This window comes from Pollicipes pollicipes, unplaced genomic scaffold (assembly GCF_011947565.3).
Source record: "Pollicipes pollicipes isolate AB1234 unplaced genomic scaffold, Ppol_2.1 Scaffold_2555;HRSCAF=2994_pilon_pilon_pilon, whole genome shotgun sequence".
In the NCBI taxonomy this organism is placed as follows: Eukaryota; Metazoa; Arthropoda; class Thecostraca; order Pollicipedomorpha; family Pollicipedidae; genus Pollicipes; species Pollicipes pollicipes.
Window position 1 is genome coordinate 24042216 of NW_023596136.1, and position 72089 is coordinate 24114304.

The following is a 72089-nucleotide window of genomic DNA, read 5'->3' on the forward strand; positions in this document are numbered from 1 at the left end:
TTACAAACTATCGATGAGGCATACCAGATTTTTTCTTCAAAATTGGATGAAACGTGTCTTTAATAAAGGGTATCAACGTTGATATTTTCAAGAGAGCCTGTAATACGCATCACTTACCTAGCTACGATCGTTACCACTCAGTACCCGACTGCGCTGTCAGCGTCAAGCTTAAGCGTTAATCAAGCCTAGCGGACATCGATATGAAATGCGAATTGTGGATGTTTTCGCGAAAGCCCGTGATACACATTCCTTATCAATATCGTTTTCTAATTTCCTTCGACTTGAGTAGGAGAAACTGGACGGACGGCTGGTTCATCCTTGGACTTTGGCTTGGACTTCGTACAAAAACTTGCAGAAAATCGCACCTCTGGTGCTAACTGCTTGTCGTTCTGGCGACACGAGAGCGGCGTCACTTGTCAATTCCGAGGCCATTGGAGGCAAACATCATAAATTGGTCCCCTACCTGAATCGGGAGGCCCTCTGATCTGTGAAGTTGGCTCCGAATCGACGCAGGAGCCCTATTTACGTAACAATATTCTTTACCGCCGCTGGTGGTCCAGTAACTGGCGCAAGTGCTCCGATTCGGCCCAACGAACCATTGGCTGAAGTTGTAAAGAGTGCCTTCCGTTCGGCACTGGGTGCCCCTTACAAGTACAGAACCCTTCCACTGTCTCCTTATCGGCCCTTGCCATAAGTTCTCATGTCTCCTTTCCTTGCCGAAGGGCCCCGACCAACACAAGATGACCTCCGGCATTCGGAGACCCTCCCCTGTTCCTGCACAGCAAATGTTCTCCAGGCAGACTCGGAGCCCCTTGCCGACACAGTACCCCTGTTCGACACTGTGGGTGGACCTCTGGCCGACACAGTACCCCTGCTCGACACTGTGGGTGGACCTCTGGCCGACACAGTATCCCTGTTCGACACTGTGGGTGGACCTCTGGCCGACACAGGGCTCCTTGATGTTGCGGGTACCGCGACCATTGCAAATCGCGGGCTCCGGCCATTTTCTCCGTTTGAGAAATGGGTCCCCGGGCTCATACTGACACGGCGCGGTCTTTTCGGTAATGGTGGCGCTCAATCGACGAAAAGACACTCACCAATTCAAGGACCCTTAATCGGCGGAAATGGTTTCCTGACTGGTATTTGAGGGCCCGGTCCTGCGGCTTGAGGGCCTCTTAATACAACCTCCGGCCAGGCTTTCAAGCCCTTCGGGCCATCAAGTTGGGTTCTTATTTGTCATTCCACCCCCTGTGCCTCCCGCTTGAGCCACTGGTCAGGAACATGGGCGCTTTAGTCGGCTGGTGCGTGTTGTGTAGTGATTTAGAATAATAGCGAACATGCAATTATTTTTTAAGGGAGGAGGGCCTGTCTTATTGCTGTGGATCCTGACGATGTTTAACAGGGGCCAAAAATGGCACAATATTCGATACATGCCTACGCACTTAATATCACCGTCGATATCCAACAAGCAAACTGTGCGAAAATCCAAGAATGACCTGGCGGCACATAACATGTGCTTGTTTACTAGTCAAATGCCGTTAGTGTCGTTAGTGCGTTCTGCGCGGACCAAGGCGTGGAAAGACGCGGCACCGACCAGACATGCTGATTGGATCCCAAATTTTTGGAATTTCACAAATTTGCAAAGTCCAATTTTAAAATTGCACGAGCAGGAGCAAAAATCTTTGCATTTTTTGAACAGCCGATGTCATCCTGTCGTGTTGCACATTGGTATGCATTTCGCCTTTATGCTATTCGTTTTCAACCAATTTGACTATGGAACATAAGGCAGCTGTTGAAAGAGCACAGTAGAAAATACCAAGTTATACAAGATGAGATATGACTTCTCATCGCGCACACTGCCATATATTCATAAGGCTATGGGGCCTTGCAATGGAGATGGGAACGCCAGCACCGATTCTCCCAGCCAGACTTGCGTTCGAACCGAGCTGAATCATGAATCAGGTCGTGACCAATCGTTTTGGGGCGAGTCGTGAGCTGAGTCGGCTCACTTGGAAAAATGCCACTTTGAATCATGAGCTGAATACATTTTTCGTGAATTTCATGAACAGAATCTTGAGCCAGCCGATTATTTCTAAAAATGTCGTGTTAGAAGGCCGTATGGTCAAACGAAAGTGGCAACGTGAGGAAACAGCACACCCGGACAATCAACAGGTCATTTCAGAGTGTTAAAATGGGCAGCCTGCAACATTAGTTATGAGGCTTTTTGCAAATCGGCGCAAAGTTTGTTATTGTGATTTACAGCTAACAAGTACAATATGTTTCTCCTGAACCAAAGTTTACCAAATCTCAGCCAGGGACCAGAAGATATTACATGGTATCGGCATGCTACATTCTTATACACTATACTGAGATCAGTGAAATAATGTCTGTTACCTATAAGATCCAAGGGCTGGTCATATTTTTACTGCCAATTGTCAGAGCAAAGAAATAATTCATGCCTGGCCCCTCATCAACTACTTCTCGCGTTGCTGTAAGCATGCTGTTGCTGCGGCTATATTAAATAAACAGAAATACTGACAAGATCGTCTCGTCTCATATGCAACTTGTATGCCGCGGAATGTGACCGCCCCGGGATTGCATCAATAACTATTTCCACTCAACACACAACTTGGAAGTGAGAATTCGGCCTTCAAATTTAGTACTGTCTTGGAATGCGGTTAAAGTGCCGCACTGCACTCTAACGCTACGCAGCGCGGGGACCTGTTATGACTCCTACCACATCATAGAGTAGCCTGATGAGAGGAGTTTTAGGTGCCCAGGCGGAAACGATAGTCGGTGCTTACGTTAGCCTATCTCAAATTCAGTTGTTCCGTTCAGTTCAGGTCAGTTGCTTGCTGACCGGAAGATGGCGATCGACTGGAATGGGTTTTTGCTGAACTTGTTCGTGAGAAATGCGATTGCAATTCGTAATACCTATTACTCAAGTAAGGTAAGTTCATACTTTGTTTGTAACCTATGCTAGCTGATCTCTATTGCAATAACCGCAAACCAGCGTTGAACCGTTACCGAGGAAATCACCGATGCCATTGCTAGCACCGGCTGGTGGAAGTGTGGTTACCTGCGTGTGACTGCGCTTGACGGCACCTGGCACGTGCAGACCTCCAACTGTCAGGCTTAGTGTGGTCTAGTCCACATTCTGTGCTATATAACTGATGCGTCTGGGTCGCAGGTGTCAGGTGGAATGTGCTAGCCTAGAGCTGAAACTTGAGAGAGCTGGTTAGGAACAGGTCACAGGAAGGGTATCGTTTGCTGAAATTGTGTTCACGAAGCCCTGTGATACACAGTACTTACCCAGAATAATTTTCCTCCTTTTCCCTCGATTTGGGTGAAATTTGGAATGCAATAATACGTCTCGTGACTAGGATGATTGGTCTTAGGTAGAAGTTATTTGTATTTTTATTGGGTATGCTTTAACGAACTGATATCGATGCTCTTGGACGGACAACTAGTGCATCCTTGGACTTTGGCTTGGACTGTGGACAAGAATTCCAGAAAACGGCGTCTCTGGCGTACCAAATCCCAGCGCGTGCGTCGGTCTTTTCGACTCTGTTGTCATCCGCTCGCTCCGGCAGCATTGCTGAACATCCATCATCGTCATTGCACCAGTTTCTGCAAGCGAGCAGGCGAGAAACTGGACTCCGGAGTGCACCGCTAAAAACAGATCTCTCGCAGTTGGATGGCGGTTCGCGGGCGTCCCACGCCCAGACAGCCACAGCTGTCAACCTTTGACTCTGTTATGGCAGCATGTGACAGGTAACTGTTCACTTATTTATTATCTGTGCACAGAGTTGGTCCGAAACTTTTGGATGAGTGGATTCCGGGATCGGAGTTGACACGAAGGAGGGCTTGTTGTGTGAGCTCGGTGAACCGCATTATCTGGTCGTGACATTCTAGGTCAACGGCAGAGTCTGGCGGCGAACATTTGACGCACCACGATGCTCGGCACGTCCTGTCCTCTGACGTCACTTAACGTTTATCGCAGCCGCTGCTCTTCCTTGTCAAGCACAATTAGCGAGCGCCTGAAGTGATTCGAACCGACCGCGCAATGGTTTGGTGAATCGGAAGACAGACGCTCTAAGCAACTGATATATTAGGACATAATTATAACAGCATCTTACCCCTAAGCACCCCTGCAATAGACCGTTGCCCGGTTTCCATCCAACCCACTGTCTGGCAGCGGGCGGGTGACGGGACGAGAGCTCCTTCCGTGCGCCATACCCGTCTCGCTGCGCCGGTCCGCGGCGCCGCACCCGGTCCTGACAGCGGCTCTGGACGGAGTCAACGACCGTCGCGCGAGGCGCGGAGTTGAGAGCGGTCACGTGCTGTCCCGTCCGGACCTGGCCGGTATTACGTCACTCCTTCCGCTCCGGGAGGCGCTCGTCCCTCGCTGGTGGCGGCTGGGTCGCCTCTGATCACATGATCAAATGATCACTACGATCATGTATTCCGCCACATCCCTGGTCACGAATAATGCCACAGATCCAGCGGTGGTGAAGGAATGAAACAATCCTGATAAACAATCTGCTGTTGATTATGAGCTATGACCGACAAAAAACTAGCGGAATGTTTGTGGAAGTAGTTTACGATACTTTCCGGTATCACCACAACACACTGGTAGGAACATGAGCATCACCCATAAAGTATTGGCTACAGCGCCTGAATTAAGTAACGATGAAGCAACAATAAGACAAGGCTGATGTGTGTCTTACGCGGTGGAGTGGGAATGGGTCAATTCGCCCCGTTGGCACCAGAATGTTTCCCAGAATAGCGTTTGAGTGGCTGTGGCGTAGCCGCACCAAACTGCGAATGGCTGTAGGTATCTGAACAGCCAATTGATTGGTATAAAGATAGTTATGCCTTGTAAGGCCACTGACCTTGGCACGTCAAAGCCAGGCCACGGCTGTCAGTGAGGGGAATTTTAGGGAATCGTTCAATCTGACGCGACAACTAAGTGTTTGATGATGCCATGCATCTTTGAGATAGTTTGTTAGACAGTTAGGCAATTGCATTTACGACTGCAAATAATACCATCGGCTTTGGACGGGGATGAAGATTAGGCAAAATTCAAAAAGAAATAGTTTGTTTTCGCTACACAACTTGATTTGAAGGGTGGTTTTTGACGCTCATGCTGAATTTCTTGACTGCAAGAACGTCAACAAAAATCGTATTTGCACTTATGAAGGTCAGTGAAGGTCACGGTCCTTAAATGACCCTCAGCAACACTTTGTTGTTAAGGGACAAATCAGCCAACATGAGACTCGACAATGGTTGAAATTTAAAAAAATCAAAATAATTCAGATTTTCTGTCACTGTCACCTTCTGAAAGTCAAGAGTCACTGGACTACATCAAACACCAGCAACCTCTCGCTTAGGACAGGTATATAGGTTAAAGGCGGTTGCATGAGAAGATATGGGGCACTTCGGACACCAGCTGGGAATTTGACTTTTTTAGCCTATTACCCAAGGGTTAAGGCGTCGGGACCTTGAAGATTCAACACAGATGATTTAATATAATTTTTACTTATCTTGAGTTTTTAGTGTCTCTAGCCCTCTTTGTGTTTTTAGGTATAAAGAGGTCAAATTGTCCTACCCCAGTCCCCAACCCCCCGACACGCAGTGTTCAACCGGTCATCTGGGGATGCGCTGAAAAGAACACTGCCTTGTGTAATTTCAATATATCTGGAAAGTAACGGAACATTGCATAAGGCGATAAGCAGCATGATGCCTCCAGGTAGTACATTTTTTACTCTGCTGCATTTGGTATTCGGCGTCCATTGCCATATCTCACCACTCGGTATCTGTATGCCCTGCGCGCCTTTGGAAAGCACATACACTGCAAGCAACGGCTCCAGGTCAGTAACTACGAAGATCCACCGGCTGGCGCTGTCCCCCGCCCGCGGTAACGCTTCAGCCGCCGGTCCCGGCCGGTCCGTCACGTGACCCCAGCCGCTGGCCCCACAGTGGCACGAGAGCTGATGCGCTGGCACGTGCTCCATGTCAGCGCACACTGCGAGCGTTAGGGAATGTAGACCGGCGCAAAGCTTTGTGAGCTCCAGGGTCAGGGCCGCTTGAAAGGTTAGATATCATAAGTCTTCAACGTTTGAATGCCCCGATTACAATGTTGTTAATAACGTTGCCTATCTGTATGGCCAGGCCATCCTTCATCATTGGTCGACAAATGTTTGTGAGCGTCGAAAACAACCGGGTCAGCTCTATCGTTGGTACAAGCGGCTCTATCGTCTGCCCTGGATGCTTCTTGAATAGCATGTTACCAGATACAGGGCGTGGATTAGGGCTCCAGTTCGTGCTAAGGTACCTCGGTTCACACCGTTGCCTTCAGAGGCCTCGGGTACGTCATGGTCTCCGGTGTAGGAAAAATTGTGTAATTGGCAGACGTGAGCTCAGTTATAGCCTGCACATCCATGACAAATAAGCGAATTAACCTGCGTGACATTGCGTACCTCTGTGATCCGAAACCATTGTTTAGTCTAACATTTGTTGCAATGGTTGCGCTTCAGTCCATTAGACCGCGCGCATACCGTATCCTAACAGTCGTCTAATGCTTTCACACCGAGTTTCACCATGCGACCAGTGAAACACGCAAAGTGTACCGGTTCGAACACGAGTATCAAGACCGGACGGGTTTGAATCGCGGCCGAAAGCGCCGCTAGCGTCCGTTCCCAGCCTTTGGAGGTGGCCCGTGAGTGCTGCAGGAAGTCTGTCATTAGGTTCTCCTGACGGAACCGCACCCTCTTCGCCGAGATAGTAATGACTCACGGGAGGAAAACATATAATTCAGGGCTTCCCCCTCCCAGGGCAGGTGCACATTGGCTCCACCAACCGGCGGCCGTGCCGGGCAGACATGCGCCGAAAAAGACGCCGGGATCACATCCCTAAGACTTGGATCAGAAATCTTGTTTGATCCTGGATTTGAAAAGTCGAAAGATATTTTGGGATCCTGAACTCCTTCCAGATTTCGTTGAACGATCCTCTGGAATTCGGCATCGTTTTTGAAATTTTGTTGAAGTATACTCTGAAATCCTGGATTGAAAAAGTGTCGTAGGATTTTATCGGGTCTTGGACCTGTCCTACTACAACAATTGTCCTACTGCAGTTGAAATGGTGAATGCCACGCATTTCTGTTATTTGCTTTTGCCGTCTTCAGTCTGTTTCATCAGGGTTAGCGAACTAAATTCTTCATTTCTTCTAAGACTAGCAGGTTTTTTTGCAATTTTTCTGCTATCAAACCTGAATCCTGCAGCATCTCTAAGAGACTCTTTGCCATTATACTGCCGAGAAAAAACACATTGTGCATGTGCATCAACTTTTTACAAGCTGTCTTCGAACACATTTCTTCATTTGCTTTGGCTCTGGAGTTTGGTATGACCACTGAGTCACCTATCACACCGCACTGCCTGCCCGTAATAAGTATAAATCAGCTTAAAGTTGTACCAGGATAGGTAATTTGTTGATTCTAAAACTTGCAATGGCGTACAGATATGAAAGAGTATAGGATCTTGCGATATTTCGGGTTGTGTGCCCTATTGAATTTCACCGAAAATAGTCTTAATTCTCGGATTCTTTTTTAAAAAATTTGGTGCAGTATCTTTTCGAATCTGGATCTCTTTTGAAATCGAAGAATCCTCTTAGATCTGGGACCTTTAAAAACTGTTGCTGAAGGATCTTGCAACATCTGAGCTCATTTTCAAAACGTGAGATCTTTTGGGTCGTGAACCTTTTTTGGGGATTCGGGCACATGCCTAGCACCGGGCCCAGGAGAGACTCCGCGGCCTCGAGAAAACCGCCCCAGCCAGGGTCGGACGAGAGACAAACTCGTCACACGGCTTACGCCGCAGCAGCACACGGGAAGCGGTTGCGTCAGAACACGGGAGAGAGGTCTGGTTCCCAGAGGCCGGCCGCAATCCTGCAGTGAACGCGGTCGCTGGGTGGACATCCCTGACGTCAGAGTGGGGTCTCCTGACGTGCGAGGACGCCCCGTGCACGTGGTAACCAGTCATGGCCTCAGCGGGGCGGCTGGCGACTGACGTCACCACCGCGTGGCGCCGGCCACTCGCCATCGTCCGAGCGAACTTGAACTCATGGCGCGCGCTCGGGGCGCCACGGCTTTGGATACGCCGCGCCCGCTGAGCAGCCAGACACGCACCGCCAGACAGGCTGGTAAAGGACGGAGGCACCAGAATCATCAGCAGCTGCTGACGAGCGCGGGAGCTGATGACGATTTAGCCTGATGACTGTCAGCGCGTCCGCGTGTTGAAGCCAGCGCCGGGGATAACGAGTCGCGTTATAGGGCTGTTCGTCACGCCCCGTGTGGTAGTTTTCAATAGCTGGTCGGCGTACAGGTCGCGATACCCAACGCTGGCAGTGTCACCCGATACCTGTCCTGTTTCGAGTAACGCTGTCCAGGAGCCCTTTCCATACAACATCAACTGGCAGCCGTGTTTGGCAGAGCTGGACCAGCTCTCTCGAGCTCTGGCTGCAAGTTTTTTTTAAGCCTTGCCGATTACTCGCCAAGTGACAGTCGATTCTTGCTGTAGCTGGTGCTGTCACACAGATGACCGAATCCCCAATACCTATCCTATACCCCGCCCACGAAACAAAACAGGCACATGTCGCTCCACCGTGTATCACTGTGCATCAGAGCAACCTGCGTGCAAGTGAATCTGACCGCATGTGCCTCTATCAGCAGTGCACGTGAACTGCTTCACACGTTTCACTTCTGTCAAAAGGCGACGGAAGGCGATGCTCACAGAGTCCAAAGGTGTTGGCACGAATAACGAGATGGTCCCAGCTTTCTCGACGCGGTGCTCTTTGACTCATGCGTTGTTTCACCCTGCATCGAACGGCAGGATGAGCCTTGAAAACGAACCGCCTGGTCTGGTTTCGGGACGTTTGGGCACACGCATTACTGTTTGGTTGTGGCTATGCTTTTGGTGGAGCGTCACCGTTGTTAACTGAAATGCATCTGGGTGGTAGAGTCCTCTTGTTGATCTGTCGTGCTGCCCTCGTCTGATAACATTGTTTTCCCGTTGCAATACCGTAGATAGTTTGTGGGTTGCTGTCTTGCTGATGTTACCAGACAGGCCGTCTGGTATCCTTTTTTCGTTAACCCAAATCCAAGCCTCCATTAGGTTCTTCTGTGTTGTTCCGTCTCCGGATACCACGAACGCCCATCTGTCTAGGTCGCGCGAACACGGGCCTCCATCGCACACATATCTTAACTAAACACATCGCGTCTTAATTGGACATTGACAAACGACATAACCTGCTTTTCTGTCTTGGAAAGGTCGCAAGTACCGGGTTCGGTCGCTGACACATATCAACATGACACCTGGTGTAGTTGGAGCTGTACCTACAACAGTACGGATGGGAGCATGCGATGGCAAGGGCGGGACTTTTACGACGAATATGGGCGAAAGGGTACCCATTGCGACACGGATGTAGCGGCCTGGAGGATCTCTCCCAGCCGGCTGCCGGACGCAGGCTGCCTGCCAACGGTGTGCGCCGCGGGTCCAACTCTGGGGAGCGTCGGCCCGCCGTAGAAGTCACTAACCGTGTGCAGGGCATCACCATCACAATCCTCGTTCGCTGGCCGGGCATTCCCCGCGTACATTACGCGTTAACTGATGGAGCGGAAAGGCCCGCTGCACGTCAGCTTGCTGGCGAAGCCTACATCGAAGCCCACTCGGATGATGTAATGCCGCGAGGTCTCGACCGGACTGATCCGATCTGCGTCGTTTATTGGGAAAGCTGCGTTGTATTGCCGCTGGGGTCTGGAAGCTGAAGCCAGGCCGGCGGCGGGGATTCTGCGTCGCAGCAGTCCTGGATTGAGGCCCATCGAGCCCGGTCCGTGCACGGCGCCGGCCAGACAGCCCAAATCCCAGTCGATATGGCCTCTCCCGTCGAGGCTCATGAAACCCATCCGGAGCCATCACTGATACCGGACGGGGCGGCCACCGCCCCGAGCGTAGGACGTAGGGCTGGTGGGGACATGATCGTCATTGCTTTCCACATCCTTGCAGAGGCATGCGATCGCAAAGACCGCGTTGAGTGCTTGCGTCTAATGCAGATGCTTTCTTTTGTCAACCAACAACAAGAGCAGCACTTCCATTTTATTACTTAGGGTACTTAACCAACGTACCCTGGATGCTTGATGGAAGACACAAGGTTGATATTTTAACTGAAAACTGTACATCCGCTTAAAACGCAATAGCCGCCTAGCCTACGGCGGCACATCCATGCCCATCGCCACATGGCTGATCGGGTCCAGCCCAACAAAGCCATCTTATTCTCTGGATGTCTTAGGCGACAACACGTTCGACTTAGTTTGACTAAATTACGCACAAACATTGAAGACTGGTGACCCGTCAAGGAAAGGCGGCCTGCCTAACGGTGACCCGTGCAGGAAAGGCGGTCTGCCTGACCTCGGCAAGCGATCACGAGCGAGGGCATTCCTCGCTGCGCAGTGCCGCAGGTCGACACTCCCTCCACCATCTCCCATCGGATCAGCCGCGGGCGGCGGTTCCGTCGTCGCGGACCTCACTCCCCGTCACAAACGACACGCACGCTCCGCTACGGACCGCGCACACGCCGTCGCAGACCTCACACACTCTGTCGCAGACCTCACACACTCCGTCACAGACCTCACACGCTCCGTCACAGACCGCGCACACTCCGTCCAGGGCCTCACACTGTCACACTCGGCCCGTAACAACACGTCCGGCGACAGGCCGGTTCGCGTGCGCCCGTTGAGATCATGAGAGGCCGACGGCCGGCGGCGGTGACCGCCTACAGACACCACTTGGGCGTGCGCAGGTAGTCGTACTGGTACTCGATGCGCATTTTGCCGGTGAAGACCACACAGCCCTGGCCGAGCAGCGCCGACCCCAGCCGCTTCTGGATGATCATGTCGGCGCGCTGGCCGCGGTAGCGCTTCTCGGCGGTGAACTGCAGCTCCTTACTGTCCAGGGCGCACGACTCGCCGCTGTAGCCGGCCACGAAGCGCACGCGGTGCTCCGAGCCCTCCTCGTGGTCGCGGATGTTCACGTCGTAGGTGACGGGCGCGCCGGGCGCCACGGCGGCCAGCGCGCGCATGGCCGCCTCGAACGCTATCGGCGTGATGAGCGAGGCGGGGCTGCTGGTGGCCGAGCTGACGCGGCCGCTGCCGGAGCCGCCGGTGACCGCCGCCGGGCTCTCGGGCCGGCCCGAGTCATCGCTGGCCGCCTCCTCGTTCACCGGCTCCAGCAGGATGGCGTGCTCCTCGTCGCTGTCGGCCGGCGGCGCGCCGGCCGCCGACGCCGGCACCGGCACCGGATCGTCGGGCACCAGCCGGCCGTGCAGGTCGAAGTCGCGCTCATCGTTCGCCTCGAGCTGACCCTCGAACCAGGAGCCGTCGGCCGAAAAGCAGAGCAGGCCGGCACCCTGCGCCTCCACAGTCACTATGCTGTCTGTGCGCTTGCGGCCGCGCCGCAGCCGGTTGGCCGCCATCATCGACATCGCCGCTGGCGCAGGAGGCCACTCCAGTCTCGGCACGCCGCGCTGCTCGCCGCCGCTCCCGTCGGCACGCTGGGCGTCACTGCTCCGGCCGTCGCCGCGTCGCTGCGTCACCGCCGGCGTTGGCGCCGCGCTCGTGCCTCCCAGTGCGCGTCGGTCCGGCACGTGCCACCTCCAACGCTCTCTCTCGCTCTCTGCCGTTCGCAGGCGTCCGCGCTCGGTGGTTTTCCGCTTGCGCCGTCGCTGATTGGCCAGCCGCTCCGAAGCCGCCGTGACGTCAGCACTCCGGCCGAGGGCTGCTAGTGCTGACGGCGGCAGGCCAGCTGGCGACAAACAGAGCCGGTCGGTCACAAAGGAAATACGGTGGTTATTACGCCGTGGGCTCCCCCAGCCTCGCCACGGTGCCAATCACCCATAGCGAAGGCCCTCGACGCAGGTTTCAAAACAACATCCCGTCCCCCCTCTTCCCCCTCCTGATCCGTGACGGGCTTTGTTGCCGGCCTGTCCAGAGGTCAGCGAACGCGGTAGGGGAGTGGTTCCCGGATGGATTGAGGACGACGGAGCGGTGGGGTCGCCCCGCTGCCCGGCAATCCATCGTAAGCGGACAAAGGCACAGAGCGGGGGGTCAGCTGCCGAATCAAGTGACGCAGCACGGGCGCAACAAAGCACGGTGCCTGTAACCCGGCGCATGCACAAATGGCTCCTCTCGGGTGTCTCACACGCGCCGAATGACCACATCAGGTCCTACGACCCACTCATACTTCGACGTCTTTAGCTCGCTTTCGGTCTTTCTCACCAGAGCGCAGTGGTCTGTGACAGGCCTCGTCAGCTAGGTAAACGCTGGAAGCAGTATGTGCGATTACCTCTCTGGAAGCAGTATGTGCGATTACCTCTCTGGAAGCAGTATGTGCGATTACCTCTCGCAGACCTAGGTGACAAGTGATGGAGGCCCTTGACGCTTTTCGGAAACAGTTCCCAGGCCACTCGAAGCATCCCAACAACATGACTTAATTTTTCGCCAGTAACCCGACAATTTCGACTTTATACCACGTCGGGTCATACTGGTCTACTTATGATCTAACCTTAAAGATCACCTCCCCCTCCCCCCCTCCCCCCAGGTTCATAACTTCAACTTTTTTGTTAATAAGCCTCACAATGCCCCAATACCATCGCCGAATGCTCATGACGCAAATGGAAGGCCATCCAAGGTCCAGGCCTTTTTTGTCAGCGAATGACCCCACATGACCTCGCGGTACATCCCTGCAAGTAAACGGTAGCGGGCTTGGTTTGGAGCTGCCTTACTCTACCGGCGTACTCAAAGCCACATGTGGACGGCAATCACGAGGTTTCCCCTCCCCCGAGGCGACCGAGCAGTCCGGCCTCAACAGGTACGGCAAGGTGACCAAGGCCGTAGCTGTAGATCGCGTACCGAGCTTGGGTAACCTGTCTGAGCTCCCGCTCCAATACGTCGGGTGTATAATCGACGAGTTATGTCCTGGATGGATGTAACGTCCAAGTCGTCGAAGGCTGGGAAATGTGGAGTGTCCAGCAAGGGTTCATGAGTGGCGAATTAGGAGAGCACACGGGGCGCATACCTGAGTCGCTCAATTCGGAAGAAAACGGCACTGACCCCATGGCGCGCATTGTAAGAAATATTTTGAACATGGACTTGCACCGTCTGCGCTCCCCATTCCCCTCCCCCTCCCCCGACCCCGCAGCTCTGAATATGGTTACGTCGCTAGTGAAAGCTAATGCGTATTGTGACATGCAAAGCGAAGGGTGCAGTTTTCAATTACGCATAGCGCGGGAGGGGACTCGGCCTCCGTCCCTCAGCCAATGTATGATGATGATAAGACGGAAATGCGCGCCCGTATGCTATACTCACTAGCAACGGGTGGAAAAATCATCAAAGTGTGTGGACCTTTTTGAAGCCATTATCTCAAGTGCATCACCACCTGGTTCACCAGGTGGTGATGGGGGGGGGGGGGCAAACAAAGTAAGCTTACAAACCGGTTTGATCCGGCCATGGTCGGCGCGCCCTGACCATGTGAATTAAGGATGTCAGTCACGATGCTAAGGTCGTCTGACAATGAGTCATACCGTGGTGCACATGTGCGACAGCTTGCGTTGGCCTCAATGATTGGACACTTGGCCGTCATCAAGTTCGAAGATCAAATCCCGGCTGAATCACGCTGACGACAATCTCTCGGTCCGTAAAAAGTGTGACCGACACGAGCTATGGAACGCCGATCAGGCCCGTGAGCTATTCAGGCCGCTGGACGGATGGCTCAGTGGGCGGCTCCAGGCCTGTCACGCCACCGCTACCGGCGCCGGCCCAGCCCCGGGGCCTCCGCCGGGGCCTCCGCTGCCGTCAGCAGCGGCCGGTGCTCCGGGCGGACACGGCCGGCCTGTTTACCCGGCCGCAGGCCTCGTGCCCGCCACCGGCGGCGTGTCCGTCGCGCAGTCGTCGCGCCCCGGACGCCAGCAGTGGCAACAGCCTCAAACTGGGTCAAGGCGCGGGCCCCTGCACGGCCGCCACGGGCCGGCCGGCGTCACGGCTGTCACCGGCACCAGCCGATCTGCTACAGATCGACAGCGTGGGCAAGGGGTCTGGTGAGACGCCCCGACTCAGCCTTTGGACGGTGAATGCAGTGCACTTTTCGAGATTGCGCTGGCTTCGCATACGGTGGCAGAAGTACACGCGGCGAGAACGCAACAACTGGACAAGTGACATATGTCGCACTTCGTGAGCTTAATCAAAAGATCAAGTAAATTCACAGACCATTTGACGCCAAAGTTGGGTTTAAGCCAGCCTTAAGTGTTGCATTCAATGACGGCACGAGCACAAATTAACATCAGTACGATCTCAGTAAGGTACGTCCGGTGTAAGGTATCGGCGCGTACAAGGCACAAAATGTGCTGCAAGAGTATCTCTCACTTCAAGCGCGTGGGACAGGCTGCTGTCGGCCGCTCTGGAATCCACTGGCCCGACCAACGAATCATCCTGGATTTGCATTGGTAAGCGGCACCTTGATCTCAATGTATTCTCAACGGTTTTCTCTATCTCCAATCGTTTGCTCTTTACCATGGAATATTTGTGCATGTCTTAAGCTTTTACCATGCGCCTTATCAAAGGCTGGCAGCTGTCACCACCATACATCAGCACTCCGGCGCCGCTTAATATCACTGCGCTGTGGCTCCTGGTGAACAGAAACAAAACCCACCCAAGTCGGAATATTTTTGCTGTGCTGCATTAGAAGGTGTCGAAAAGACGTTTCAGGATCACAAACTCCGCGTCGTTATACGAAGACTGAACTCGGGCATGTCTTGTGAAAAAGGCACGTCCGTTCGACTGACAGGCCAGGGCTGTGCTGAACTCCAGGTGAAATCGAAACTAAGTCCGGAATCAACAACGTAGATGTGACTTAATGCGTGATGCCATCCTTTGCCAGTCTGGCAGCTCACTTTGCTGACGCCGATAGAACGGTTCACGTCAGCAAGTGCTGACACCGGAATCGAATGCACCGGAATCTATTTCGGGATTGACCATTTATCCTTCATTCGGAATCAAGAGTCCGCTCAGGGTTGCGCTGCGCTGCTCGGAGTCGGTGTGAAGCCCACGTGCTGCGAGTCGGAATCGGAATCGGTTCAACCGCGCTGGGGTCAAGCACAAGTCAGCGGGGCGGTTGCGCGCGGTGCCGGCGCCGGACCGGACGGCGGACCGGCCGGCGGTGGGCGGGGTGGCGGCCGGTATTTCGGGCGCGGTATCGGTCAGCGGCGGCGGCCGTGCCAGCCGGCCCGGCCGAGCCCGTCCGGCCGGTCGGAGGGGGTGTGGCCGGCCTCTCGAGGTCAGCGGAGACGCCGGGCCGTGCTACCTGGCACACGTCCCAGGTGCGCGGAGCTGGCCGCACCGACCGCGCCAGCCGAACGCTGCCCGGAAGGTCAGGGGGGCCAGGGGTCACTCAACTACGCTCCGATTACAGCACTCATCGGCCAGACGGCGTGCCAATTAGTGTGAATGGCAGGTCACGGGTGTTCCGGGCACGGCGACACGCGTGCTTGAATGCTCTACCCACGGCGATCATGTTTCCACGGTGGAATCGAAGGAGCTGCGGTCACGTAAACGGGCGGCAGCGGTGGCCGGCGACAGGCCGGGGCGCGCCCAGGTCAGCCCGCCACGTGACGCCCTGCCGCGTCCACACCTCCACTCTGTGTGGGATTGTACCACAAGCCCCCCTCCGTGCCGGAGGCACATTTCATAGTGAGTGGCGGAGCCGCAATAACAACTTTTTACTGTCCCGTCCTTCGAATGTGCTCTTGACTTTGAGGAGCAGCCCTGAAAGGAGACAACATGCCTTGATACTGCTTCTTTGATCCGTGCAGCTCGAAGGCTTTTTCCTGCAGCTGCATACAAAACCCTTTGAGTTGGCGTAAGCAGTGGGACTGAAAGCACAGCTGTAAACGTGTGCTAAGGAAAACAGAGCACCAGGCGCGCAAAACCAAGTCAGATCTCACACCGCACTGGTGTGTTTGGTAAACCACAAATTCTGACACAATCTGGACAGCCCTAACAAGCCCATAAGGCCAAAGCAAGCCCCAAAAACATGTTTATATGATGCACTGACACGGCCCACGCCGTTCAGTTCATTAGTGATGACATGGCCGAGACCGTACACGTTGGATATCTACTAATGAACTCAATCAACGGTGGCAAAACAGGCGGGAAAGTGTAATCGCATCATAATATTGGTCCTGATACAGATCCGATTCCTTTCAGAACTTGTGTTTGATTCTACTCCTGTTGCGGATAAGAATTCCCCCTCCAAAAAAAGAGATAATTAACCAAATGGATTGCTGGCACTTATAAATAGCTTCCCAATGCTCGTTTGCTTTCCCACGATGCCAAGAACCTTCGCAGAGAAAGCCGCCAGTCACGGATAGACACACACGGACGCGCACAGGTACATACATAAAGGCGGCAAACAGACACAAAACGAGGATTCTCGAAGCAGAACATCGCAGTAAGATACACACTGCGAGTTAAATGGACACTGCAGACAGAGCCAGCCGGTTAGCTCGCGGCCGAAAGGTCACGCACGAGACTGGATCAATACAAGCTCATGATAGAGATACGCAGTTTGACCCCTGTGCCGACTGCAACGGGCGGTCCGGGTGCCTTGGAGGGCCTCTCCTGTCCGGAAATGCATGCATTCGCAGACCGAAGATGTCCCAAGGGCCAGGCGGAGAAGGCCCCTACGGCATTCGCTTCGACCGCTACCGAGACGCAAATACGGTCCGGTGGATAGCCCATGTGACTGCTGTTTACAAACATCTGCACCGCATGTTTGGAACGGAGACCGACCACCGCTCACTAACGGTGAATGGACCGGCCTGAGGGGCTGACCAAATGCTGCAGGCGTTTTAGACGCAAATCCGGCGCCTGAAAATGAAGGTAGGTGACAGATCATGCCAGCTTTGCTAGACCCACCCCAAACACAACGACTCTCTTGCGAACAAAACGCGCGATATCAAAGCATACGTAATCCAAATGAATTGACAAACGATGACGTTGCTCCAGCACCTTTATGCCAGTCGTCTCGAGCTTCACCGGTACAGTTATATGTATAAATATTGGCCAGTCCTGCCACGTTCTATGATAAATTACAATCTATCACAACCAAAAACTCTATAAACATGTGCAGCAGTTAACTTATAAACCCGCGCCGCATATCAAGCATGTCAAACTGTGATTTCGGGGTCACAGTCCATCAAGTAACCACGAATCCGTGCTAGTAGATAGAGTGCCTTAGGCTAATGCCACAACAATGATTGGCAATGGAAGCGATAGGGCTTCTAATAATTGACCAGTCTGCCAAATGCGAATTCTGGTGTCCACCATACTCCATGCTATCGTCGCAAGGGAGGAATGGGGGAGGGGGGAGGGGGCCTGGTTCGTCCATTCATTGCAAAAGCTCCGAGGTCCATGAGCTGGGTGGTCGATGGCCTCATTTGATGCCCGACCTTAGACACTCACATGCGTCACCGTAATGGAGATGCGTGGAAAAATTAACCTGAAAACGGGTTCAGACACGCCCGCTCCAGGAGAAGCCCCACGTCCTGGGTACTGTGGACACAATCCAGACCCCGCACGCTCGCATCCCCTGACCAACAACGGGCCGCATGAGCCTGGCAGTACAGGCCTCACCAACACCACCTACGCTCCAAAATTCCGGGCGAAATCAGGAGGCCTCAGATACGTGGAAGGTCACAGTCACGGCGGAAGCGGCTGAGCCAATGACCCGTATCACCATGCTTCGTTGGAAACGGTCGGGATGGCCAGCGAAAACTCCACTCACTCACTCCATCTGAAGGCCGTCACTTGTGATTCCAAATTTGCATAAATTCAAGCGGTCCTTGTTTTTTAATCTTAGTTTGGTGGCGTCATCTCACGTGTCCGTAAAGCACGCCTAGATGCGCTTGGGTTCCCGACTTCGGTGGCAAAGTCCACATTTTTCAGCAACTGGGGTTCTAGACAGCATTAACCGCCTCTTACGAACGTAGTGCCGCTGATGCAAGAAGCACGACGGACCACTCCCACCCGGCCCCGTCGATCAGCCCTGAATCCCTGATCCTCTTCCGTATGGTTCTGGCTGATCCACCGCGACCCATGCGCTCCGTCTCCAAACTATATGTCAGTCTAAAATTCACCCCTTCCTATCGGCTCGAAGAGGGATACACACCTTCGAGTAACTGCCGAATGACTAGCCGTGCGCGGTGACGAACTGTCATGATTTCCTGCCACGCAGTGGATGCGGACATCGAGAAACTTGTGGATCAATCTCCATCATGAAAAGTATGCATCTTTTCTTCCCGCAGTCTGCTGCCACCTTTAACACCAATTCAACATGCTTGTGCGCTCACTCCAGTCTGCGAGGTTGTTATCTACCACGATCGGCCGCAGCGGAGCCTGTTTTCTGACATCCCAGCCCGCTGCGGATGGCGTATGCACGCAGGTGAGGAAGGTGTCAAGGTCGGGGGTTCACTGCAGGTGCCTCACTACCTTTGTAACATGCGTCATTGCGGCGCCTCACTTACTGTACAAAACCGTGCGTCATTCGACTTCCGCGGGACCGATGAAACTCGGCCGAGAGTTTCACAATGAAACTCGACCGATGCGGCTCAAACCTCACAGCGCAAACGCTCTCCCAACTGCGCCGCACCGCCTCCTCGCGGCGTTTAGACGCTATCCCAACTGAGTCACACCGCCTCCTCGCGGCGGCTCTGAACATACGACAGGGGCAAGTTTTGCCGAGGAAGACATTTGGAACACAAGTCAAGTTTGAGTAGGTTTTCTGGACGAAAAAAACCGAGAGTCGACCTTTTAAACAACTAATTTCTGAAAACAGACGTTCTCAAAATGTGTCTACTAAAACTAGGCCTTGTGGGAGAACGCGTTCTTACACCATGCCTCATCATCTTGGGGTTTGCGCAAGTGGACCTCCTAAGTATGGACATTCTTGACGTAGCCATTCTGCAATAGCTTTTCTACGGATACTACTTCTAAAAATGACCTTGGAATTCAGACCGCATAAAAATCAGTTTAAAAACCTTTACGGTGTAGGTTTTCTGAGCGCGTAACTTCCAGAAATGCCTCCGCCGAGCCTAGGCCCGCTGAAAATAGGTTCTAAGAAACGAACAGTGACAGGACAGATTTTTTTACAGAGCGTCCGACGGCCCTGCGCCAACCAACTGCGCAGCGCGACCCGGAAACGAGGCCTGACGGGGGCGCTCGCGCCGCCGCCGTTCCCGCGCGAGCCTGTCGAGTGGCGGGGTGTCGCAAGGTTTCGCCTCGACACCCCGACCAGCAGCACGCCAGCGCGCGCGACGAGAGCGTGACGCCCCCGGCCGGACAAGGCGGCCACTCGGGACAGGTGCGACTGTACAGGTCCGACGTAAAACAGGCGACTGCCAGCGCAGGTCGGGGCCCCACCCGCCAACTGGCGGCTGTACGGAACACGTGACGGACAGGCCGAGAGCGAGAGGGAGAGCGGGTCCCCTCGGGGAGAGACGATCGGTGGCCCTCGAACAAGGGACGGGGCCTCTCTCGAGGAAGGGCCAGAGGTACCTTCTCAAGCAGGGTACGGCGGGTCCCTTTTCGTGCAAGGGACGGCAAATCCTCCCTCAAGCAAGGGACGATAGATTCTCTCGAACAAGGGCGGTCGAGCCTTTTCCAGCGGCGATGAGGTCAGTGCCAATAACACGTCCCCGAAGGTTTGATGACAACCCTGCTGTCAGAGATAACCATAGCGCATAGAAGTATGCATCCCACCCGTAAATATCTGTGCACCAGTCCCACAACTAGTGACATCAATTATTCGGTACGCGCTCGAATGGTCGTATCGTCACGGGCGAGACGGATGGCAGAAAAGCCAAACATGTTATCTGCTTACGGCACTCTAGGAGGAACGCATTGTCTCTCGGACCGCGTGAGAGCGGCATTTGAAAGACTTGGAAGGTATGTGTTTTATGGCTTTCTAAGTGTATGGGTTGTGTGTGTGTCAGCGTGCAGTCCGCCGTGTTTGCGTGCGATTTGTTTTTGTGACTGTGCTTGTCTGTGGTTATACCTATGTTTCTTAACCTCTTTTTATCACGAGGCCAAATGGTGTATTTTGGTCATCCATATGCCACATCCGATGGTGTACCACATCCACACGTCAAATCCTTTGCCGAAGTTTCAGCGGGCACCGGAACGAAGTGTGGCCTCTCCTCTGACGAAGAATTCGCTACCGGGTGTGGCTGCCCTAATAATGTCCAATCTTCGGGCGAGGGATCCATGAACATACATATTGAAATCAAGCCTACAACCTGAACGGTTGGTTTCATCTTTTCCGTTGGATTTTTCTTTGAGACATGCGTGCCTATACGCCTCAGCATACGAGTCTTTAATGAAAAAAGGTTACGAAAAGCATGTTCTGAGGTGTGATAACTTTCACGCACCACAAGATAACCTTTTAAATAAACCTTTACCTTTTAGATAAGTATAAACTTTTATATAATATGGATAACCTATAATAAATAATAAGGATAACCCAAAAGACAACCTTTTAAAAATAAAGATGGCATACAAGAACAAAGACAAGGTTGAATCCCAACAAATGTCGAACAATGAACACATCGCCACTGTACAACAAAATAAAGGGTGGATCAGAGCTTCAGTTTTCTGCGTCACAATGCCACGTCAAGAATACTGCACCGCAATACCGAGTGGCGGTCGCGCAGCGGCACCAGCCCATCGCAGACTACGCCCAAACAAAATCGTACAGGGATATTGGTGCGTAAATGGTGACCGACTATCAAAACGAATGCGCCGTTATACGAGCCTGAACAAAATGCTGCAGCTTGGCAAGCACGTGACTAAAGCAAAATGACTTACGACAAGCCCTATCGTGCTAGCTATGGAAAGATCAAGCTCACCAAGACATCACAGCCACAAAACAATGCACACTTTTTGAAACGTTGACCTTGCCTCCTTACGGCACGTGCCTGTCTGCCGAGCCTGCCTGTATGACGCAGGCCAGCGCCAGCGGCCGCGCTCTAAGTGCGGGATATGAGCCAGCTGCGGCGCAGGTCAACACGCAGCTGAGCGTCTGCTTTCACGTCAGTGAGGCTTCTACGTCGCCAGAAAAGGCCAGACTGGAGCCGGACGACGTAGTGCGCCTCAGAGTCCGCACTCAGGATGCACCGGGTCAGCCAGAGGCCCCTCTCACGCTGTCTGGTGGCTGGAGGATATCTTGGTCATGGACGTGGGGCATAGTGTGTCGTGACTCTGACGACGCGCGGAGAGGAAGTGCGCGCATAAAACGGTTCTCCCAAGATTTGGTCCACTTTCCCCTCAAAATTTGGGAACGGGCTGACGCCCGTCCGCCAAACCTAATAGAAGACTACACTCCTGCCTCTGTTTGAGGGCGCGACCCGAAAAACTGCATCCCGCAATCACTGGCAGAAACTACAACGAGAAACCGCACACACATTGCAAGCAGGCAACTGTACCCAAGTAAGAGGAACTTGATTGTGTTGTTGACATGCAAGCAACTGCAATGTGGCCTTCGAAGCAAGACACTAGCTCGGGTTATCACCATTACACAAACCATACATTTTGTGACAGTAACGCTGCTTCCACGGGCAGTCCAAACAAAACAATGCGCATCTTACAAACCGTTAACCATCACATTTTCATGCTTTAGCGTGGCTCATCAGATCATAAACTCAACAAAGATTTTGATTCTCACATCATTCGTCCTTGCCAGCCTAAAATGAATGAAACAGCATACCAAACCATTACAATTGTTACCAGTCAGCCTGACATGCTGATCGTGTCACGCCCTTATTAATGGTGGCATCTGGACCGGACCGAAGCAAAGCTGACCGCAGGTAATGCTGGAGGCAGGTGCCGCCAGGCTGTCGCTGATTGCATCAGTTTGCAAACGACAGGTCCACGTGTCACCAGTGACTCCCGCAGGATTCCGCCGCCAACGACGCACCGCTCCGTCTGCCGTCACGATTACGGGGGTCTGTTTTCAGCAACCCGTTCACGCCGCAGACCGCCGCGACGCCGCAGGGACGCCGCGCGTGCGCGGACGACGGGCGCACCTCCGCAGTTGCGCCGCCGTGCCCGAGGTCAACTTGAACTTTGCGGGCGCGAGAGCAGGTCTGAAGGTCAGCAAACACCGCACCAGTCCACTCCTGTTCCGGCTTCGAGGTTGCTGGCAACGTATGGCCGTCTGTGTTTACCGCCACGTCAAACGGAGGGCATTCTTGGCCTGCGCTCAAGGATGCGTCGACACGTGACGTCCAGCAGCCGCGGCACACATGGGCCCGGACTCCGGCACGGAGGACCCGCCCCGGCTTGGATTGCATGCTTGCTTGAGGCACTGGTGCAACATCCCTCCGGGGAGAACGTGGAGGTGGGGGGCGTGCTAGCGAGAGGCTTCGACAGGGCACCGAAATTGGACTTAATTTGAAAACGCACGCGCAATTTCAGCAACTGGCAACGTTTTTCTTCACACTTTGCGTGAGCAGTTTGGGTTTACCGCCTGCGACATATTTGGAGGATATTTGATCTTTCCACAGTGAATCGGTTTTGTTTTCGCGGGTCGTCCAATGGCTGGCATCGGCATTTCAGATGACCTTTGAATTACGTAACGCGTTGTGTAATTCATGGGCGCCTCCCCTACTATCTAAACTATTGGGTAACGACAGATGCCACCACGATCCCTCCCCACCCACCACTGTGGTTTTTATAGTCACTTCCCTCTCCGGAGCGAAATAAAAAAACATGTCTAATCAAAGAAGTTCATTTCGCGTTCGTTCTCAGGAGCTGCGTAAGCGCACGCATTACGAGACAAGCTAAAGGCAATAATACCGCCAGAATCACAAAACCGCTTCATGCCCGGGGCAGGATTACGGAAGTGTTCTAGGAAGCAAGGTGAGGTCCTGCCGAATGCTAATGACGCAGGCACGCCATGCCTACGTGCAATAATGCTGGCTTGTTGGGGCCAAATAGAGGTCTTGATTAACCCTTTAATGTCGTCCCCGGGACTATATTTCATTCACACGTCTCCATTTCACATGCTTTTTGATGTCATCCCTCCATGATTGCAGTTCTGTGCAATACACGTCAGCCATCTTTTAGCCTACATTATCAAAATTCAAGTTTAAAAAAATTATAGATTACATGCTGAATGTAGGCCGCTTGAGACCGTGTGACGGGAAATCACCGTCAATATGCTTGTGTGTGTGTATATATATATATATATATATATATATATATATATATATATATATATATATATATATATAACCAAATAAGTTATTGTCACCCCCGTTGTTGCACATCTGTGATTGGATTCACAGCCAGTCACTGTGTGACGTTCACAGCTAATCACTAGTCCTTAAATACAGCTCGGAACACCACGGCGGCGGGTCGCGACCCACGAGGAGTGCTGCGCAGGCGCAAATACGCTGCACATGGCTCCCACCCGACTTCGATCGGGCGTCGCTAGCGAGCCGCGGACGTAGCGCATGGCATCGTTTTCAAGCGCAGGGTATCGACCGTCCGTACGCGCAGACGGTTACACAGGCGCTCATCACAAAAAAAGAAACTAAACGCGTCCCCGAGCACGCCGCATGCGACAAATCGACAAGCAGTGCTGCAAGGCATCGGAACAAAGGAGCTGCATGAAGCTGCAGACGTATCCGTTTTCGCTTACCTTTTTGGGACCAACGGCTCGCGGACACCAACCCCCGTCGCTGGCAAAGAGCTTCTGCTGCGCTCCGCCAGACCCATGACGTCAGAGGGCGCACATGGCACGAGTCGGACCGCCGCCGGCGGCGCTGGCGTGACCTTGGCAACAGCGGATCGGGCACGCTGATTGGTGGACGCGGAGGCGTGCTGGCCCCCTCCCCCCTCAGTTCAAGGCTACGTCGCCGGCGCCGCGGGTCCTCACGCGGTGGCGCCAGCCATGGTCGATGGCGGTGCGCTGGGTTATGTAACGACGTAGCGCCGGCAAACACGGGACCATTACCATATGACCAGAACGTCTGCTTCCTGGGCGGTGTGAAGGCTGCCGTTTCCGCCCGGCCTTGGCCGAAGGCGATCAGGTAGCAATGGCACAGATGAGTGGTTCTAAGTGGCCATGACTCACACGGTGTCCGCTGCAGACTCAACAGAACTGCAGGTCGTGATAAACCGTCGTTATCCGCCAGGGGGCGGGGCTTCGGACGCCAGGTCAATGCTAGCGCGCCTTACCAGAGCAGGTACAGTTGGGCGCTCTCACGTCTTAATAGCTCGAGAAAGGGAGACAGAGGGAGAAAGAGGGAGAGGGAGAGAGCGACTGCAGTTCACGAGATGCTGAGCTATGGCTACGACGCAGACCTTACGTGGCCCCCGCTATCTCAGGGTCATTTGGACTCGACGAAATGGGGCCCACCCCATATCACATCGATTACTTAGCTACCAAGCTGTACTGATGCTGCACGCACAACCGCAGCATCCGCAGTTCTAAATCCCATTCGATATCAAGCTTTTCCAGGATCGCATCAGCGACATCAGCAGAATCGCATCATGCCGGTCGGTGATGATGTCCCAAGCTGGGCCGAAGAGCCAGTTACATGCGTGCGTTGGCGATCCAATCTTGTCCACAACTGCAATGCGGGCAGCGACTTCAATGAGGAGTACCATGCTCACGCCGCAGTAACGCGCCAACGCACGTTACTGCCACCAGTGATATCAGTGCAACGTAGTAGTTGCAAGCCACGCGTGTTCCAAACCAAACCAGCCAACCACAAAGCAGGCCACGTGTCACTTGATCAGCGGCGCGTGTGTTGTGCTCTGCTTGCGGCGGTGGCGCTTTCAGTCATCACGAGGGCGCATCAGCGTAGACCGCGTTCTGTGTCAAGCCCATGAACTTCACACGTTGAGCTCAGAAAGATTGAGAAGAGGGGCTCCGATCCGTCTAAATGCATAGCAGGCTCCACCCAGGGCCGTATTAGGGTTCCTCCACCTCTGTTCGTTTGTGTCTGTGTGTAGCCCCGCTTCACTGAGCAGATGACCGCGCCTGCTGGCACCGGCGCCAGCAGGCGCGTCTGTCTCAGTCATGGAGCGCGGACGGCACCGCCTTGTTTGGGGACCGGTAGCTGGTGGCAGGTACGCTAGCCGGCGCCGTCCACGTCTACAGCTACGGCTGGCCTTGGGTCCTGGGACCGACGGTCGTCTTCAGTACTGCTGGACACAGCCTTGACGGTACACCTTATCACAGCTGTATCACGGCCGACCGACCCGACGTCAGTCCTCAATGTTCTCGCTCACAACGACGTCTCATCAAACTACGTGACATCAACTGTAGCTAGGATATTTTAGTGCAAGATATCGTGGCGCTGTTGCCGTGGTGTGATTGGGTGAATGCGAGCCTTCAGACGAAGATCAACGGTGGAACCTGCGCACTGTAAACGGTTGTAATTGGTCACGGTTACCGTGTGTTCGTCTCGCTCACAGTTCCCACGCAAGCGGTGGGAAGCTGTTCCTACTGACTAACCCGGGAGGACAGTACAGAAGATGGGTGCGGTAATCAGCGCTTATTATGCCGTCAAGAATCGACCGGGTCCGTGTCAGGTAGCAGACGGCAGCGCGCGGAACACATGGACGGCCTGTGGATTGGTTCGGCTCCGGGCACGCACCGTCGCAGTCCACTCGCGTAGGAGTGGACGGTCTGTGGACGGTGTGTGGATTGGCCCGACTCCGAGCACGCACCGTCACAGTCCACTCACGTAGGAGTGGACGGTCTGTGGACGGTGTGTGGATTGGCCCGACTCCGAGCACGCACCGTCACAGTCCACTCGCGTAGGAGTGGACGGTCTGTGGACGGTGTGTGGATTGGCCCGACTCCGAGCACGCACCGTCACAGTCCACTCCCACATGAGTGGACTGTGATGGTACGAGTACCGGGGGTCAGTTATGACCCCATAACCGATCTGATGTTCGTAAAACCGGGCCGGGCATGCGAGATGTGATGCCTCAAATGTATTGGACCTTTGCCAGCACGGGGCTGGCGCAACCGGTTCGTCAGATGGTTATCGTGACCCGTCCAGCGAAAGGTTACGAAATTCGACGTGTGTTGTTGTAGAACGACGTTTTATAGTTTGGAATGGTTGAGAACGATGACGCCGGTCGTTAACGATCGCAATTCGATTTCTTTGGTGTGAGCTAATCATTCCGTGCATATTAGACCCGCCATCCATGTAGGCGGTTTGATGCAACTGCGAATCCGCGATTAAAGGAGTAGCTCCTAGTTGTATGGGGTTGTGAGCTGAAATACCCATCGCGGAGATAACTCGGTGCAGTTCACTGCCCTGCCCTACTTGAGACCTAAGCCCTCTAGTTTCTGAGCTACACTTTCTGTGCAGACTATTGTCGGGCGACTATTCAAGGTCACCCAGGCTTCCATGACGTCATAATGTAGTCATTCAAATCTTGACATTCCTTTAGCCATGCGGCGATCAAGGCTGAGACAAGTAAAATTGTCGAGATGTTCATATCTCGCGTTCGTAAGAAATATTTGCAGACATAGCCGCCGCCAATTGGTTCCCAATCACTGTTGTGCAAGGTACGAGGACGTAATCCAAGAGTGACGCATTCGGGACCATATTTACTCAGCCGAGAAGTTGTGCTGTCTGGAGCAGTCTTTTCCACTTAAAAGTAAGCCATTAGCTATAAGAGAGCTTGTTTCATCTTATCTGATACTTGTTTCAAAATCTTCAAATAAGGAACACTCCTTTTAAAAGTCGCAGACATCAGGAAATGGCTATGCGTGAAATTGACGGGAGTTTCGATTTTCACTATTCTTATGAAGTGTTACGATAAACAAAACGTTGTATCACATCAACTCGCGAGCTATAATCCCAGCAGCATGTGTTCATGTGGCGAATACGTTGAAAATCAACTCTGCTTTAAGGCTGATGACAAATTTCCCGCTTGCCTTTGACGTCAGTGTTTTTGTAGTTCCGCCGTCACACTTGCAAACCGGGCAGCAGGCTTTATGATCGTCGTGACTTTCTGTAAGCCAGGAGCGCAAAGTAGGAGTTTGCTGTTTATCGCTGCGTACTGATCGTGGGAAATATAATTAAATAGGTGTCGTTTTTCCTGTTGCATAATGCGCTTTCACCTTACGATGAGAACATGTTCAACAATTGCACTTCATGTTATTGCATTTCTGCAAATGCATACTCTCATCAGTGCACGATTGCCACTTTGTGTTTTTAACTGGCAGCTGATTCTCGTTAATGTGCAAAACGTGTCAACAATACCAACGGTTCGCATATATTAATGCACGTGCATTGCTTTCCAGTGTAATATGAATGTACAGAACGAGGCATAGATTATGTGCAACAAAAACAACAAACATATATTTTTAGGCATCATCGTTTAAAAAAGCTGCGTTCCTTTGTTACATCAATTACTATTGCCTAATGGAAAGAAATGTGGGCACCTGCGCCATGGGCCACTAGTGCAGCCGTGTCAAGGAAGTGTGCGTCGTCTTAGTCATTGCAGACTGTATAAAATGTGGCAAATTTGGCAACTCCAGCAACACTGCACTTTCGGTTTGAGGTGAGTCGCAGCATTGCGAACCAAGCCCACCCACTCGAGGCCTGAGGGGTTCAGGCCTGCGCGTACGTTGCTGATCTTGTTGCTGACCACACGCAGACGGAACGGACACATCGATTCGCAAATGTTTCATGAACCCAATGATCCAAATTCCATGTATAAGACACCACCGGTTCAACGGTATTCGCACTGAGTCACAACTCACTTGTGGCCGTGGCACGCGACACCGAATGAAGGTGCTTATCGTACGGAGCAAATGCATCCCCCACAGATATGAAGCGAGTAAGTCTGAGCATGTAGCTTCTGACCTTGAGCCTGAACATGCGCGGACAAAACACGCATATCGATGAGATCGAAATCCGCCATGGACCCAGTGTGTCAAATGTCACGCGCTTGGTTTCACCTGTTCAACGACAATGTCACTGGGACATGAATCACTTACACGTGCAGAGTGGGTGCAGCGGCATACGAAAGCTGCCTGAATGAGCCCTGCTGGCCACCACGCTACATTGTGACATCGAGAACACGACCAACCTACAGCTTAGACGTGAGTTGGAGACGCCTTGACCGATAAGGGTGCAAACCGTGCGCGAGCGCTTGAAGCGCAGAACGCGCCACTGACCTCTCCATCTTTGACGGCGCCAGATTCGTTCATAGACATCTCATTCACTTGGTAAGTTTGACAGCCATTATTCGGAGTGCTGGTGATTCGGAGTGCTACTGTCCATGCAGCGCATGACCGGGTCGTCTGGTGATTCGGAGTGCTACTGTCTATGCAGCACGTGACCATATCATCTGGTGGTTCGGAGTGATCGTCTGGTGATGCGGAGTGCTATGATCTATGCGGCACATGACCGTACCGCCTGGTAACGCGGCGTGCTACTATCTATGCGGCACATGACTGTATCGTCTGGTGATGCGGAGTGCTATGATCTATGCGGCACATGACCGGGTCACCTGGTGATGCGGAGTGCTATGATCTATGCAGCACATGACCGTATCGCCTGGTGATTCGGAGTGCCACTGTCCCTGTAATGCATGACCGGGTCGTCTGGTGATTCAGAGTGCCACTGTCCATGCAGTGCATGACCGGGTCGTCTGGTGATACGGCGTGTCACTGCCCATGCAGCACATGACCGGGTCGTCTGGCGGCGCCGCTCTCTGACGAGATCCCACCAGAGCCATGAATCACCACGGTACAATATCTCCGACGGCGGACAGCCTAGTGTGACCGGCCGTGTGATCTGTACCCATGTCAATTCGATGTTTGCAGACCTCCGGGGACCGCGCGCGGTGCGTGTCACCCGGCCCTGACCGGCACGCGGTCACCGCCATTGACCGTCCGCCGATCCGCAGACGGTGAAGGCTTCGTGACGGTCGGTCAGCCGGTTAGCCTCGGCTGGTCGAAATGCATGCTGGGACAGACAGACAGACAGACAGACAGACAGACAGACAGACAGACAGACAGGCAGACATGCAGATAGACAGGCAGGCAGGCAGACAGACAGACAGACAGTCCTAATCGAAGCTGAGTCAACCAACCCAGTAGTGAGTCGTTTCAAGTGTGAATGAAAGAACTGGATGTATTCACCATGTCATGCCCCATACCTGCAGCACGAGGAAAACAGCGATGCAGATCTATGTCGTCAACCAGACAACTGACTTATCTATATTTCATAAAGGCCATAAGGTTTTTCTGAATTCTTGTCGGAACCATATCCATCACGATCGACTCCGGAACCGAGCGATATGTCTTTAAATCAGAACCAGCGGACTCAAAATTGCTCCGATTCGCTCTAAATCACAGTCGGAATTAGCTCAATGCGTTCTGAGTCAGTCAGAGTCAGAAACGATTCCGCTGAAGATGATCGAACCACGAGCCTGCACACAGCCCTGCTGAATCCTAGTGCTTCCCTTTAAAAACCGATTCACTAATATCCAAGGTTCCTGCACGGACCAAACCATTGCACCTCACACCCAAAACCTCATTAAGCACACCTGTCATGCGCCCGCACGTGGCACTAATTACTTCGGACACTTACACCCAGTTGCCCGTGCTACCACGCTAATTGATGTCAGAAGTTCACCTTGACTCCGGCCAGCGTGCTCGGGGCGTCACAATTCAGTCGGTAGGGTGATCGGCGGCGACAGGAGGCGGTACGGGTGACGGGGGCCCACCCCGACCCCGTCACACTGGGCGGCTCCACCAGACGCCACCCACAGCGTGTCAATTTATTGTCACACTGGCACAGCAGCACAGCTCGTCAGCGGGGCGTCAGTGCGGCGCCAACCACAGGGCCTCTGATTCCCTGACAAACACACGCGAACAACAAACACCGGACAGCGGGTTGAATATCACTCGCCACACCACTGTGGCACAGGTACAGCGGCGAACCGTGCCCTCGGTCAACTTTCTTTACGGATCACCCGGATCGGGCAGAGCCTGTCCTGATGTGCAAGGGACGTCGTCATGACGGTGTACAGAGTTATTCACCGGTGGCGTACGATACAAGAGCGCCAGACAGCCAGATGATACATCCCTCTGTTTGGGATAGGGAAGTCCACAGCCGCCCGGCAGGGTCGCTGCGGCCCCACGGGCCCAGCTCCCGAGCGGTGGAGCCCAGCAGTGACCGCGGTGTGACCACGAGATCCCCCGCCCTCCCGCCCACCGAGACGACCCCGACGCAGCGAACGCGCAGCGGACGCGGCACACCAGCCGTTGGTACCGCCGGCTGTAGCACGTGACGCGGTCGGCCGCCGGTCAGTCACTGACAGGCGGCCGTCCGCCAACCCCGACAGAGGTCATCTGTCAAACATGACCCGGTCTCGACCTTCCGACCTCGATCTGGAGGCCACGCCTGCGGAGTTAACCTGCCGACCTCGCGGCCCGTCCGTCCGGGTGGAGCTGCTCCGCCGCAGCGGAGGTCCGCCTCCGACGCTGACCGGGTCACTTGCCGACCTTGCCGAGGCGCGTGTCGGTGCGCGGGTCGGCGACCAGGCCCTGCACGGCCACCAGCGCCTCATTGATGGCTGTCTGGAGGGCGCGCAGGTCGCGGATGTGAAGCAGCCGTAGCACCTTGGCCGCCTGGTTCAGCACCGGGTCGCCCGTGTCGAAGCCCAGGTCGGCGTCCTGAAGCGGGAACGGCGTGCCCTGGGGCGGGACGGGGCGAGGTCAGACGGACGGCTCAGGTCACGACACAGGGCGCGCGAGGAGCGCACTAGCGCACCCGTAGGTGCTGGGGACTGCTGAGGTAAACAGTCGATTTTACGGGACACGTTGACGGTGGAAGTTTGAAGTTGTAGCATGCTATTATCAATTGTTAATAACGCAATCATATGTGGCATATACCTACTCCAGCCAAATGACCATCCCGCCTAAGACAACACACCATCTCGCTGCCAACCCATGTGCAGCAGAGTAACATCGGGGAAAGTTTTTGGAAATGGTTGCCACTCCCAGCTCCCAGTTACTGGCAGGCGTGCTGACACACAAATGTACTGCGAGTCTGCAGAAGCGCAACACGAAATCCAAAGCCGCAGCAGAAAGTGCAGTGACGACGTCCGCACGCCCTGTGTCCGAAGCAGCGGAATATCCCAACACAGTCTCGCAGAACTGAGCACCGCACGGGAGAGTTACAGAGAAGTTTCGTATAACAGGACTTGCGTCAGCAGCAGTTCTTTACTGTGTCGGTCGTGTTTGCATTCGTAAGTGTTGTTGACCGATGACCTCCCGCGTTGCGCGGAAATTGTGTGATGCAACTTCAGTCGGAATCAGTGGTGGCAGCACGAATCTTTATGATACACATCACTCTTCAAATAAACTATGTCACACAGATTGTCGCCAAACACACTGTCACACGTAACATTGCATAAAACCCTGAGCTCAAAATGGTGGTAATAACAAACCTAAAAGAGCATGCGGCATCAACACCAAGAGAAATCCTCCAACGGAAATAGATGCACATTGGTGGCAGCGATATTCGCATGGTCCCTAGACTGACATAATAACTCCCGGTTTCAAGAGTCAACAAAGATCATAAATGCTGTTCAACCTCAAATGCCCCACAACAGGACAAACCGTTGCATCACAACATTCGTCTCATAAGTCCATCCACGCACTAAAAGGATTCATGCGATAACCGAAAAGAATGAATAAATCGAACGCTACATGGAGCACTGTCCATACTGCTCACACTAGTTCTTACGCGCGGGAATCCGAAAAGAAAAGTAAACACGACAGCACGAAACATTTATCCAGTTGTCCAGCCGGTCGCGGAATACAGCCATGCTTCTTACAGTGGCCGCCAGATGTCCCCATCTGCCCGTTTGATCACAACGTTGCCCTGCATACGCTCCGCGCGGGGGATCCGGGCGCCAAATGGTCAACGTTATCTTGCCACCCGAGACAAGCAGGAATTACAGGTCGCATAAGAAGCAGTGTTTCCATTAGTTCAACCTGACATCCATTACAGCCATATGGACATCGACAGAAAAGAACGGTCAGGAAATAACGGACGGAATGACACCGCAGCTGGCAAGCAAACCAGAGGCGTCAGTGGTACCTGAGTACAATTATTCTCACGCACAAACTCTGTGGAGCACGCGGGTACACATGTGTCCAGCCGCCTTCAACTGCGCTGGGTCAGCGGCCGGTTCTCCCCCGAACGCCCGACCGCGGCCGACGGTGGCAGCGACGGTGGAGGGTCTCCAGCGGCAGGTCCCCTGATGAGTCTCTCAGAAGCAGGTCCTCAGCGGTGGGTCCCCAGCGGCAGGTCCCAAGCGGCGGGTCCCCAGCGGCACGTCCCCAGCGGCACGTCCCCAGCGGCACGTCCCCAGCGGCGGGCCCCCAGCGGCGCGCTCCTCACCTTGACCACCACCAGGTCGGGGTCAGCGAGCGCCTGCTTGTTGAGCCGCTGGCAGATGAGGCCGCTGACGGCCTGCAGCGTCACCAGGTGGTCCGGGTGGCAGGGCAGGTTCAGCAGGCGCGCCAGACGCTCCACGCCCGACACAAACTCGGCGCTGTTGACTGTCGGCGCAGGGACAGCGTCAGCTCCGCGTAACACGGCTGCACATGGGTGCCCGTCGGCCGGTGGACAACCACGCCTTAATGAAGGATTTAAACAAACTTCACACACTTCTGCAGACTCGCAGTACATTTGTGTGTAGAAGACAACCTGTACAGTTTCAAAACATCCTATTTCCAAGGTTGCTAACCGCATTCCACTTTCTTGGTCAAACGACACTGTGAAGGTTCAGCGCGCCTGCCAGTGACTGGGAGCTGGGAGTGGCAACCATTTCCAAAAACTTTCCCCGATGTAACTCTGCTGCATATAGGTTGACAGCGAGATGGTGCGTTTACACGAATCTGTGGTCCTCAAGAGAATAAGCTCATACTTATCTAGAGATATGCAAAGGAACTGCCGCAATGGTTTAAAACATTTGGAAAAATGCGCCGGTCACTCACATGCTTCCACTGTTTCAGCACTATCTCCATACATGAAGAAATACATTGTGGAATGCTTAGTGAAGGTCAGCAATGTAATACACGGCACTCACCAAGTCACGTGACAGCACAAATCCAACCACAGTAATATTACTGTCGATTCTCCTAGTCCTGCACATCGCCATCCTGAAGAACGCTGTTCCAAATCTAACACTGAGAATGACGACCAGGAAACATTGGTATGTTGTCCCCACCTGAAGAGAAGCTGTCAAAATGAAGGCAATCCAACGAGGGCTGTACTTACAATCTAAGTTGTCTAATGGATTCTGAGAGGGCGCCTTCACGGTCTGCGGCTGTCCGGCGGTGCCATTGACCTGCGCCGACTGGTACTTCTTCAAGTTATCTCCATACGCCTGAAAACAACAGTCCCATGACCTTAAAGCCACAAGCCGCTGACCTGAGCAGCGAAAATACCACCTTTTTCCGCCGCTGCCGGTCCAATGACATACCCACACGATCACCTAAGCTCCGTACACGAATCACTACGTGCCTCCGTCGCAGCCCGTTCCCCACTGCGTGCCTGCCCGTTCCCCGCCCTCTCCGCGCCCCTCGCTGCGGCGCAAGGGTCTCGCAGCGTCCTCCCAGCACAGACACGCGGACGAGCTGCAGGGTAACAGGTCGCGCCTACATCAAACCACAACTTCGAACATAGTATAGTCATGACTATGAGCCAACTCCACGTTTAGGCAATTTGATGTTCAAAACCATAAATGTTGACTTACATGATTACTTTCCCAGGAGGCGCGACGCCAGCATGAAGAACTAACGTTAGCCAGCAGGGCACCCCAGCGTTGTTCACGACTGAGATGTGGTCACGCTTGATTTCGCAAATAGCTCGGGGCGCGAAAAGTTGCCCCAAAACGAGACAACAAACTCCGCTCGACACCCCAACTCGCGCAAACAGCGACCACAAATGGGCTGGACCATGGGCACTGACCAGACGGACGGCACGGCCCAGCAGCCAGTCGAGCGAGCCAGCTTCGTCAGCGGCCGACACGGGCGCCGACAAGTCTGTGAGGTAGCGGGAGAACGCCTCGGACCACTGCTCGGCCTGCAGGTCCCGGAGCGGGCCGCGGTCGCCGGCCGCGTAGTGTCGGATCTTCTGCTCCTCCAGCCAGAGCGCGGCCGAGCGCAGTTGGCGCTGGTCTGCCGGCGGAGCGTGGTCGTTGTAGCCGACGTCAGGACGGCACCAGCTCGCTGGTCGCCCACCACTACGGACCGAGCTTCCGTGTGCGGCAGCCATGACAGCCGTCAGTGTTGGCGGCGGTTTGCAGCACTGATTAGATGATTAACACCAAACATGCCGTGCTTTGTATCAAGACGTGCTCTTTCCTGCTCGACAACAGCTTTTACTGAGGACGCTGCATGGATCGATGGCCAACTTAAGTGGCAATGGAAACAATGGCTGTCGCAGAGTGGGTTGGCAGTTCAGAACATGTTTCAAATACAAATAAATTTTTAGGTTCATCTCTTGGGAATTTTTCCATTTCTTATGCTCCGCAATTTTTCCCGACATTATCACCCTTTTTCCCACATCCCCTCAATTTCTCGAATGAATCTTCTCAAGGTAGTGCCTTATCGTTTCAGAGAGCAATTCCGTGCAAAGAAAGTAACATATAGCGTGATGAAGCAGAATGAATGGACCAGTGTCGCGTTTAGACCATCATGACATGCCCTGTGTATCTTAAAATAGGTGCGATAAAGCCTATAGGAAAATGAAAAATAAACCGGATAGGGGAAAAAGAGCTTCAGCCATTTACTAATTTTGTGGTAGCATCAAGGTACGCATCATACAGGCATTTGACCACCCACACAAACACATTTTTTAAAAGACTGGACAGGGCAAACATTTGTGCATCTGCCTAATATATGCCTTATTAAAATGCAAGTAGACACGAAGCTCGTTTAACAAAAAAAAACTTTGTTTTCATTTTCAAGCCGGTAATTTAGGAAGGATGGCAAACATGCGCTACCTCAGTACGCTGGACTCAGTACGCCGAAGTGACCGTTACCTGTGTGGTCAAACTGCTCCGCCTCCGGGTAGCTGAGGGCCTTCAGCTTACGGCAGAACATTTCGTGACCTCCAGCCTGTGAAACAGCAACGCACCTAAGTACACGACTGCAGACATTTTAGTCGGGGTTGAACTACAAAACGACTGAGATTCAGTTGCGGTGAAAGTGGGATTCATGTTGCATCTTTTTTGTCGGGAGCTTGTATGTAATATTGTGATAATTCAGCAAAATTTTGGTTGCACCTCTCGTCACTTCGGCGGTCTCGCTGCCTCTCCAAGCGAACCGGGTTAGCACAACATCCTGTAATTTCACGCCGAAATGCTACAGCAAATATCCAGCAGCAGAAAGCCAGTCAATGCGTCATCCAAATATGTCCCAATGCTCAGTTCTCAGCATGTTTCGCAGTTGTCTTGCCGGGACGATCAGCCGAGGTCAAACAAAGTCTCTAACGTCTCCAGGCCTCTTTGTTTAGGATGAAAGAGTAAAGCTGATGCCGGTAAATCGCGTCACCACTCACTTCCGAGTGGTGAGGTGAGACCATCTAAAGCCATTTGACGGCATCCCAAGTCCAAGACCCTGTTCAGAGATGAAATTGCAAGTGATTTTTAGGCACCATGATGCCGTCAGTGCATCACGAAACGTCCGCTAACCATCTTTTACACAGCCCTGCAGACTCGCATGACGTGGTCTTGACCGTCACCAACACATGCCACTGACACTTATCAGTCCGTTGCGTTCGTGATATAACGGCTTGGTCAATTTTTTATTCATAACACTTGGCTTGACGCGATCTTGGCCTCATGCCAACCCAATGAAGGTTATGTGTATAATCATTCTCATTTCATTCAATTCCTTTTATCCAACGATTGGGTAAAAGCAATGCAATGGAGGATCTGGCGCCGGAGCGTATGATTAACTCGAAGTGTGATTTAGGGTAAAATGTGACGTCAACAGACAGTGAAGTGGCTTAAGGGAACTTCTGGAATCCCATGGGCCAAACCCATGGCACAATTGTGAGTTTAAAGCTACAAGACGGGCACCGGTTTGCACTGGATCAACAGATAAGCCCGAGCCTAAAAGGACTTACAATAACAATGTCTATGAGGCATGGTGACTAGAGTGGCATTGGTTTCAGCTTCGCTGAACCACAGGTTTCCTTCAATGACTTCGATTTCAACTTTATGCCGCTTTCAATGGTTGGTTTCAGCTTTGGCCTCGGGTTGAGGACATTTTTAACAGTTGGCCTAGTATTCGGCATAAATTTCAAATTTTTCAATCATATCGGCTTCAACTGCACGTGATCCTGGACTGGTGGCTTCGACTGTGTCACGGTGATTTTGTCACTGCAGCTGCAGTTTTACCCCACAAAAAGCAACAGCCCTGCCTTTCCTGTCGCCTCAAAATGTCACACCCACTTCCAAGGTTGTGGCGCATGTCTGTCAAAAGACACAAACCAGGGGCCATTCTCAGGACCAACTAACACCTGATGACGGCCGGAACTATCTTTAGCCCGCAATAAAACATGCAAGGCACATATCATAGGCCGGAAAAACTTCCACATCCGTAATACTGACTCCCTCATCGTAACTCACGCCACCGTTCGACGTTTCTCGTAACGCGGACTGATAGGAGGATGCGATCATCCCAGGCGTTTCCAAACTAATGAGGTTAGAGTTTAGCGGAAAATACCAGTGAATTGATATTAACGCGATCTCGCAATTCATGACAATTTCGTGCAATAAGATCAATAATTGACCCCATTATATCGGGTCAAAGAAGCGATTTTACAAAAGTTGCACTTTTCAGCTTTACAACACTATACCTACGATAACACACCTTGTGGCGACATAAAACTCACACTGATGCGTTTCTTGTTCAATTCTGAGTGCAACTGTGCACATTCTTTGTGTTTGATCATACACACACTACCTACGGCTTCGTTAACGTGTCAATGTCGGTCCGCCACGCGCGCTCCGCGGCATCGTCGGCCGCCGACGCCGCCTTGCGCCAGCCGCAGATCGCCGTGCAGTGTTTCTCAAAAACCGCCGCTGCTCCGCAACCAAAAAGGCTAGGTGCACGCCATTGAAAACTTGAGCGCGATAGCAGAACACGCCGGAGAGGTACCGTAAAAAAACCTTAGGGGGGTTGCCTACCCCCTGTCAGGGCTAGGGTTAATCACCTCGAAAAACACTCATATTTTCTTATCCCATACAGTTTCCTCGAAAGCGAAAAGGTTTTCAACATAACAACATGAAAAAGCTTTCATAACATGACGTTGCATACTGGATTTGGATTTGACCTCTGCAGTACGATTTACGGTGCTTAGGCGTCGGCTTCGCGTGCACAAAGTTCAAGGCCACATGCTTCGGGTTTGGCTTCATGCTCTAAAAATGTGAGCCACCGGCTTCGGCTTCGCAACTGCAAGCGTCACATTTACCAGCTTCGGTTTTGACTTCCACCTCATGACGTGTTCCTGGCTTTGCATTCAGCCTCACAGTCAAATATCTGGCTTTGTCCCATGTCTTGCCCCCCATAGTGACCACGAGGGGGCTCACTTGGCTGAAAGATCCTTTTGTGACCTGATTTGGTCCGTTCCTGGGAGAAGCTCCTGGCTATGTCAAAGCAAAGGAAAGCTGCGAGTGTTTCTCAAAAGTAAAGGACATGCCAACCGCACCAGCTGTCTGTGGAACAAAGTAAAAGAAAATACAACCTAATCAGATGGCTCAGCCACCAAGCATATTAATGATATAGTCATCTGATGCGGTCAGAACATAGGGGAAAAAACATTTCCCGGACCCAGACTGAGAATGCGCTGCAGGACTGAAATTTTACACCTTTATTTTTACACCAGAGCTATGATAATGATAGAACAGGTCACTGACATCATTAGGCAGGGACTTCAAGCTTTGAAGTCAGGTATACAAATAACCAGGTAGCCATAGGGGTAGTCAAGACAGCATTTTGTTGTGTCATGCCAAAAGGTTAGAGGGGCGTTTAAATAACTGAAGGCAATTGGCAAACCCAGAGGCTCCTGGCATAGGCGTACGGACGTCCTAAAAAGTGAGAGGGCCAGGCACAGGGCGTAGTTTACAAACTTTTCTGGAAAGCAAGTACGATGACCGAGGGGGGGGGGGTGAGGGTAGAGATGGAGCTTGTTATCGCTCTTTATTCAAATGTCATTGCTACTATCCTAGATATGCATCTAGAACTGTTTCTCACAAGCGCATAACCTTGCCTATTCGACTCATCTATGCCATTCAGTAAATGAGGCTATCCTGCTTCCCAAGATCATTTGTCCATTTCAACATTGTCTTTCCTGGGGAGGCGGGATGCTGTGAACGGGTAGGCATTTTGGGTCAGTGAGGAGGCATATCTGCCTCCACAGGGTAGATGCCAAAATAACGCCTGGACATAGGCTGATAAGAATTTTGAAAGTGAATCGATGGCTCACAGTGCGATAACTTTTATTTGCGCCTTCATTTCGCTGGCTGTGTTTTAAGAGATAAGACTTGCGACAGCATTGTAGGCAGAAACAAATTCGGAAGCCTGAAACTGCCAAAAACAAGGCGACAAAAGGCATAAGACTGGGAGATTCTCCTTTAAAACCAATCCACAGAATGAAGGCCCTTCTGTCATATAGCCTTCATCTGAGACCTGCTCTGCCCGCCGTCGGCCGCTACTGCCCTGGACCGACCGTCTCCCGTATGACTGACTGCGAACTGATCGTATAGCTGTTTTGTTGCATATTTCTGGATCAGCGTTACTGCTAATTGGCGTGTAAAACATACGCTGGGCACCTGCAATAATATCTTTTTCAGAATTATCTTCCCTTGCACCGCACTACCGCAGAAAAAAACCTACGGAAAGCTGCTTGCCTTAGGCATGAATTGGTTCAACAGACACTTCAACTGATCATTACTCACCATAGCCGACCTTATTTACTTTTGGGTGTAGGCAGGGGCGCAGGCAGAGCCTTGCCAAGAGGGAGCACAGGGTTCACAAAAGCCTCTCTTATGGTGAACACCTCCAAAAAAGCGGGATATAGCTTACTTGCTAACAAGGAACATGGGTTTCTTCGTTTCACTGTTATTTTTACCTTGTGTTCAGAGCAGAAACTAGAAGCTACCGTGAGATCAATGCGTGTGTATTTCGAAGTCAATACACAGCAGAAATCAGGCATTGAACGACAGCATGGAATAAATCACTGACGCCCCTTATTTGCAATGGTTTAGTGGACTGGTTCTAGACCGATTAAAGAAGCTTTGTCAGAATTGTTTAACTGGGTTCCACACATTAAGGACATCGCGAAGGCAGATTGTAGATCGATATGTTTAATCGAATTTAAAGATGAAAATTTGATTGTAGATTGAGTGGTAAACAGTGTGAATAAGCATGCCCAAGCCATGTTTGTCTGGAAATGTTCAACATTCAATCAGAATCGATTAATGACACAATTCGTGTAACTTTGTTTTTTAACATACGCGCATGCAAATTTTAGCAACAAAAACCACGACACCAGACTTCGCAGCCTCCTTAGTCCGCGGAACATTAGCCCAGTGGCCAAGTCTTAGGTGCAACTCACCGGTGGAGAAAAATGATGATATTTCTGAAATAATTGCCTTTAAACACTTTAATCGATTAGTGATACCAGTAATGTAACGTAGTTTGGAGCACGCGCGCTCGCAAATATTGGTAACAAAAACCTCTTCGCCAGGCGTTGCAGTCTCCGCAGGCCGCGCAGCGTCAGCCAAGCATCTAATACTGAGCCGCGACCAATGTATGGACGAAAATGATAATGCTTCCAAAAGAAGTACTTTTGAACGCTTCAGGACATCAAATCTCACTTTCAGAAGGCAGCCTAGATGCATATTTTCATGTGTGCGATTTTTAAACTGATAGTAAGAACGGATTGGCCCTTAAAGCACCGCGAAGTGGTGCTGAAATCTGGTGATGTAACTCGAAGAGTAAAGGTAGAACCTCCATTTTTGGTGTTTCTGTAACTATTAATCTGTCTAGAAGACAAAGTAACATGGCGCCTGCGGTCTGGTGGCACTTGCAATGGCCGATGCCGTTCGGTTTTAAGGAAGCTGCAACCCAGGCCACCGCTGTCCTTGCTCTCGAGGCTGCGGGCGGACATTCTCAAACCTTTGATGTAATTTGTTTCACTAATCCATTCTGAAAAACCAACATTCTCAGGCAAGCATGGGATGCCTTGCTCGTTTTTTAAAACACATTTCGACCCTCTCTTTTCAACAATAATGAGACCCCCAATCTATCCAAAAATATTGAGACGCCTCCTTTCCTTCCAGGCGAGGGGAGCTTTAAGTAGAACTCACCGGGAACATTATCACTTCCGGTCAAGGGCTGAAGGGCCATTCTGTCCCATTGCAAAGTGACTTCTGGCTGTCATTCTGGCGATATGGGGTGGGATCTCTTGGTCGATCTGGAGACCCTTAGGAGGCTACATATCACGTTGTTCCCCTCCCTGACACGGGAAGCCTTCTAACCAACACACCTGGCCCCAGATCAGCACAGGAACCTCCATTGACACAACATTTACACCAGATGGTCCCATAATTGTTACATAGATACTGGTTCCATATTTTTATGTGTTCTTCAGAGATATTGAGGACTCTATGAACACAAATTGTACATGAAATGGGGTCCCAGATTTTCATCAACATGGCTAATCCATGTTCATCCTAAAATGTTCAAGATTCAGTAAGAATTGATAAAACTGATAAAACCAGATAATATGGTTTTAAACATGCATGCCCACAAGTCACAGCAACAGCCTCGACACCTGGCGTTGCAGTCTCCATAGGCCGCACAGCATTGGTCCTGCTACTAACACCAAGCTAAGGCCAATGAGTACACAAATAAGATGACACATCTTGAGGAAGATGGCTGATGAACTACATAGATCAGCATACATGTTAAATGTAATGCAAAGGTAAGCTAAACACAACCTAAATCTGAAAAGCAGGGGGAGCAGTTAACACCACTAGCCCAACACCTTGATAAGTGGGGGGCCATGATCCCCCTACCTCCCCCCCCCTTTTCCTACGCCCATGGCTCCTGGTGCCCCAAAGTTGGAGAAGTAGACAGCTCCAAGGTGGGAAGCAGAAGGCAAGGCTGTAAGGGGGCTGATTCAAGTTGGGCTCAGTCCACACCATTTCAGCAAATACAAAGTCATGTTTTGGGAAACTTTTATGCCGTAAAGACTTTTTCAAGCAAAAACACCCCAAAAATGTTTTTGACACTAAAAGAATGTCAACATATATAAGATAAAACTTACATGTAACAAACTTACAAAACAATTTGACCTGGCATGAGCTCAGCACATGCAAGTGTGGTTTAGCACATCAATGCTGTATAGGTATCACCACCACATATTTTTTTGCCAAATGGGGTTGGGCCACCTTTGGTTGTCAGGTCAGGCAAGATAGGATATGTGCACCACAGTAAATCCCCCACACTCTATCAATAAATCTCAATATTTAGTCTTGGCTTTATCTGCTGACATTTCTGGTATTATACTCTGGTTTACCTTATCAGTTGCTCTGATATTAAATAAAGGCTTAGCTGGACTCAACCTGTGACTCAGACTGTAAAAAATCTGCATCCATCAATGAGCTGAACCCAACAATCACACGTGTTAGACCCAGGTCAGTCCTGATAGGGCTGAATTTTCACATTAGTTTAACCTATACATTTTCAGAGATTTTGGTCTAAAATTACTTTTCATGTAGCAATGCCAAAAACATTAGTTCTCTAGGTTGAAATTGATCCTGGCTGTTCTCTGAAGTTTCAGTGCTAAGATTTAAGATGCAAGCACATGTAATGAAATCTGCAGTGTGATTTTGCTGCCAAAATGTGAATACTTCATGTAACATTCACTTTTTTGCAGTTTGGACTGGGAATATCTAAGGCGTGATATCCTTCAGAGACTACCTGAATAATGAATCAGATCTCAAATACAGCGGAGCCCACACGCCTTTAGTTTTACAGGTACTGACTTCTTACACTAAGAAAGCGTAAGGTACTCTACCTTTCTGTCAGCGCCGGGCCCACTCTCCCAGACACGTAATTCGCTTGCCCGCCGCCCCCACAGGTTATCACCCCACCGACCCCACAGGTTATCACCAGCCGGCTCCCACGGCGCACGTATAGTACCTTGAGCGCATGTATTGTCTACGAGACGCCTGACAGGTGATATGGTAACATATACTCAGATACAAATTTTGGGGCGCCTAGGTAACTTCTCATATTTCCTTTACCATGCACATTTTCGAAGTTATTTCAGCGTCCCGTGCAGGCCAAATTTCATCATCGTTCTGTTATTGTCACAAAATGTAGCCGCTTGAAAATTTAATACATCAAGCCCATTAGTTGTGCTTCTTGACCAGGCAGAATGCACTATCTTTAATGTTAAACCCATAGCATAGAGTACAACATTTGTAGTTTTGTGCGAACGTTTCTGAGGCTCTGCTGGATTCAGAGCACACATTTCGAAAATTACCGGCATTTAATTCACCAGGAGATTACGAGTCATGAGTGAAGAAGCGTGAGTGACGATGTGAATGAGTCACGATTATGAGCTGTCTGGTAGTGCTGTCTGGAAACTCCGTACCATGGACATATCGAAACTATAAATCAGAATTTACTTGAAATTGTAGCTTATTCAGCAGCTTCTGCAAAGGTAAAGGTTGGTTATTTTCAACAAGACAAATCCGTGATGCCTGAAAAACGGGACGTAAAAATTCGTCTTAGTCACATCAAGGATGTGGTGGATGGGGACGTCGGACGTCCGTCAAGTTGGCATCTCATTCACATTCAGATTCAGGTCCATATTCGGGATTTAGTGGACTCCTTAAATTTCCCTGAAACTTTGTATACAGATGTAGTTTAATTTCCTGACCATAATGAGTACAAAATATCGAACCAGTACGCCCTTTTACCGGAGATATACCAATATTAAAGATCGCAATAAAAAGGCGGACTCCTTCGATTCTTTCTAAACTCCGCGTGCTGATAGATATTGATCTCCTGATAACGATGAGCACAAAATCTTTGACCGGTACGCTGTATCAAAAAAAGTTATAGCTGTTCTGATGTCAAGGTCGCGAATCCAGTCCGTATTGCATGTGATCATGCTTGACTCAGTTTCATATCCCATATTCAGCGGACTCCTCAGATTGGCTTGAAATTTGATAGAGAGATGCGATTTAATCTTCTGAGCATAACGAGCACATCATCTTGGACCAATACGCCATAGTATCGGAGATATAACAATATGAAAGATCACAATAAAAAGTGCGGACTCCTTCAACTCTTTCCAAAATCTGTGCATTGGTCCATGTTAACCTTCTGATTGCGACACACACAAAACTTTGGACCGGCACGCTGTATCAAACAAATTATAGCCTTTCAAATACCAAGGCCGCTAAGATATAGCATATGTGAGACATGGATCACACTTTCTTCATCCTTGACTCAGTTTCATATTTAATGTTGAGCGGAATCTTTAGACTTGACTGAAAATTTCAGAATACGTGTGGCGCATTTTTCTTAGCATAATGAGCATAAAATATTTGGACCGGTACGCACCGTTATCGGAGATACACCAAGATGAAAAATCCGAATAAAAATGTCGGACTCCTTCAATTCTTTCCAAATTCCGCATACTGATAGAAACTGACTTCCTGACTACGATCAATATAAAATCTTGAACCGGCACGCTCTATCAGAGAAGTTACAGTCCTTCCAACATCGAAGTCACCAAGACAACATTTGCCGCGTTTTCTTTAAACTTGGACGTTGGTTGAGGGCCACATTCATTCGGATCGGCGTACTTTGTGGGTTGTTATCGCTGGTATCACCGCGGTCATTCTGGGTAGAAAGCTCTTGGATCTATCTCATTCTGAGGAACCCCAGCTACATTTGCCGCACATTCTGTGTTCCCTGACAGGCTAGGCCTATATCTTAATTGGTTGTTGCCTGGTGCGGTGTTACCACGCTGTCTGTCTCGTGATGTGGTTCGTGAGCATCACCATCCACCACTGGTAGACTGACCTTGGGATGTGGGTTATGGGCACCAACACCCACCAATGCTAGCCTGGCCTTGTGATATGGTTTATGAGTGTCACCATCTGTCAATGGTAGTCTGACCCTGTGAACTGGTATGCCACTGTATCTTGAGTTTCATCTGTCATCTACCAGTGACCAGATATAGTGCAATGTCATGTGGCAGAGGGTCCTGAGCTCTAGCTGTCCTCTATTGGTGAACATGCTCCATTACCTATCCTGGTACTGTGCTTTTGTGTATTGTGGTCCAGAGGTTGATGTGAGTTAGAGTTTCAAAATGCCTTTTACTACACCAAGACAGCCATTTTCTGGATTATGAGGGCACCTTTGTGAATACAGTAGCGCATGCGCTACATCAGAAGGTGCAATGTTGTGTTAATGAGGATGTTTGCTGACTCCCAGGCTCTGTTATACACAAGGAATCCCTGTTCTGGGTTGGGATGCACCCTCTATGTTCAGATGGTCCATTTTTTTTAATGGGAGATCCCTTTCCTGCATGATATGGGATGCCCTGTTTTCCAAATCAGTATGCCCAGTTTTCTGAATCAAGATGCTGTGTTTTGCTTTAACAAAACCACTTGAGCAGATTTGGAGGCCACTTCTTGAATCACGAAAATCCTATTCTAGGTAAGGAGGCCCTTTTAGGCATCAATGGGCCCTATTTGATGTACGCAAAATCCTTTGCTGAATAGCGAGAAGGCCCCATCCGGTTTTGATGAAGGAGCACATGTCCTCAGTACCCCTCCCCCTTGCGTATGACACTGCTTAGAATGCTCTATAGATATTATTTTTACCCTGAGACTTGTGGTACAGCGATGCATGACTTCCCACTGCTGCCCGCAGATAGCCTAATCCTCTGGCTTGTCGTGTCGCTGTGGTAGCCCCAGCTACAGCCAGCTGTTCTCTGGTGGTGACTCAACCTGGCACCTTGTCGTTCAGAGTTCCAGCCCCCTTCCACTAGCCATCTGATCGCGTCACCTATAACTGTGGTGTCTAGAGCCTCTCCTGTCTTCCAGTGTTGTCCTGACCACGAGGCTCATTCTGCAACGGCAACGATTTCGGAACAGCAGCCGTGATGTCGAAGCTCCAGATGTCCACAAGTGACAGGACGACATGACCTGTCTTGTAGTGGTAACCGGAGCTCTCGCTGCCCTTCACCAGCCGCTTGACTGCACCGCCCGTCCTGTTGCAACGGATGCGTATTGAAACGTCCAGAGCTAATAAAGTTCAGTGGTCAAAAAGTCCAGAATCGCAGCATGCAGTGTTCACAACATTCAGAAACCGTCCAAAATCCCTGGACAGAGGAGAATCATAAAATCCAGGCTCGCGGCGTCCAATGTTCATAAAGTCCATTGTTCGCAAAGTCCAGCGTGTGCCGCGCTCAGTTCCACTGAGCGCGGCGCCGGTGGCGGACGCGCCGTGGTCTTTCCCCACCTCGCGACCCCAGTGGCCTTTTAGCTGATCGGTTACCATGTTTCGTAAACAGTTTTCGTGGCAGTGTGAGGGTGAGAGTGTCTGTATGCGAGTGAGAAGGTGAAGGGATCATTTCGCTGATCACGTGAATCGTGACCGACTACCGTGACTACCGAGACGGGACCACCTACCTGCCGGCTGCGCAGCGACGGGCCCGAGGTGACAACTACCAGCGGTCGCCCAGGTTATCGTGCGGGCCGCCCTGCCGGCCCCAAATCCCTGGCTCCCGGCTCGGCGCGTGCCATCGGGCCATGCGGGGTCAGCTGTTGAGTGCGGACCGCGCCAGGTCACCGCGGCGGCCAGGGGCGAGCTCAGGGTTGCCTTGGTCGGCTAGAGTGCGGGCGTGAGCGCGGGCCGGCCCTCTGGTGGCCGCGGGTCTGACTCAGGTGGTAGCCGCCCGGCGCGCCGGGGCAAGCGATCGCGGCGCCGGGCTGTAGGGGAGGGGCGAGGTGGCGGGCGCCCGGCGAATGCCGTGAGGGTGAACTATACGTCGCGCAGTTAAACATGCAAAGTTTGAACCCCAAACTGCCAGATCTACGTGACAGTCCAGCTGATATGCATCAGTTTGATATCCTCGCACTCAGTGAAACGTGGCTGCGGCCGTCTGTCCCCGCCCGGCTGCTGAACATTGATGGGTACCGGCTGTACCCACACGATCGGCCTGCAGACAGCAGACTGCCTAGGGGTTACGGAGGGGTCGCAGTTCTGGCGCGGGATTCGTTTGATGTGACTGTTCTGAAAACGCCTCATACTGCCGTTGGTTCATCGAGTCTTGAGATAATTTGGACCCCTGTTCGACCCGCTAAAGCAAAACAGATTATTTTCGGGTCATTGTACCGACATCCTACTAACACAGCCCGGCAGGTGTCTGATGATCTCGATGATTTGGAGAACCAGTTACAATGTGTAATGTCCACATAGGACTGCCCAATAGTGATCGCCGGTGATTTAAACATCAACCTGATTGGATCGAGCACAGGCACAGGCTATCAGAAATTGATGCAGCTGTTACGGTCTTACAATCCGCATATGTGTAACGATTCCTATCCAACGTACCGTCCTGCTGGCTCGCTGTTGGATGTTACGATCACAAATCACAAGGACCTCATCCAACGCTGTGGTGTCACCGCCTGTCACTATAGTCCGCATGACTTCACGCAAATATTGCTGAAAGCATCGAAGGAGAAACGCCAAACCAATGCCATCACATCCCGCTGCCGGAATCGAGTTGATTTTGATTATTTCAATGACGCTGGGAACGCCGACTGGTCTCTCGTTTATGGAAGTGCGACGACGTCTGAGAAGTGGGACTTTTCTAGGAGTGTTATACCCCATTTGAATGTGGTCGCGCCCGCCCGGCGCATTAAACTGCACCATCAATCCGCCCCGCCTGTCTCAGCTTATATGCGTGTGTTGATGGTTCGTTGCCGCGTCGCTCTAGCGTGCTGTTCGCGTGCTGAGTACAAGGCACTCAATAGGCAGACACGGGCAGCTATTAGACGGGACTGTCGCGATCATATTAGGAAGCAGATTTCTAAGGCAGGTCACTCCGACATGTGGCGGTGCGTTAAATTGATCACTGGCAGTAAACAGGCTACGTCGGCCACACCTAACATTCATCCTGATACTCTGAATGGCTACTTTGTGAAGGTAGGGCCTACGACTGCCGCCAGCGTGTCGAACCGAGGCACGGCTTTGCCAGTCAGGCTCCCCCCCCCCCCCGAGTTATGACCTGCTCATTTAAGGTGCGTCCTGTGTCATGCGATGAGCTGCTTGCAGCTATGTCTACGATGAACCCGACGACAACCTGTGGGCTAGATGATCTTAGTACGCAGCTCTTACAGAAGTATTTTCGTGGTGTCGGCTGTCCCCTACTTGACGTCATCAATAGCGGTCTCATTGACGGAATCGTGCCCAGCGCCTGGAAACACGCTCTTATCACAGCGCTCCCGAAAACCAGTGACTTGAACGATCCTACCAAATTGAGGCCGATCTCCGCAGTGCCAGCGATAGCAAAGATAGTCGAGCGTATTGTTCATCATCGACTTAGTTCATCTTTTAACGAGCATGATGTATTTTCGCATATACAACACGGATATCGTACGAATTGTTCAACAGAGACCGCTCTTACTGTAGTGACTGATAACATACTCACCGGGATGGATGCTGGTGAGATCGCTCTGCCTGTTTTGGTAGATCTGTCAAAATGCTTTGACGTGGATCATCAGCTTCTCTTATCGAAGCTTAAGATATACAATATTGACACGAAATGGTTTGAAAACTGCCTTACCGGGCATACCCAGCAGGTTCAGGTCAGATATCTTTCAGGGCATACTGAGCTCTCTCGTAGTCTTCCGAATGGGATGAGGGTATTTCAGGGCACCGCCCTCGGCCGCTCCTACATTCCATTTTCTCGAACGATCTAGCGTTATATTCAGAGGGCGCTACTGTGATATAATATGCCGATGACACACAGATTTTGGTTACTGGAAAGCAACGTGCAATGCAACATCTTGTCGCAACCTTGTCTATTGTATTGGACTGGTTTAACAACCACTCTATGAAAGTCAATACAACAAAAACACGGTTAATGGTTTTCGGGACAAAGGTTATGCTGCGTAACATGCCTCCTGTACATGTCAAGTTCGGGTCAGCTGTCATCACTGAAAGCAGTACTGTCAAAAACCTTGGTGTGGCGATGGACAGAAATTTCACATTTGAACCGCACATTGATCACCTTGTTGCCAGGTCGACGGGCGCTCTGATGGCCCTGTCCCATGCCAAGCATGTACTCCCAAGAGACACCCTCGTTCGCATTGTCAGAGCTCTAGTTCTTTTCTCCATTAGATACTGTATAGCACTGTATGATACTCACGCAGCCACCCAGCTCCATCGCGTGCAAAAACTCGTGAACTTCCGTGCGCGGGTTGTGAGCGGAAGGAGAAGGTGTGGCCATATATCGGATGCTGTCAGGGATCTACGATGGCTTAGTGCTGATCAGCTCGTCAGACATCATATGTGCCTGCTCAAAAGTCTTACTCACGGGTCAGCCACCAAATATAGCCGCGATGTTCACACGTGCTGAGCACACTCATGAAACGCGACAGGCTAACCAGCTGAGGTGCCCCCGAGCGGTGAACAGCTCTGGCACTCGCCGATTTAGGTACAGAGTATCGGATTTGTTTAACTGCCTGCCACCCGACTTGCGCAATGTTCATAGTCTAGGCCGCTCTATGCGCCAATTTGTGGAGTTGCTACTGAGTGAGGCGAATGTTGGCACATGAGTGGGTGCGTGTGTGGGTTCGATTGTGTGTGATGCCACAATGTGAATGCAATAGTGTGATTCACCGAGATGATCCCTTGACCGATGTGTGATGTGCTAGGATATTTTTACTAGGTTTCACATTGTCTCTTTTATTCCCGTTTTTATCAGTGATGACATGTAACTTCTAAAAAAGCCACTGCTGGATCTTGTGGAAAGCTACGAAATATATGGACATGGACATGGACATGGACATAGGTGAGATCCACGGGCTGGGATACCGTCCACTTCCCCGCAACTCTTCACCTAATGGTTAGGATATTACCCGATAGAGGGCTACCGGAGCCGATTTCTCCCGCCTCAGCCGTGTGACGTTACGCGGTGCAGTGCTGCCCAGTTAAACTACTGTGCATGGATGTGGACAACGTTTTGTTTCAGTGCACAAACTTTCCCGCGTCAACACGTCCTTGGCAGCAGGCGCATTCAAGAATTCAAAACCTCGATCCTTCGCTCGTGGCATCGGAGATAGCTGGTTACTCGGCAGTAGCTGTACGGTAATCGCGGAGAGCAGTTGTCGGAGTGCTTGCTGTTTGGTATTGTGGGCTATTGACAAAATTATCCGCAGTATTTGGTTCCGTTATCAACTGCATGTGTTGATGATGCTTCTCATTTTTGAAGGAATTGATGACTGGTGTGTAAGGCGGACTGATTTGATGTCTGCTCCAGGTAGGCGCGCAGATAGATCTCCAGCTCCTGGCACGCCAGCCTATATTGTTCGTGATTTTATTTGGCTGATTCCCCTCCCTCCCCCAATTGCAAATTCTTTCACACGCTCATGCAAACGGGACTCATTCTGAACTTGACATGCCGAAAGGGGGTGGGGGCTGTCTCATCAGCTGAATCCAGATAGTACTCTCTGGTGAAACACGTTCAGTGGCCCAGCCTACAAACAATTCGTCTCTTCATTCAGGTACGCTTTAAATGGGCGTGGTTTACCAAAATAAATCTGTTGGCTGAGCGCTGAAAATACAACGAAGGGTATCGTGATAGTATGCCAACAACATGGTTTCTCTCCTAATCTGGCTCGCTTTTTCACAAATCTGCAGGCTGCAGCCCAAGTTACGGCGGGGGGGGGGGGGGGGTTACCCCTGTGACTGAATAGGGACCCGCGTTCCTGGTTGCAAGTAAATAGGAAATAAAAAAGCAAACGTCGACTGCGAATGTATTCAACTGCCTGCCAAACGTCACGCAAAACACAACGCTCGTGCCGCGCTTAAAGGCACTGCTGATTCACCATCTGAACAGCGGAGCCAAGTATATGTCACTGAGCTGGTTTGCGGTACATAAGCTCAATGAATTGGGAGAATCGTGAGCTTGTATTCGCCATCCGCTTCATCAATCTTGACGCGCTTTCTTCCTTTTACGCTTCAGAACCTCTTACGTATAGAATTTGGGGTCCAGTAAAACCAGTCTTGAGTTCATTAACACGCGCTCGGGTGGGGGGAGGGGGGATCAAATTGACCCCCGCCTCCAAAGATTTTTCCAGAATGGTTTCCAGATTTTGCACAGTTGTGGACAATTGAATAGCGGATTGTTTGGCATCAAAAATTTAGATGAATCTTGTAAGGTCGCTGACATATGGCAGGTCAAATTTACGTCATGGCTTCAGCGAAGGCTATTTCTAGGGAATCTTTCAATCTGATCCAACACGGAGTGTTAGACGAAGCCATATAGCCCTGAGATGCTTTCTTAGGCAACACAACAGTTGAATGAGCAGATAACATTGACCTAAGATCAGGTATGAAGGTCACACCAAGGCCAAAACCAACCTGTTTTGTTACTCTGGAGCTTGCTGTATGGGATAGTTCCTGGTGCTCATTTCGAATTTATTGACAGCAGAAACCGCATTATGCATCTTCCATTGACTTCTTAGAGGTCAGAACAGGCCATTGACCCAACATGTCATTTTTTCGTTTTCGGGTCGACATTTTGTTTTAGGAACATACTGCCAGGCGTAATCTATGTCGCTTAGTAAAATGCAAAACTGAAAGCAATCTTGTATGATTCGGGTCACCATGACATTCAAAAGGTCAAAAAAGGTCGCTGACCTCAAATGGGCTTATGACATTTTGCTTAAAAACGGTTGCCTAGGTTCTGGAGGCATTTCGGAGACCAACCTGGAATTTGGCCTTGTTTGACCTTATCTGACCTGGAGGTCATGACCTATGAAGTTCAAACTTTGACCTAAGTGAGTTCACGTACAGGTCAAGGCACCCTGTAAATTTGGTGTTTCTTGCTTTCTTAGTTCTCGAGATCTTAGGGAGGTCAGATTGACTCCCGCCCCCCACCCGAGCGAAGGGTATCTAGCCAGCCACCCGCACGCGTGTTAAACGTCACGCTATTGCTGCGTTGGGTATCGGCAACGATTTTACGTGAAACGATATTTCTCAATTTGCTAATGACTGAAGTCAAAGCGTGCAAAACAGGAAAAAACGACGCCCGCGTCCTTCCATGTTTGTTTGCTCCTAGCTTGACTCCACGCTGACCCCATCCCAAAAGACTAAGTCGCGCGCAACAAGTTATGCTCTGTCCGTGGGCTGCGAATGATAAGATGATCGACCAAGGCAACCGATTGCTGTTATTGGGTAAGACAAACTACAGTGAACGCATATGACCTGAGGAAATATGACTAAGATACGGGTATGTAATTTGAATATGATAGTAGTTTTCAGTATGTTCAGCTCATTTCATCGTTTCGTTAAGTCTTTGACAATGGATGTAGGGGTACCAAGTGCGGCTACGGCAAGCCCAGTGTGTTGGGCGTGCTGCAAATCCTCTTGAAACGGGAGTGATGATGATGATGATTTGGGGTTTTAGGGCGCATCGACTGCTGTAGGTCATGTAGCGCCCATAACTATCAATTTATGGAGAGGCGTCAATCGGAAAAGTGCATCAATCAGTTCACCCTATAAAGCCTTGATAATCAGCCCTAGCATCATGATGAAAAGATTACTGGGAAATCTATAGCGCGAAGAATCTGGAGCACTTTACCAAATTCGACGGCGTTCGAAGAATCCCCTAAAAAGTCACATAGCGACTCTGGACGCGGTGTCCCAAAAACTGCGCTCTCGTTGCAGTAAGGTGGCGGCAAGCGACCAGTACGTGATGCACGGTCAGCGGATCAGAGCATCGACCGCAGCATGGTCTGTCGCCAGCCAATAGCAGGTGACGGTGCGTGGCATATGTGTGACCTATGCGTAACCGGCAAAGGGCAGCTTCTTCCACCCTATTGTCCCGAAAGCACGACTGCCATAGTCCAATACGGGGTTTCACGGACCGCAACTTGTTGGCGCTCAGCGAGTTCCAGTGGAACTGCCATCGCTTCTGCATAAACAACGACACTGCGGGGTACATGTCTTGAGCAGGTAGTGGTGCTATAGGAGTTCTAGTCCCTGTCGTAGCGCGCTTTGCTGCCGCGTCAGCAAGATCATTTCCACATATCCCCACGTGACTTGGGATCCAGCATAGAACGACCGTTTTTCCTGCTCGATCCAGTGAGCTAAGACGCGATTGGATGCCCTGGACCAGTGGATTCGACGGGGAGAAGCCACCAACAGCCAGGAGGCTGCTCAAGGAGTCGGAAAGAATTAAATGCAAATTGCTATCGTCCACTTCAATAAAACAGAGAGCTTTGCTGATGGCTATAAGCTCGGAGATGAAGACCGACGCGTGTAAGGGCAGTGTGAATGACCGTGTTGTGGATCCACACACAAAAGCGCATCCTACACCTGCGTCCGTCTTTGAACCATCCGTATAAGTCGTCATGTACCCGTCAAAAGTTACTATGTGTTCTAAGGCTGCCCCTTTAAGTTCCGGCACGAGAACGCGTTGCTTTTGCATGTTTGATAACGAAGCATCCACTCTTGGCGATGCTAGCTTCCAAGGAGCAGTCTTCATGGGTTTAGGTCTGATGACACGTCGTAGGTTCAGGCCGCTCGCATCTAAAAGTTCTCTCATTCGTACACAAAAGGGGGAAGTTTGTGGAGACCGTTGACGAAGAAAAAACCTTCGTAAGCTTCGCGAAAACACCGCTTTGTGGGTGGGATGATCTGGGAACTGCGCCAGCTTACACGTGTAGCGCAGTCCCAGCATCTGCCTTCGCAATGCTAGTGGGGGCTCGTGAGCCTCCACCAGAAGACTATCTATGGGTGATGTCCGAAAAGTCCTGTAGCGATACGTAATGCGGCGTGATGCACCGTGTTCAAAGTACGTTTAATCAGGTCTGATGAACCGTCATAGATAAAACAGCCGTAGTCAAGTTTTGAACGAATCAGGGAACGATATAGGAGTAAGAGTGCCCTCCCATCAGCACCGTATGATGTACGTCCCACGCACCTTAGGATGGTAATATATTTTAAACATTTGTCGCGGAGATTTCTTATGTGTTCACGGTATGTTCGGCGTTGGTCAGTATACCGAGAAATTTCGCGGTGTTGTCAGTGGCGACGCGTTGCCCATACAGCCTGATTTCCATTTCAGGACAGTGACGCCGACGACGACAGAAATGAACTGAGGTTGTCTTTGATGTAGAAAACCGGAAACCGTTGGGCACACTCCACTTCTCCAGACGTGTGACAGCCAGCTGCAGCTGTCGCTCCAACGCGCGAGTGGTCGATGAGATACACCAAATAGCGAAGTCGTCTACAAACAGAGAACGGCTGATCCCATGTGGAAGCGTGTCCCCTACGTCGTTAATCATCACTGCGAAAAGAATGACACTTAATACGCTGCGCTGAGGCACACCATTGTCCTGCGGATACCTGTCGGAGTGATGAGAACCAACACGCACCCGAAAGAATCTGTCAGTCAGAAAGTTTTGTAAAAACTTTCCCATGTGACCGCGGATGCCACAATCAAGTAATTTAATCAAAATTGCATGTCTCCAATTGGTGTCATAAGCTTTTTCTATGTCAAAAAAGATGGCGCCGGTATGACGCTTGCTACTAAATCTGGCTCGCACTGCGGTATCAAGAGTTAAGATGTGGTCAATGGTGCTCCTGTTCTTGCGAAATCCGCACTGAGCATTTGTGAAAAAGTTTTGGCGTTCTAAAGTCCACGAGAGCCGCACATTCACCATTCTTTCCATGAGCTTACAAAGCGAAGATGTGAGGGCGATCGGGCGATAGTCAAGGGCGTTCGTTCCAGTTTTCCCAGGCTTTAAAATAGGCACTACTATGGCCTCTCGCCAGGTTGGCGGGAAGTTACCTGACTCCCATATGCGGTTGAAAAGTGCCAGCAGTGCTCGTAGTACACGGGGAGGAAAATGCCGTACCATATTATTGTGGACGAGGTCGGACCCCTCCGCTACGCTACGCAGCGAGCGAATGGCCGCTTCAAGTTCCATCATAGTGAAATGCTTGTTGTATGTCAGGATGTCATCTGTACGAAAATTAACTTGCGAAGTTTCACATCTAGCCCTGTGTCGCAAAAACCGTGGATCGCAAGTGACAAGGCTTCCCCAATGGCTTCCGCGACATCACTTGAGTGAGTGATGTCTTGATTTCCCACTCGCAGTACGGGAAGTGAGATTGGTGGGTGCAATCCAGGTATTCTTTTAATGCGGCCCCATACATGCGATGTCGGCGTGTGGCGATTTAGTGAGTTGACATAGCTGCGCCAAGATGCACGTTTCGCTTCTCGAATAGTGCGACGTGCGGCCGCGCGTGCTTGCATGAAAGCTAAAAGGTTTAATGTATTGCTGTGACGATCAAAAGCCCTGAAAGCTCACTCGTCGTTCCACCAAAGTACAGGGATGCGACGAGGGCATCCGGAGGTGCGCGGAATGTATTCGCTTGCCGCTTCCAGAACACGAGACGTAAATTCCTCCGCGGTCGGCCTAGGTCGGCCGTCGTCCCGCGGTCCTCTAGGCGGGTACCAAATCCGCCCCAGTTCGCCTTCTTGAAGTTCCAACGCTGAGGTCGCGTACCAAGAACAGTACCATCGCGGTACCGAACCCAGACCGGGAAATGGTCACTTCCGAAAGGGTCTTCTGAAGCATCCCAGGTGAAATGTGCTACCAACTGCGGACTACAAATGCTCAGGTCTAGTACTGACGATCGTCCTGATGGCAGTGTAAAATGAGTTCTCGCTCCTGTATTTAATACACACAAGCCTTCGTCACGCACGAAAGCTTCGCATAGCCTGCCATGAGTGCTCGTGGAAGCACACCCCCACACAGTATGATGTGCATTAAAATCGCCTAAAACGAGTAGAGGGGGAGGAAGCTGAGAGACTAACTCTCCTAGTCCTCCAGATGGAAATGAAACCCCAGGTGGTAAGTAGAGAGAGCAGACAGTTATGGTACGGTGGTTGAAATTCACCGATGCTGCGACAGCTTGCAGGTCTGTTCTTAACACCAGGCGCCGTGTAGGTACGCTTTAGTGTACAGCCAGCAGAACGCCACCGTACGCAACGGTGTCTGTTGGCATGTCAGTGCGGAAGGTAGTGTACCCTTTCAGGCCAAAGGCCGCATCAGGCGCCAACTTGGTCTCTTGGAGACATACGGCTACCGTGCAGTGCGCGGTTAAAATTGCCTGCAAGTCCTGGGTGCTTGACCTTACACCTCTACAGTTCCACTGTAAGACCGACTGAATGAGGGGGCTTTAAAAGCAATGTGATATTTTAAAAGAACTCAGCAGCGCTGGAGCCCGGCCGATGGCTGTTGGTCCTGTCTTCAGAACCGTTTCCCACAGAGACCGGGCGGATCCTGGGACGCATTCGGGGACTACCGCCATCCGTTGGCGAAATCGGACCTGGCGGACCACGCTTTTCCGGGCGCCCCATCCTAAACGGGGCCGGCGCCGGCGACGTCGTGGTCCTAGGTGGCGGTGGTGGCGGAGGACCCATAGGCGGGTCTCTCTGCGGGTCGGAGGGGCCTGCGGGAGCCTCCACACGCCTTCGGGGCGGCGGAAGGGTCTCCCCCGTTGAAGCGGTCACCTGGTCCGCTCCAGACAGCTGGCTGGCTGCCTTGGCACGCTCCTGGTCTGCCAGGCGTGCCCGCTTTGCCTCACGGGCGCGCCGTCTGCCTCGTGACGCTCCAGCGTCTCTGCCGTTCGCGAGCTCGCGCTCGCCAAGGTTGTGTTAGTCGTCGGGCTGGCAGACAGGGGGGCAGCCGACAGCGCCTGGTTACCCCGGTCACGCCGAACCACCGTCCAACCACCGTCCCCTGCCACCGACGGCGAAACCCCTGCGGGGGCGAGGATGTTGGCAGCACGGTATCCTTCGACCGTTCCAGCGAGGAATGGGGAGCCAGGGCTGCCAGACTGGAGTCCAGCGCCTGGTTCGTCGACACAACCGAGAGACCAAAGGACTTCAAGAGCGCTACAAACTGAGCAGCGGTCATCTGATCAGTGGAGGTCGGACGTGCGGTGGAGATCTTAGCCTTTTCGGCGTATGATGTTCGAGGGTGGCTCTCCTCGTACATTGTTCTGGCCTCGCGGAAAGAGATATTGCGAGTGGTCTTAATGGCGATAATTTCTTTCTCCTTCACGTACGCTGGGCACGTGCGGTCGTAGGTCGTGTGCGGGGCCTGGTCTTTGTCACAACTCACACAACACGCTCTCTCTGAATCGCAAAATTCCGTTGTGTGCTCGGAGGAAGCACATTTCCCACAGGCAGGCTTGTTGCGGCAGTACTGTTTGGTATGACCAAATCGCTGGCAGTTGAAGCATCGCATGGGGTTTGGGATGAAAAGACGCACCTTGACACGTGCGTATCCAACGCGTATTTCAGAAGGAAGATCCGGGCGACTGAATGTCAAGATGATGTTATTTGTTGGCAGTTGCTCAGTTCCTTTTCTAGTGGAGATCCTCCGTGCGGCAATGACGCCGATCACAGACAACTCGTCAGCAATCTCTTCTTCACTGACGTCACGCAGGTCGAAGCAGTTAATTATTCCTCTGCATGTATTTTTTGTCAGGTGTGGTGTCACTCGGATAGGTACAGAAACGTCTCGTTTGCCATCCTTGTCCCGAACGCAGTACGTGAATTCGGCTGCAGCCATCGCACGATCAGATCACGTAATTTGTCGCACCGCACCACATTTCCGAATCGGTCACACCTGTTCTTTCGCTGAAACGGCGAGAGAGACGAGGGCCTTGTCTTATCACTCTGGAAAACCAAAATTCGGGGAGATGGCGAAGATTCCCCGCTGCTTTCCGTTCTGAACGTGATCCTTCCCCCTCTCGGGGGTTGGGTGGTTTTTTGATTATGAGATGCCATGCAAGTTCAGTGAAGTTTCGGCACCGGGGCTCCCCACCCACCTCGGAGCCCAACTGGGGGACGGCCCTCGGGAGGTGGTCGCCGCCAGGGCTACCCCGGTGCTATACGGGGCGAACGACGCCTCCCACACGGCCAGGTGTAACCGGGGAGACCCCTCCCCGTCCTGACCGTGGTTCAGCGCCGCCGCCCCTTGACCCCTTAAGCCGCTGTGCGCGACCAGGCGCCCCAAGCGGAAACTCGCAAGGAGCACCCAACCGCAACGCGAGCGATAAGCCGCTAGACCCGTGTGGGGCCCCACGGGCCCCCGCGCCCCCGGATATCCTGGCCAAAGTGGAGTGTTGGGACGCGCCGTGACTGACCCGCACGACGCGCCCCTCAGCCACCAGGATCCGATCAACCCGGGGACACGGGCAAGGGGGCACGGCGACCCCGATAAAACGAGGATGAGGAGTGGTGATAGGGCCGGATGCCAGAGAACAGGTAATGGGAAGAGAGCGGGCGGGACCAGGAGCGGGAGCTCACGTACCGGCAGGCTTGAAACGGGAGATGCAATATTGTAGGCATTAGGCAACAAGCAGCCGATCGCATATAGCAACACCTAGTGTCTTGCCTAGTTGTGAACGGAGTTATATATCGGGAGATACGCGTAACCGGAATTAGAGTGCGAATGTGCAAATTCTTATCATGAAATGCTTAGAAATATGTGACTGGCGGTGATATTCCTTCCGCATGTGTTATGTCGTACGCATGTGTAAGTACCTGCTCTCACTGTCTTCTACATTATTTTATTGCTGCATTGGATATCGGCGGCGATGTTTCGTGAAAAGATGATCCTTGTTTTTTCGACATTCCAACCATGTGAGGCAAGAATGTTTGCTTACTTCCATATTTGCTTGCTCCTTGTTTCACCTCACACTGAGCCCGCCTCCGAAAGCCAACACCCACGCTACAAGTCGTGATGTGTTTGGGGTCCCTTGCTGGACGACTACGGCGCTTGAGAAAATTAAAACGGGAAACGTCCCCGCCCGACCAGTTATGAATGCCATTAGATCATTTTCAACCACGCGCCGAATTTTACGCGCTGGACAACAGGTAGGCTATACATATATACAGGTATACATATATACAGGTATACATATATATATATATATATATATATATATATATATATATATATATATATATATATGTATATATATAATGGGTGTGATAACAAAAGTTTTAATATGCACAGCTCGTTTTATTGTTTTGCTACGTCCTTGGTAATGGGGATAGGTACGCCGTGTGCTCGGGGCAAGGGCAGCGGAGGGCATTTTGAACGGTGCTTATTGCAAATGCTCTTGGAGCGGATAAGGGATGGAGTATGCAGTAGGCGTCTAGCAGCGGGCCGTATGCAGCAACACAGCGTGCGTACCTGTTCGCGTGTGTACTTGAGCCGCTGGTGGGTACCTGTTGACTTGAATGAAGCATGCGCTTAGAGCCTGCATGGGGAGAGTTTAGAGGCAGCATGGCCCAGTACACATTTCTCACACAAAGGAGGCGCCAGCTACATAGCATGTACAAACGTCGCTTTTCGGAACGTAAAAATAGATTTTGCAGTCACAAACACAACGCGATATATACTCAGATCCACACCAAAGTGACGTAAATGGGGCTTAGGCGTGGAGCCGAATGACGAGTTAGGAAAAAAGAACGGGCTACGTTTTGAGGCGATGAGTCGATGAGGTGTGTCTTGTCAACCGACCTTGACCAATGGCGGATCCAAAGTGGCAGGGGTGGGGCTGGGATGGGGCTATGCCCGTTGTCTCTTGAAGCGAGGGGGTTACACAATATCATGGTGAATGTGCAGCGAAATGTTCATTTCGGATCCACATGACCTTAATTTTCAAAAGACCCCAAAATTTCACGGGCACCACAAGTGGCCACAAGTATCTATTTTCAATAGGCACTGAAATCCAAGCACGTCATAACCGGCCCAAAACCTTCATTCTCTAAGGGCATCAAATTTCAGGGATACAGCATTGTTGTGTCTCCCACCCTGACGAAATCCTGGATTGTCCCCTTGGGCTAAGGAGCACCGAAATGGTCAGTTTGGAGCACCATAACTTTCATTTCGCGGCACTATAACCTTTAATTTAAAAAGCTCCTCTATCTAAGAGGACAATTCAAATTTGCCGAAGCTTTGGTTTTAAACGGGGTTGAAAGTCATTGGGCATCACAATAGCTATGCCATTCACGCTTGCAAAATTTTCGATCTGCCTGTTCCACGAGGGAGCACAAAAAAACTTAATTATCGCGCATCTTAGCTTTTATATTCCAGAGGCACACTGTCGTAGACGGCGGAAAACGGACTTTGAGACATTTGTATTTTTTCTTACAGACTTGCTTTCTTGTTTTGTTTTTTGTTTTGTTTCTGAAACAAACACAAAATTGTCATCCAGTGAAGTAAGGACGCTGACATACGGGGCCAGAATACAGCACATTTAGAAGTGACAGCAAAGTTATCGTCATATATCACTTGTCCTGAATTACCACACCGAATACTAAATTATCACAACGCATCTTGACCTAAGTAAATACGCACACAAGATAATACACTAAGTACATACAGCTCTCTGACCAGGTTGTTCCTACTATCGCCTTTGACCCACAGGCCTAAGGAAGTATGGATGCCCTGAAGAGGCGCCAATTTTCATCGCGAAGGGGCAACAATACCTTGGTTGCGGAACCGCATAACCTATATTTTTATGACACACCAAAGTGCAGGGCTCCACGACGCTCATGCCGCGGCCTCAACGAAACCCCGCGTCGGCCCATGCGATGAGAGAGCACCAAGCCATTCATTTCGGGGCAACATAACCTTTATTTTCAAGAAGCACCCAATTCTAGAGAGTACCAGAAAGGGCCCTAACCTTTTATTCTGAGCCATTTATTCCAGGGGCATCACTATGTGGAGGTTTCCGTCCTGATAAAATCCTGGATCGGACCCTTGGGCAAGGAGGCACAAAGATCGTCCTTATTGGGCGACATAATCTTGATTGCCAAGCGGTACTAAATCAAAGCGAGCCTTTTACAAAGTCCAAAAACATAATTTTCAAACGGCACAAGTCCAGCGGCGTTGCAATTGGTGTGCCTTTCACCTTGGACGTTTTTTAATCGGACCGTCCAGGAAGGGGCACATTGTTCAGGGAAACAGGCACCAGCAGCCTCCGTTGTCGTTGGGGCTTTACGACGCGTCATCACAATGCCCGCGCCTCTCCATGAACGAAATCCTGCATCGGCTCATTGGGCCAAGCGACACTTTTCTTTCGGACCACCACTGCGTTTATTTCCCTGAGACACCAAATGCAAGTGGGCGGTCGAAAGAGCTATTGAAGGTGGTCCAAAACATCCCTTTCACGGGGCACCGAAATACACGGGCACCACAACTGCCCCGCCTTACACTGTTGAATTCCTGGTACGGCTCCTACGGTGAAAATGTAGCAAGAACCTTGATTGCGGGGCACCATAACATTTAACTGTATGATCCCCCAATTTAAGTTGGGACACCACAATCAGCCCAAACATTCATTTTAAAGCGATGCAAGATTCCAGGGTCACTAAAATGGTCCCTAAAGCTTTGTTTTCACGGGGAACCGAATTAAGCGCGACTTCCCCACCTCCTTCTTAGCTTCCAGGAGTCCCTTGGGTTCCGAAGGTTCTTTTTTGGTCCCTTGGGACCGATAACCAAGAGTCCGATTAAAGGATCCGAAGGGCAGGCCAGAGGTCATAAAGGGGGATCACAGGCCGAAGGCCGGACCCTTAAATGAAAGAGTAGCTCAGCACTGATTGGAGACCCGTGTGACAGTGCCTCTATTTTAAGCAACTGATTGGGAACAGCCATATCGAACAGTTCGTTCCGTGCTATTCTGGGGCCTACGGGGTATTTCCCGAGCGGAGGCAAGGCCAAGATTTCTAAATACCGATTAGAGAGCATCCTGCATTCGTCGGGACACCTGAAACAGTGAAGGACCCACAATGCTGGTCAGCGACCACAGCCCCTGGCAGGAGACCCAGGTCGGCCAGGAGCACATTTGCTGAATAGGGGCGATGATGGGCCCCCGTATGTCAAGGGGCCTATTGTGCGGGTCTGGACGCTACTGACAATGAAAGGATTCATGAGAAATGACAAAAGGGGTTCTCATGTACAATGAGACAGTGGAGAGGCCTGTGCCAGCCTGGGACACCAGAACCGGACGAGGGATCCTCTGCACCATTTCAACCAGGAACCAATAAGTCGAATTGGTGTCCCAATACCAATTATTGGACTTCCTGTGCCAGTAGTCTGTTGGCATCAGCGAGGGTCCCTGCGCCGATCCGTTGCTCGATGTCTCAGTTAGAGGGCCAGCAGCATCGACGAGGAGACCGGTTGTGCTGCATCCTTCTGAGGGTCCCCGTATGGTCCTGGGGTCTATCACTGGACTGAAAGCCGCTGGGAACCCCAAATGGGACGTAATGTCCTTCAGCTGCTGACCGAAACGTTTTACCAGTGCAATTTAGTTGGCTGACCAGTCGATTCTCTGAACGGGTTTAGCAGTTGCGGCATTACGAGAAAGAGAGATTATGCCATCGCGCCTTCCCATTGTGACTTCCCGTAATCTGTCCCCACCACCAATCTAAAGATTGCACTAGTGAAACACCCGACAAGGGGACACGTTTTACACGCATACCCACTGACTTCACAAAGCGTTGAAAAGTACCGATTTCGATACGTGGTCTTTTTTACCCGTCTTCTGACCGTTGCCAGGTGTTGCTGCAAGGTTTCGTATGCTACGGTGGTGTAACTACAACATTTTTGTTCCGACGTGTCACAGAGCACTTCACGGAGGGGGCACCAAGGAATGCCGTATAGTCCGACCCCAATACTCCTCTCGCGGCCGAGTGCTTACACAAAACACTGAAATTCTATCATCTACACACAAGACAATGAAACTCAACATTTTGGATGCATTGCTCATTCATTACTACAAACAACTTCTAAGCAAATGTATGAGTCAAACCACTGAATCATCTCTTTGGAGCAGCATCAAAAATAAATCATCTAGACAAGGAACAAGACACCGATGAACGGCGCGGGTATTGGGTGGTTGGCATGCAGTGTTGTGACTTGCCGTGTTGATTGTGTTTTCACAGTGTGTGGTGCTAATGATGTCTTCTGCACGGCTAAATAATTGTTTGTTGTTGCCAAGTCAAAACGGCCAGTGAGTGTGGTCCAGTAGAAATATATTGTTGTTTTGCACGCTCGTGTTTTATGCTCCGATTTAAAGTGTTTAAGGTGCCGGAATGAAATGGGAAGCCAGATATATAGAAGAGTCAGTCAGCAGTCATATATCGTCAAGTCCTGCGAGCTTCGCATGTCTTCGCAAGTGTCGCGCGTTTGTCGCATGCATATATATATATATATATATATATATATATATATATATATATACGCATGTATTTATGCATCATTATTAAGCGCTCTGTACGATTCGGGCAAAAAACACCGGCCAGAACTAGCACGACACGATATCGGAGTGATCGGAAGCAGTAAACTTCACGGTGACTAAATGTCCACACATGTACACTGCGAAAATGCTAGAAAACTAGAGAAGGCCTTTTACTTTATGAACTCCCTAGAGTTCGTGGTTCTATCCACCAAAAATCCTCGTATCTCGGCCTTCGAGTTTCAATATTCTGATATATGTTTAATACTATAACATTATATACATACTTATATTACATAGTATTAGTATTTGGAATTGGCTATTAACTGCCATAAAAGTCAAGCACAAGCTTGATTCATAGCTTATATACGGTTAGCGGGGTAGTTGTTCAGAACAGCTGATGGCTGAGGACTAGTAAAGAATTTTTGCTTTGTCTGTTACAGCGAAATACAGAATTTCCTATCCTTCAAAATCTATTAAAACGTAACGTACAAACATGGTAATCGTCACGAACTCAATCAACAACGGAAATAAGATGCACGACGTCGGCGGCGTGTAAAATTATGTTCGACAATAACAAGCACAAATTCATCGGCGTAATCGCCATAGCGGCAAATTCAGTCACCGGTCAGTTAGAAGTAAATCCCAATAAAAATGATAAGGATTTAGGTCCCCGTCGACGGCATAGGCCCTCCTATAATATGGAAAAGCCAGAGACTAATGAGGACGGCGCATGAGCAATCGAAACAGCCGTGGCAGGCCAACAGACAGGCTCCAGTGAACAGTAAAGGGTCCTCATAACAAATGAGAATAACCTTACACCAATATGGTGGGACCCCTGAACGATCGGGAACACCTCGGCGGCCTACCATATAGGGTCCGGCCGGAGTGCTGGATCCCTTGAACAAAAGGCAATAACTGAGGATCAGTGTACATGAATTGACGCCCCTGTGTGATCAATAATGTCCGGGCAGTTTAACAGAGTAAGCTCTGACAAGTGAAGTGTCCTCAGCAAATAAGATAAAAAAGGGAAAGAGCCATTGGTCAATGAAGAGGGCCTCTGAGCGTCGAGTGCCTCAGAGCTTTACCTTATATGGGGCCCCAGCAACAGCACGGGGTACTCCAAGCAAGTGGAAAGAACCCGATACGAAGAACCCGATACCAATATGAAGGGCCCCTGAGCAACCGAGTGTACCCCGGCATTTGGGGCCCCGGCCGCACCGGCGGGTCGGGAGAGGCCGCTTACCCCGCGGACGCAGCGGTCCCCGCCGAGCCCGCGCCGCCCGCCACGTCTCCGGCCGCGCCGCCGCCCGGCGCGTCCGCGCCCGGTCCGCCGACGAGCCCCGGAGTGCAGCCGCGCCCAGGCCGGACATGGTCGCCAGGTGTTTCGGTAATTTATAGTAACCACGCTTGACTGTACGCATCACGTGGTCATCAGTAGAATGCCAGGTTGACTGTGTCTTCTGTTGACAAAAGAGGGAAATAGCGGCAGGACTCAAAGATGCTTCTGTAGTGTTATCTAGCGGCAGGAATTTAAACTAGCCGGGTTGCTACGGGTACTGGACGTTTTTAACACTGGATTTTACGACTCTGGACTTTGGGACTCTGGAAGTTGCGTCCCTGGACCTTACGAAAGCCCCCAATATGTACAGATTGGACGCATTTTGGACGTTATGAACGGTGGGTGCTGCGGTCCTGGACGATAGGAACACTGGACGCTGCTATCCTGGACGTTTTGATGGCTTCTCCTGCGATCCTGGACGTTTTGATAGCTCCCCGTTGCAACAAACACCGCAGTTCTTCTTATCATCCAGTTATTCACCACTGGCTTTGTCCAGTGGCCTGCTATCACTGGCATATGGAGTTCGAGCTGCCTGCTAGCAGTGATGCCGCCAACAGGCTCCCGACCTGCCCCGTTGAGACCCGGTGAATAACGCCACCGCACGGCGGACCTTGGCCCGCCACTGCGCGGAGAGAGTGTGTGCGATTTCGTGGCTGCGATCAGCGATGGTCGGGTGGCCCGTGCGGGGCCATATGCCGGTGGGCATGGTTTTGAATGCGCATCTGCTTGGCGCGTCCTTGACCGTTCCCTTCCACTTACTCCTCTGATCGTGTGACCTGTAATCACGGTGCCTGGCGTTTCACGTGTCCTCCACCAGTGACGTGATGAAATGCCTAGTCCTGTTACATTGGTTTCCGGAGCTTCACCTGTCTTCCGCTGTTGGCCTGACCACGTAACCCAACCTGCAACAGCTGCATTCGGGGCCCTATCTGCCTAAAGTGGCCGCGTGTTTTACCCTCCCCCTCCCGCTGCTGGGATATTGGGAGCCCCAGGCGTCCACGAGTGGCCGAACGACATGACCTGTCTTGTCGGAGTGGTCTTCGGAGCTTTAGCTACCACACACCAGTCACCTGACCGCGCGACCCGTCTTGTTGCAACAATGACCAAAGCTCCATCTATCCTCCAGTCCTCCACCACCAGCTTTCTCTCGTAGCCTGCTACTACTGACGCCCCAGCTCGAGCTGTCCGCTAGCAATAGTCTGTTAACCCTGACCTATCCTGGCACACGTTTTTCAGAATTCCCGCTGTCGTGCACCGCTGACTGTGTGGCCTGCAACAGTGACCGAAGTTTCATGTGTCCTCCATACCTCCACAGCTGGCCTTGCCCCTTGTTCTCTTATCGCTGACGTCGGGAGCTGTAGCAGTCTGATGGCAAAGTCTACTTGACCACTGTTGATCTGACCGCGTGACCTCCCCGTCTCCGCGGTGTCTGCAGCTGGAATTGCCTTCCATTGGTGACCTTACGCTACGAGCTGGCCTTTTACGGCAGTACCCATAGTTCAAGCTGTTTTGCACCCATTACTGTGGCCCATACCCTGTCCTAGGCTCCAGATGTCCAACATCTGCAGTCTGCGTCGTGATTTTCAACCTCCCCCATGACCTGCAACCTGTCCCCGTGTCCGGCAACTGGCCCCATGACCTACAACCTGCCCCTCGTGACCTGCGACTTGTCTCCGTGCCCCTCGACCTGCTCCCGTGACTTGCACACTGCCTCGAAAACCTGGAGCTTGGCCTCGCTGCCTGCAATATGATCTAGTGCATGTAACCTGACTCAGTGGACTGCAACATGGCCTGATAACCTGTAACCTGATCTTATGACAACCTGACTAACTGATCTGTAATCAATGTATTGACACGCAACCAGACCCAGCAGCCTGCATCTTAGCTCCGTGGTCTGCACCCGTGCCGTGATCTGCAACCTGGCCCTGTAACCTGGCATGTTGCAGCTGCGTCGGTGCTTTGACCAGTGCCTGATCGTCGGTGCTTTGACCAGCTCAGCTGAGCAACTGGCGCGATATCGCAACAGCAGCTGTGATGTCAGAGTTTCATACGTCCACAAGTGACCGGGCGACATGACCTGTCTTGTCCTGGTGGTAATCGGAGCTCTAGCTGCCCTCCACCAGTTACCTGACCGCACTGCCCGTCCTGTTGCAACAAATGCCGCAATTCTACTAATCCCCCAGCGCTCCACTACTGGCTCTGTCCATTGGCCTGCCGTCACTGGCATAGGGAGCTTGAGGTGTCTGCTACAGTGGCCTGACCCCTGACCTGCCCCGCTGAGACCGGGTGAATAACGCCGCCGCACGGCGGGCCTGGGCCCGACACTGTGCGGAGAGTGTGTGCGATCTCGCAGCTGCGATCCGCGGTGGTCCGGTGGTCCATGCGGGACCATCTGCCGGTGGACGTGGTTTTGAATGCGCAGCTGCTTGGCGCTTCCGTGACCGCCAAGCGGCTGCGCCGGCGTGAAGTGCCCCGACATGCATTGGGGCCGAGAGCGACGGCCGCGGGCCAGTTTTTGGCTAGTCTGTTGGGGAGTGCTGCGGCTGAATAGACGGACAAGTGACGGTAAGGCTATTATCCCGAATTGAAGCCGAAGCCATTAGTGCACCTACGCTAACATTCTAGGGGCTCGTTCGAGATATGCAGGGTAAAGTTTGTTGTTACTCGACAGGTCATGTTTTGCTGGCACCATCTTAAGTAAGGGCTGCATCGTCGAGGCGCGCTTCATCGCGGCCGCCGACTTATCTGTCTGCCCGCGTTGTCGACGCCTGCCTGCCTGCGTCGTCGACGTCTGCCTGCCTGTGTCGTCAACGTCTGTCCGAGTCACCAACCCCTGTCAGCTCTCGTCGACTCTTACCTACTTGTCGACGTCTGTTAGCCTGTGTCGCCTACAACCCACTCTGATCTCGTCGTTTTTCAACCCTTCTCTTCATTAGCTGCCGGTGTGGTTTTTTGACGTCTCTTTGTGACGCGAAACGTCTTCTTCCGGATCGGGAAGTCCACAAGTTAAGCGTACTCAGGATGTCAACCACCCAAGCTAGACGGCTCGTTTTCGACGGCTCAAACTCAATGCTTTAGCCCGAGTGGCACCTACGCTTACACCATCACACCTTTTCCGGGATCCCTGTTATCCTCCACCGCTGACTGTGTGACATGTATCCGTTACATTGAAGCACGAATTGTGAGCTGTACTTCACTGGTAACCTGGCCATGTGGCTTACCCTGTAACTGCGGTGTTGTCAACAACTCTCATCCACTGGCGATCTTACTGCGTGACCCCTCCTGCTGCTATAGTGTCCAGAGCTTGAACTGCCTTCTGCCGATGAACTTACCGTGCGGTTTGCCCTTTTACCGCGGCATCTTGAGTTCCAGCTGTTCTCCACCGATTTCCGAACCCCATGACGTGAACTGTTAAAGTGGCATCCTGGATGCTATCTGCAACCTACCTCCGTGACCTCCTGCCTACCCCCATAGCCTGCAACCTGTCCCGGTGACCTGTAACCTGACCCGGGACTAGAAACGTGACCTGTGATGCGCAACCTGACCAATGAACTGCAACCTGACCCCTTGATCTGCAGACTAACCAATATACTGTAGCGTAATCTTGTGACCCGTTCCAGCTGTGTCCGAAGTTTTAACCGTTTTATCGACCCTGGTGGTGGCCCACAACTCCCTTATGTCTTCCTGGTCTTCCTGAGCGGACTGCACGCCGAGGACGCGACAAACCGGACGGCTTGGCAACCAGTTCGGTCGTCAGTCCACTCAGCCTGGTCACTGTCCGCTAAAGCCCTCCTGTCAATATAAACCGAGATGAGCCCACTGGGGGGAGAGACCGCACTCTCAACCACTGATTTTCAAGGACAAGGCAACAGTGCAGTAGTTTACGAGCTGTTGGTGCGTGCGGGAGGTGACTACCTCTACAAAAACGGTGCCTCGTGGGCGGCGGTGGCGTACGACAACGTACGTTAACGCACACGGGCTGCTTGAAGGACCTTGGTTACATTTTGGTCGCGGCTTGTACGATCTCTTTACCAGAATGTACGCAAAAATGGAGCTAAAACCAAACGTCCTATAGTGTTTTTGTGACGAAATTGAGCACAGGACATGCCCAGCTGTTTTGTTCTGCTTTGCGGCGTCATAAACCTTCTTGAAGACGTATTTCTTTTCATGTGCGAGATGCGATCTTAATGTGTTCAGAATCTGCGATGCTCAGGCTATAGCTACTGTCCTGGGATATCTGTCATCACCTGTACTGAGCGACTGCAAACGTGCACGTTGGAGCCACACATTAGTCCCCTTTTGTGCATAGAGCAGTAGCTCCTCCTCCCCCTGCCCTCCCACCCTCCCACACATACACACACAACGTGCTGCCACTTATCCTCAGGCTTCGGGCTAGTAATTCTACGAACGGGTCTGAAGTCCCTGACGTCTGACTGAGGATGCGAAACAAAACAAAACACTGAAACAGGCTTATTTTCAACATCGGACTCCGTCTATCACTAGACGTAACATTCAGAGATTGAATACATATGATGTCGATGACGAACGCATTCGGCATCGTATAACGGGGAAAAGCGCAGCGGCGATCCTCCTACTTCCATCGCCGCTTTAGTGGCTGGGGCATAGGGATCGCGACACTTGGCGTGCCAGTGTTCTGCCCTCTGCGAGCGCGATTGTTTCACGTTGACAACGCCATAAAACTCTCACGAGACAAAACTTCTTTGTCGCTCCGTACGTTGCCTCATAAGCATCATTAATGGCATACGGCAACAGACATCAAGCCACTAATCTGACGAAATTACTAATTAGTACAACATGCTGTAGGCAAATGCAGACAACGAGCACCCTGATATCAACGGAGTTTAAATATATCCGTAAGCACATCTATATCCACGGGTGGTTTCACTGTCGAAGCCGCTTTCGTTACTAAAAAAAAAAAAAACATGTAAATTAACATCTCTCGCCAGTTGGTCAGCTGAGTTGTGGCCACCAGCGGAGGATAGCTGGAACTCCTGACACGACGCTGGCGGGACAGGCACTGGTCAAAGCACCACCCATGGACAGGTGGAATTTCAGACGCGGATGCAACATGCCAGGTTACAGGGCCAGGCTGCAGCTCACAGTAAGGGTGCAGACCACGGGGTTAAGATGCAGGCTGCTGGGTCAGGCTGCATGTCAATGTGTTGACGGCAAGTCAATGAGTTAGGTTGTCATAGGGTCAGGTTACAAGTCACCGGGTCATGATGCAGGTCACTGCGTCAGGTTACGTGCCAATAGATCATATTGCAGGACATGAGGACAGGTTGAAGGATTTCGAGGCAGGGTGCAAGCCACAGGGGCAGGTCGAAGGTCAAGGCGGCAAGTTGCAGGTCACGGGGTCAGGTTGCAGGTCACGAGGCAGGTTGCAGGTCACTGAACAGGTTGCAGGTCACGGTGGAAGGTTGCAGGTCACGGTGGAAGGTTGCAGGTCACGGGGTAGGTTGCAGGTCACGGGGGCAGGGTGCAGGTCACGGAACAGGTTGCAGGTCAGGAGACAGGTTGCAGGTCACGGGGCAGGTTACGAAGCAGGTTGCACGTCACGGGGCAGTTTGTGGGCAGCCGGGCATATTCCAGGTCACGGAGGCAGGTTACATGTTAAGCGAGCAGGTTACAGGGCACGAGGACAGGTTACAGGTCATAGGGTCGGTTGCCGAACGCGGGGACAGTTTGCAGGTCATGGGGGAGGCTGAAGATCACGACGCAGACTACAGATGAAGAACATCTGGAGCCTAGGACAGGGTATGGGCTACAGTAAGTTGTGGAGAACAGCTTGAACTATGGGTACTGCCATAAAAGGCCAGATCGCAGCGTAAGGTCACCAACGGAAGCCAATTACAGCTGCAGACACCGCGGAGACGGGAAGGTCACGCGGTCGGATCAACAGTGGTCAAGTAGGCGCTGCCATCAGACAGCTCGAGTTCCCAAGATCAGTGATAAGAGGCCACGGGGCAAGGCCAGCTGTGGAGGAATGGAAGACACATGAAACGTCGGTCACTGTTGCAGCCCGCACACAGTCAGCGGCGGACGACAGCGGAAACTCTGGAAAACATGTGCCGGGGCAGGTCAGGGTTGGCAGACCATTGCTAGCAGACAGCTCGAGTTGCGGACGCGGACTGGAGGACAGTTGAAGCTTTGGTCATTGTTGAAAAAAGGCGGATCGTGCGGTCAGGTGACTGGTGTACGGTAGCCAAAGCTACGGACACGACTCTGACAAGACAGGTCATGTCGTTTGGCTACTTGTGGACACCTGGAGTTCCCATTATCCCAGCTGTGTGAGGGGGAGGGGGAGGACACGTGGCTAGGTTAGGCAGATGGGGCACCCAGTACCGCTGTCACAGGTTGGGTCCCGTGGTCAGACCAACAGCAGAAGACAGGTAAAGCTCCGGAAACCAATGTAACAGGACGGGCATTTCATCACGTCACTGGTGGGGGGCACATGGAACACCAGACACCGCGTTACACGTCACGCGATCAGAGGAGTAAGTGAAAGAGAGCGGTCAAGGAGGCACCAAGCAGCTGTACATTCAAAACCACGTCCACCAGCATAGGGTCCCGCACGGACCACCGAGACCGCACACACTCTCTCCGCACATTGGCGCGCCCAGGCCCGCCGTGCGGCGGCGTTATTCACCGGGTCTCAACCGAGCAGGTCAGGGGTCAGACCACCGTTAGCAGACAGCTCGAGCTCCAGACGTCAGTGATAGCAGGCCACTGGACAAAGCCAGAAGTGGAGCGCTGGAGAATAAGTAGACCTGAGGTCTTTGTTGCAACAGGATGGGCAGTGCGGCCTGGCGACTGGTGGAGCGCAGCTGGAGCCCCGGATCCACGACAAGACAGGCCATGTCGTCCAGTCACTTGAGGACATCTGGAGCTTCGACATCACAGCTGCTGTTGCGACATCGCTGCCGTTGCAGAATGAGCCCAGTGGACATGACAACACTAGAAGGCAAGAGGGGCTCCAGACACCGCAGTTATAGGTCACGCGATCAGATGACTAGTGGAAGGTAGCTGGAACTCCGAACAACATGGTACCAGTGGTGGCGCAATAGATTTTGGGCTGGAGTGCAGGATTTTTCAAGGGGTGTCCTCAGTGAAGGTGGGGCATCCTAGGCATTGCCCAAGGGAGAGGGATACTGGGGGCATGTGCTCCCTCATCAAAACAGGGTGGGGCCTTCTCACTATTCAGCCAGGGATTTTTGTGGCATCAAATAGGACCCACTGATACCTAAAGGGGCCTCATTATCCAGAACACGATGCTTGTGATTCAAGAAGGGGCCTCCAAATCTATTCAAGTGGTCGTGTTATAGCAAAAGACAGCATCTTGGTTCAGCAAACAGGGCATCCTGATTTGGAAAATGGGGCATCCCATATGATGCAGGAAAGGGATCTTACATTTAAAAAATGGGTCTCCTGGACATAGAGGGTGCGCCCTAACCCAGAAGAGAGCCTCCTTATGTATAACAGTGCCTTAGAGGCCAGCAAACATCCTCCTTAACACATCATTACACCTTCTGATGTAGAGTATGCGCTACTGCACTCACAAATGTGGCCTCATAATCCAGAAAATGGCTTTCTTGGTACAGTAAAGGGTATTTTGAACCTCTTCTATTTCTTTTATGCCCCGGCCTGCCCTTGTGACACCCTGTCACTTTGGTCTAGATGCCAATATAGTGACAAGATGTCACCAAGGCAGGCCAGGGCATTAGATAAACAGAACAGGTCAAAAATTCCCTTTGATGGGAGACGGCTGGAACTCCTGACAATCCAGTGCCAGTATAAATAGAAGGTATGATCTCTTCTGGGGTCCGGCTCGTGCTTTGTACCCAACAAAACAGGGCAGCTTATGAACTCATGCCATTTATGGAGACCAGGCTAAGCTCGAGACAAAACAGGCACAAAACAGGCCACTGGCCAAGTGACTAACAGAGAACTGG

The 72089-nt window shown here is 51.7% G+C and overlaps 2 protein-coding genes across 2 annotated transcripts; both read right to left on the reverse strand.

The window, feature by feature from the left end:
- Positions 1-10133: 10133 nt before the first annotated feature.
- Positions 10134-23885, reverse strand: LOC119105612 (uncharacterized). The gene is made up of 2 exons (XM_037229074.1): positions 23802-23885; positions 10134-11855 (listed from the first exon to the last, which is right to left on the reverse strand). The coding sequence occupies exon 2, from the start codon at positions 11533-11535 to the stop codon at positions 10828-10830; it is 708 nt and encodes a 235-aa protein (XP_037084969.1). The 5' UTR covers positions 11536-11855; positions 23802-23885; the 3' UTR covers positions 10134-10827.
- Positions 23886-29450: 5565 nt separating this feature from the next.
- On the reverse strand, positions 29451-42330 carry LOC119112748 (RNA transcription, translation and transport factor protein). The gene is made up of 6 exons (XM_037237028.1): positions 42259-42330; positions 35207-35282; positions 34132-34340; positions 33439-33547; positions 32557-32717; positions 29451-30842 (listed from the first exon to the last, which is right to left on the reverse strand). The coding sequence occupies exons 2-6, from the start codon at positions 35265-35267 to the stop codon at positions 30639-30641; spliced, it is 744 nt and encodes a 247-aa protein (XP_037092923.1). The 5' UTR covers positions 35268-35282; positions 42259-42330; the 3' UTR covers positions 29451-30638.
- Between the last annotated feature and the right edge of the window lie 29759 nt (positions 42331-72089).

Coding starts and splice junctions, on each gene's coding strand:
- LOC119105612 (XM_037229074.1), bottom strand. CDS start 11,535: ATGTCGATGATGGCGGCCAACCGGCTGCGGCGCGGCCGCAAGCGCACA.
- LOC119112748 (XM_037237028.1), bottom strand. CDS start 35,267: ATGTTCTGCCGTAAGCTGAAGGCCCTCAGCTACCCGGAGGCGGAGCAG. Junction 34,341..35,206: donor GGAGCAGTTTGACCACACAG/GTAACGGTCACT, acceptor CTCCGCCGGCAG/ACCAGCGCCAACTGCGCTCG. Junction 30,843..32,556: donor CCGACCTGGTGGTGGTCAAG/GTGAGGAGCGCG, acceptor GTCCCGCCCCAG/GGCACGCCGTTCCCGCTTCA.